At 39.7% G+C, this 71,907-nt stretch overlaps 2 protein-coding genes across 3 annotated transcripts in view; both read left to right on the top strand.

Moving 5' to 3' along the window:
- Positions 1-7,602, top strand: part of LOC122160553 (cytosolic carboxypeptidase 6-like) — a 145,597-nt gene extending 137,995 nt beyond the window's left edge. For both annotated transcript variants that reach the window (XM_042819163.1, XM_042819162.1), the window contains exon 5: positions 7,483-7,602. In XM_042819163.1, the coding sequence (XP_042675097.1) occupies positions 7,483-7,597 (115 nt within the window). In that variant the 3' untranslated portion in view covers positions 7,598-7,602. The remainder of the gene's footprint in view (positions 1-7,482) is intronic.
- A 21,383-nt stretch (positions 7,603-28,985) lies between these two features.
- On the top strand, positions 28,986-65,500 carry SPATA6 (spermatogenesis associated 6). Its single transcript, XM_042819758.1, has 13 exons — positions 28,986-29,081; positions 32,727-32,864; positions 34,377-34,425; positions 35,294-35,335; positions 36,630-36,754; positions 41,137-41,217; positions 43,738-44,016; positions 45,612-45,699; positions 47,236-47,276; positions 48,248-48,426; positions 57,022-57,121; positions 59,981-60,069; positions 63,690-65,500. Exons 1-13 carry the CDS (start codon positions 29,034-29,036, stop codon positions 63,868-63,870), a joined length of 1,440 nt encoding a protein of 479 aa, XP_042675692.1. The 5' UTR covers positions 28,986-29,033; the 3' UTR covers positions 63,871-65,500.
- The last annotated feature ends 6,407 nt before the right edge of the window (positions 65,501-71,907 follow it).

Below are 71,907 nucleotides of genomic sequence, written 5' to 3'. Positions count from 1 at the left end.
CAAGGACCCCGTGATCCTAAATGAACACTTAGTTCAGAAAGATAATGTCCATTGTTACCAGCAAACTAAGCAATTATTTTCCTGAAGGTGATATGTCTGCAGCAAGATAGGAAAGCATCAATGGCTCAGCTGGGGAGGGCAGGAAGATTAGAATATTTTCATATGTGAGCTAATGAATTAAAAGCCTTGCTGAAAATGCTGGACACTTTCTGGAGTGATAAACCGATAGGCCCATAGATTTCTAAGAGTGAGACCTGTGTGCTGCCTACAGAAGCTGCTGGAGAACAGAGTGCTGCCACTTCAGTGTGCTTCAGAAAGGCTCAGGAAAGTCCACCAGCACACAAAGACATCTCTTCAAGGCCGAGTTAAGTGGGGACAGAGCAGGAGAGCACAGCTGTTTGGTTGGCAATGGAAGTTCATGCCCTTCCTCTCCTCTTCTTGCAGTGCTGTTTTATGCTGCTCAGCGGCCAACAAATTCTGCTTCTGCTGCACTCACTGGGAAGAATTTGAATGGGATTCCCTGTGATGCTGTCAGAGACACAAGCAGCTCTTTCTCTTGCTGTGTCTCTGTCCTGAGCACACTTCTCTACTTGTGCCAGAGTAAGTGTTAGCACTGGTTGTGTTGAGAGCAAAAAATTGCCTCCACTGAAATCTTTGGTATAAAAGGCAAAATTTTTGTAGGTGATGAAGAAAAAGCAGAGTGCAACTGTTAAAAAAAAAGAAAACAGAAACCTTGCCATGCAAAAATTTGCAAATGCAAGTCACCTTGTGCTGCCTTAGGCCTTTGCCCACGCCAACATTGCTCTGTTCTTTCCCTCCTGGCTCATTGACTGTGCAGCAGAGCTGTGCTTCAGAACAGCAGCGTCAGCGAAGTTGCTATTGCCTCTCAAACTGCTGACTCGTTTTTCTGAGAGCTGCTAGTCCCATGTTTCTGGTTCTCTGTGTTCACTGAGGTCCAAATTATGGACATGCTGAGTGCTTTTGGCTCTGACAAAGGTTAGAGGAGCTGGACTTTGAACAGACACCTCGTAAGTACCCTGAAAAATCCCAGCTGGCCAGCAGAATATCTCTGTACCAGGTAAAACTCAGGCCCTCTGCTCATTGGGATGTAGAAAAAGAAATCCATTCCTATGTGGGAAGCTCTCTGTTGACGTACCGATACTCATGAAATCCAGGAGAAGAGGAATAGCTCTGTCTCTAAGAGCAGGGAACTTGATGGCATGCAGCAAGTAATGCCTGGAGTTACACACTGAACAAAAAAAAAGACAAGAAAATATTGACTGACCCTTTTTTAATTGCTTGTTCGTTTGTTTGTTGTGCCCTGAATGAAGCAGAAGTCTTGTTGAAGAAAAAGTAGGCTGTGATGAGGTAATTAAAGACTGCATCAGAAGGCATATCCGCCAGGAGGCTGAATTAAAATTGCTCTGACAGCCTTTATTCGGGTAATTCCTCCTCTTGCTGCTTGACTTTGCAGCCTTAATGATGATGTATAAGTTCACAGCTGTGTATCCAATCAGATGGATTGGCCCACGGGACTGCCCCGTCATCCTCAGGTGATGGCAACCATCGTCTGCATCACAATGGGTGGAGATGGAGAATGTCTTTTCCTGTATGGGCACAGTCTGCTAAAGAGACACTTCTGCCAGGACAACTCAGTCGTTCAAATGCTGAGCCCCATCTGACACTAAAGAGATGTTCAGTGGTTGTGTGGGCCTCCAGGCTCTGACTGATGCCGTCCTGGGGATTTGCTGCTTTCTGGCACATGTGTGGGAGTCCTTCTGTCCCGTGGGATCTGGATGTTCTTCCCGTCCACTCATGCTGTCTTTCAGAAAAAACTTTTAAGATCTGCCTTCAGGATTTGTGAGGTTTTACCTGCATCTGTCGGCGCTTTCTTTGACCTGGCCATGTCTGAAATGAGAGCTGGGAGTGAAGCCACCTGTCTGCTTTACGTAGATGGCTGCTTCTTGTCATTCTCTTGGGGCCCTGTTTGCTGTCACCGCAGCTCACTTCCCCCAAACTTAAAATGCTGTCTTGTCATCTTTTCCCCCACCATTTTTCAGTGGGAGAGTAGTCTTTAGGGAAAAACAAAAAAAAAGAAAAGAAAAAAAAAAGTGCATGTCCTAGCAAGAATTATGAATTTTTTTCAGGGCAACAGTGCCCTAGATGATATGTGATCTGAAGTACTCCTAAACACTAGGAGGTCCAGCCATTTCCCTTGCCCACATAGGATGCACACAGGCTTCTCATCTCCCTGGGCTACTCATATCACCCCACTTCAGTCTCAGGGTACTGGCAGTGGCTCTTGAATGGTGCTGATACAGCCCCTTCCTCCAGAGTTGCTCCAGAGGAAGATCAGCAAAACTACTTACTTACCATTTGTAGAGAAAGGAGGAAATGAAGAAAGAAAAAAGAGAATCAGCTGCAGAACCCTTCATCACCAGCCTGGCTAAGAGAGAGGACTGCAGCCTGTCTTAGACATTTTGCTGGACCTGGCCAATGGGTGCCCCACAGCCGTGTCACTTTTGTAACGACAGGTTGCACCAGTCTGAATTTAAGAATCTTCCCTGTGCCCCTGGAAGGGCTGTTTGGGGCTGTAGTGATACACAATCCTACCAGCTAGGACAGAAATGCTTTGGAAGCCTGCAGGGCATCTTACCACTTCCCTTCCTGTTCCAACAGTGCAAAGCTCATGTGAGTGTCTAAATAAAGCCCCGCTTTATCCTCCCACATTGGTCAGTGCACCTCTAAAAAGAAATAAAAATAAAAACCTGCTAAGGAGTCAAACAACTTCAATCTGATTTCCAGGTTTGTAAATGGGAGCACTACTGTGGCATAAAGGAAAATTATATGTTTTGCCTCAAAAAATAATTTTTATTTTTTCCCCCTTCTCAACTGGTAATTATAATGTCAGCTCACTCCCACGCATGTCTACACGTTTTATGCAACTCTTAATACTTGTAGCTGTCATTAAGGAAAGCTTTCCAGGTTTTAAACTGTGACACATTTGAGTGGGTTCAATGAAGAGGATCCCTTTGCAGGGTTTGGGGAGATTTGCAGCACTCACCAAAACACCCCACTACAACAATTGCTTCCTCAAGCACTTGGGGGCCAGTGTTGGCTAGAAGGATTTCAGCCTGGATTTAGGCATGCACTCTAAAGCACGTGCAAACAGTCAGATACACCTCAGCACTGGTCCTGCTTTCAGAAATCCCCATGTAAAGAATGTGTAAAAACACACCACTTCAAGACTGGTCCAGGGAGCCAGCATGCCTGTACAGCAGGGGAAAGTAATCTGCATTACTGTAGGAAGTAGGCTGGGTCCATGTTAACAATCCCTTTCAAAATGAAGGTGCTGTCAGATGGTTTAATTTAATTTACTCTACCTTAATTTACTTTTGGAAATGAGCTAAATGAATGAATTGAATTATGGCTACTTTAACTCTGAAGGAGCATATCCACATAGGAGCTTACTGTGGTTTGACTAATCACCTTCACGGTTTACACCCTAAATGTATTTGGATTAGCTCTCTGGGGCATCCTCATGTAGATACCCCTGGAGACTCCCACCTGCTTTTCCCTTCCTTCTCCAGGCTTGCTGCTCTGAAGAAGCTGGGGCTCGGTAAGCAGATTTAAATCATCTGTGTTTTTTCCAGCTTCACCCCTGCGTGGACTCTCCTCCTATTTCTAAGGAGGAGGATAGAGCACACCACTGTGAAAGCATAGAGAGTTGCTATGTATTGAATGAGCTGACTTGGTTAATGTCTGGTGTATATAGCATGTTAATCCTGACATCGTATTTCTAATTTGAACAAACTCAAGACACAAAGAGACAATCATTTTTTTGCTAGCAATATATTATTCTCCTGCTGCTTCTCTTTAGAAAATAGGAGGACAGAGGACAAGACAAAACCTTCAGTGGCAAAGGGAGAGCCATCTGCAAAGTCTCCTGAGAGGGACTTTGCAGCTGTAATATGGTGCCTTGGCACCACTGGACTGATTCCTGCATTCAGAAAGGTATAGCCTCACAGTAAGGACTTGATGAGGTCTCCAGGTAGTTCTGATATTATCCTCCATTCACTGAGATAGTGGGATTTGCAAGGCCCAGAAATCATAATCTGCTGTAAAAGGTGTAGGTGAGTGGTCACCTACGTACAAGAGTTTGTGCTTGCTTTCTGGAAATGGACACTGGTGACCACATACAAAAAAAAAAAAAAAATTAAAAAAAAAAAAAAATTCAAGCCTTTGGTAATGGCTAAGGATTTCTGACCTTTGCTCTAACACTGTAAATTTGTTTTTATAGCTTCTAATTGCCTTGCTTTGCAGCACGAACGTTATCTAACTGCCAGGGCACTGACCGTCATTATCTGCTGGGTCATTTAATTTGTGTTTTTTTACATTTGAAACTTGTCAGACATTCTCAGAAAATACTGTGCTCCCCTTGCAGTGTCAAATGTGGGCCTGGCTAATTGTGGATCCCTGAGGGTGAAGCATTTGAAGTAATCAGGCGTTGATTGTTTGGCTGCAATGGCGGCCCATCTGCAATGGAAACACACCTCCTTTGAATGGAGGGGAGAGTGTAAAAATTAGATCAGCAGACACACGACAGCAACCAGATTTCACGGTTTCAGGGATCAGAGGTTAGTCATTTTTCAGCCTTGATGATTCATTTTCGATCCTACTCACGTGGCTTTAATGACCTTATTTTCTCCTCCCTTTGCAGTTTAAATACAGAATTCTCTTCTGTGTTTTGGCCCTCTGAGTATGCCAGCTGCAAAGTCACTAACATCTATCACTCCCCACCTCAACGTGCTTCACCAATTGGAAACAAATGTCAAGAGAAGCATGTGTGAAAGAGCCCAAAATGCCACAAGAGCACACGTGTGCTTACAGGCTGTGAGCTCACCTGCGCTGCTTTAGGACAGTGGTGTGTAAACCACAGCTCATCTAAAACATCAGCCTGGTCTGGAGGTCTGATAATTTATTCTGAGATCCTTAAGATTTCCTAACAATTAAACATACCAGTGAAATTGTTTTAGAGGTGAACATGTGCAGTACATTTGTTGTAGATGTATATAGGGCTTGAATTCCTAACTAAGGGCTGAGCTAAAGCAAGCAACGTCTCCATTTTGTAGAACATGAAAAAAAGCCTCTCTGGAATCACCAAGATGCCAGACCTCCATGTGAATTATGCTCCTCCTGTATTTAGAAAGAAGCAATTTTGCTGTTGAAATCAGAGGTTGGCATTTTTTCCCATGGGTTCCGTAACTCAAAATTATGTTGAGATCACGCATGTACTGAAGGTTTTTTTTTAGCACCAAAGGTGAATGTATTCAGATTATTCAAGTGGTGATTTTTTGGATGTACAATTAGTAGACTGAGAGGTGCGGTATAAATTTGGTATTGTAATTGCTATGCCTCTGAGATTTGCAAACCAGTTTGCATGGCTGCAAGATTAACTGTTGTATGTGTGATGAGCACGCAGCAGGGCTGTGATTTGATCACAACTGTCTATCAATTGGCTGTATGGCCACAAATCACTTTCTCACAAGAATCTGGTGTGAACTGAGTGCTTGATATTTGTGGTTCTTCAGCTCAACTTATGCTTGGATAGCTGCTAAAAAAGGGCAGTGAATAAAAATCCCACTGTAAGTGCTGTTGGTTAACCCGAGTTTGCTTTTCAGCTGTTATGCAGATGCAAAAATCCTCTTTGCATGTTTCTTATGTTGCTTTCTTCTCCTGCAAAGAGCAGACAGCCCAGTTTGCCTTTCTGGGAAGGAGGTTGCCTTTGCTGGGGTAAGCCTTGCCTGTTCAGTGCTGGGCATGGGCAGGCTGTCAGCACTAACAGGGACAGCCCAAGGGCAGGGATGTCTTGACTGACATGCCTCCCTATGTTTTGTGTGATTCTCTGTTCAGTCCACAGCTGCTGCTGTGTTTGGATCTCCAGCATTGTCTAGGAACTTGTCAATGTAATTATACACAGAACCAGAGAAAGCACTTGTTCTCACTTCTGTGTGCCTCTCAGGTCTCCCTCACAGGGTCCTAATTTATTTATTTTTGTCTCTGTGTTTTTCTCTTCAAAATTCGTAGGTTGGTTGAACTGTGGAGACGCAGTAGATGCTGAACTGGTGGCAGTTGTGATGGCAATAGAGAGGGGAGAGCTGAGGCAGTGAAGCTCCCTCAGCCAGGAGTTGGACTCAATAGGTCTTGTGGATTTCTACCAACTCAGGATGTTCTGTGATTCCATGACTGTCATGGTGTCCTAAGGCAAAGATTCCTGCTCCAGCACAGCACCAGCACAGCAGGGTACATGGCTGTAGGACCTGTGGCCCTTCACGTTCAGCCTCCCATCATAGCTATATCTCAGGGTACAAAGATGTGAGGATTGGTTCCTAGGTTTGGCTCTGCCCAGCAGCTAGATGAGCAGACAGACAGGCTGAGGCTGTTTGTGCTTGTCATGCTGTGACACACAACTGTCAGGAGCCTGAGGGTAGTGGAAGTGGTGGGCTGTGAATTGGGAGGGTTTAATTAAGGCCTTTAAGCAAAGAGGCTGTGTAAGTAAACAGAACAGAAATGTTAAAAAAAAAAATAACAGATAATAAAGGCCAGAGATTTACTTTTCCTTAAAGCAGCAAACATCCAGAATGCACACTGTAAACACACACCCGGCAGCACTTTGCCTGGGAAGCACACAGTGAGACCAGAACCACATGAAGCAGCTCTGCTATACAGGACAGGCTGTGGGAAGCTACAAGGCTGGTGCAGCCATGCCAGGCTGTGATGAGCTCACATCTCTGAAAGAGGGCTTTGTATTTCTCCTCATCAGAGATCAGCAATTGAACCCCAACTGCTTTGCGAGGTCTGCAGCCCAAAGGGTGCTGAAAGGGTCAGGCCACAAACAACAGTGACAAGTAAGGTTTTACATTATAATTAAATATTTGGAGTTAATGGAAGTGCTGGAATCACTGGCATCACATGCCACGTGATGGGTGCTCCCCAGCCACATGGGCAGAGTTTGGCCATGGCTGTGAGCCTTCTTCATAGCAGGGGCAATGAAGAGGTGAGCAGACCTGGGAACCAGCTGTCCTGGAAGCAGTATCTACCCCAGAAGGAAATATTCACTGTGACATGATTGCTGATAATAGGGAAAAATGATGTGAAATGTTTCAGAAGTGTGGTGAGGAGAAAACAGCTGTAAGTGCATTGGCCTGAAGGAAAACAGAGCTTTCTCTTGGAGAGTTCAGAGATAGTGCAGAGTGTCTTCTGGAAGGACTAACCCTTCTCTGACCAGAGGAGCAGGGCACCAGCTCTAATTTCTCTTAACCATCTCTAATTTCTCTTGAGCAGCCAAAGCCTCCCTTGCAGATGCTTCCCTGTGAGACTGCACGTGCATCTCCTCAGAGCTCAGCCACCCAGGGTTTGCTTATCTGCTGTAGGAACACCACAGCATTCATAACACCTGTCCTCTCTCTCTTCTTTTGGCAGGAAGGAAAAGCCGCCAGCCTTTAAATGCACCACCCAGAAGAGCCAGGGGACCAGCCATGCTGACAGCAAGCCAGGGAAGAGAAGCCTGAAGGACCAATCTCTCCCTGCACGATGAGAGGAGAGGAGGGCTGGTTTGTGTGGTGAGGTGGAAGAGTGCAGCTGGAGCTGGAACTGCTGATATTTCTCTTTTTTTTTTTTTTTTTTTTTTTCCCAGATAAGTATTTCTAAGATAACAAATAGTCCAGAGGGAAACGAAGGAGAGGGAAATTAGCTAGAAATTTTACCATTGATTCTTTTTTATTTATAGACGGTAAATCAATTTCAAGCCTTTTTTCTTTTTTTTTTTTTTTTTTACTCTCTGGTAAAAAAAAAAAAAAAAAAAAAAAAAAAGAGTGACCCAATAGATCTAGAGAAATCATTTGCAGTGGCTGAAAAGCTATTTGTTAAAACGAGAAAGCCTCCCCTTCCTCCACCAGCCCCTCTCTCTCCCTCTCTGTTAAGGGGTAATCCATACAATGAGCAAATGAGGGAGTCCTGGCTCCCCTGCTTCACTATGTGATGTCTCCCCATTTAGTGTCAGGCTCAGAAGCTTTTATGCCAATTGCATGTGCTAGCCCAGTTAGCTTGCATTATGAGAGCCTGATAAATAGCTTCTGGGAGTCCAGCAGGTGCTCCTCAGTGTGCCGTTTATCATCTGCTGCATGGTTAGGCTTTTGCTCTTCTATCAGATCATTTGAGGAAAGTGGTCGTATGAGAAATGCTAGTGGTGTCACCTGTCAGGTGCAGCACAAAATTCGCTGCAAGCCCTGTCTAACAGGCAGAAACCATGTTCCTCCAGCAGTAGCTGGTAGGAATCTGGGAAGAGTGGGCTTCCAAAAGATTTATGACTGAGGCAGTGTCAGCGAGGGGTAGCGCTGAAAGAGAAGGTGCTGAGACCCAGAGGATAGAAAGGGGAAGGATGAACCAGAATGAGGTTAAAGGGAGATATGTGAAACAAGAATGAATGAGTTCCCCTTGGTGTCAGGTGGTCCCAAAGAAGTAGCAGTCCAAGACACTCTGTAGTAAAGGAAGTGAGGTTGGTTGCTCCTCTTCTCTAAGACAGGACATGACCCTTGCAATCTAGAAACAAGGTCAGACCCAGCTGGGTAGTCATGATGAGCTGGATAGAGAAGAAAGCATCCTGGGCAAAAATGAAGATATATGAGAAAAACTGGAAATTATAGGCAATGGACCTTCCAGGCTATTTAAATTTACTGCCCCTAGTGAAAATATTCCCTGTATCTTCAGCAGTGGAGAACTGGCTGCGGAACCTGAGCATTACCAACACTAAACCAATCTACGAGCCTACAAAGAACTACCAGAAAGCAACCTGAGTTGTATTTATGCAGCCAGGAAACTAGTAGTTCCTCATATGCTCATCTGTCTTTGAATACTGTATCTGTCCCAGTGTTATTTTGGGTGTAAGGGAGCTCTGCATAAGGTCCTTTGGGGTCTCTGCCACACAAGCTAATACAAAGCAAGCAGGATCAAGGTCTGCATTCTGTGTCTTAGGACCTCACACACTCTTCTGTAGTCCTATTGCACCACCCAGACAGCCCTCTTAGGACCACTGGCACATGGTTTCCAATCTGATTAGCATGACTGCAATCAGAATGAGTGAGCAGGTACAATTTGGGAGAAAAAAAAAAAAAAGGGCTTTGCATGCCTCTGAAAAAGTGCAAACTACTCAGGATCTGACAAAACTTGAGCTGATTGTTTCTGTGCATTGGTCAGCTGCTTGCTGAGCTTTCATTAGTCCATTAGTTAGTTAGTTTGTCTCTGAAAAGGGTAACTTGGCTAAAACGAGATACCCCACTGGAAGGAGAATAGTTTAAAATACTGAGCAAATGTGATGTTGTCAGTCTTTCAAGGTGAGGGGGTTAAACTGTGAGCATTTTAGGGAGAATAAAACGCCCTCGTATGATGAATTCCAAGGCATCCAAAAGGCATAGTGCTGGCTCTCTGTCTCCTAGAGCAGAGTAATGAATAGCTGTGACAGTGTGATAATTAAAATGACCTCTTGGAGATATGGATTAGAAGGTATGCAGAGGGGGGATAAGTTCTCCTTTGAATTAATCTACTGTTAATTTATGACTATCATTGGGTTTTATAGGGTTTTAGTGGAAGACTTTCAAAGTTGGTTTACTGGGAGGAAAATGTTCCTTTTGCATATTCAGTGGGAAAATATTTGCAGAATTCCTTGTTATTTATTTTTGAATGGTTCTATTTATATACGTATGCATATATATAATAAGAGAGTTTCAGATATTTGCTTAGCTGCTAAAGGATTTGCTCAAGAAATACGAATAAAGTGATAAAAGCAGCTGAGGAATGTGCGTGTTGTTTCATTTTCAGATTCCATCTTCCCCAAGGGCTCCCAGAGTCACTTTGAGACCAAGAAGTGGACAAGCTGGTTCTGGGAAGCCCTTGGGCTGCCCTGATATCAGCTGTCAGAGATTCCTGCCATCTGACTTGTAAAAGTCAGCCTTTTAAGTTCAGATTTAATAACTGGATTTTCCTGAAATCGCTGTTTCTACTTGTTTTCTGTCACCCACATCTACCCCAGAGCCTGCAATTTTCAACTCTGTGAAGACCTAATGTGGAATCCTCATCTCTGCCAGAGTGGTATCCTTTCTGCTGAGATATCCCAAGCTTTAGTCGGATAGAAAGGACAGATTGGAGATAGTTACCCATATGGGAAATGATGACATCCCATTTGTCAGCTCCCATGTTGGTAACCTTCTTCCCATCCCCTCCACCTGCCTAGCAATACCATAACATCCAAACATAAGGTTATCTGCCAAGAGCATCTGCCTTGCTCTTCAGTCAGGCAGCATGCCCGTTTTGGAGCCCACCCTCTCCATCCTTGTTCCAGCACGTTGTGTTCAGATTCATTTCACTTCTGTCTCAGTTTCTCTCTTACATCTTCTGTTCCACTAATAGCTGCCCCCACCCATCTTTCCACTTTGAGATCTCTATAATGTCGCCTCTGAACCCCTTAGGCACAGCAAAACTATAGTGCTTTTTCCAGAGACCCACCTTTGCTTTCATGGTTCACCAATAAACTGTTATTTGAAAGCTCTCCCTGGCCTTCTGAGGCAGAGCTTGAGCCCTTCTGCTGGTTCTCTGCCAGCAATTACAATTTGATGTGGCACTGTCTGTGACCATTTCACAAGTGCCTGGGGACACCATCATGGGAGCTGCTCTCTGTCTCTAGTTCAGCTTCCCCCATGTGAGCACTGAGGTCTTTTTCCTCCATCTGAGCAGGGAAATCCCACTTCATAGCCTGTTTCCGGCCTCTTTTCAGCTGCTGTGGTTTGAGTCCCTTTTTCCTGAGAAGTAGATCTGTGTCTCAGCCATAAGGTGCACTCAACAAGTAATTCCTTCCTGTTCTTGTGTGTAAGGTCCAAGGTAACACCAGGTATTCTGAAAGGTTTAGAAGACAATACAAAGCCCAAATTGTTGTGTCTGACAGGACATAAATAAATTTTATTTTGGGAACAAATGCATGTATTTATCTGAGCCCGACTGGGGGGCTTTCCTTGTGGGGAGCCTGGAGCCCCGCTGCATTGTCCTGCCTGCCCCTGCTCTCTGCCTTGGGAGCAGGAGGGCCCTCCTTTGGAGGAGTAGCAATGACTTTACCTTGCTTTGCCCAGGACTGGCTCATGAATATTAAAATACTGAAATTAACTTGTTTTCTGTGCATTCTGCTCTCCTGACAAGAAAATCCTGCTAGAAACCCCTGCACAGGCGGTCTAACTGTTGAATTGGACCCTCGCTGTGAAGGGATTATATATTCTGATTGGGGCTGAGTTTGCAATTATTTTCTCTGCCACACCAAAGACCTTTACTGCTAAGCTACAAACCAGTTATAGGAACATGAAATGCTTTGACTTCTTCACTAGGGAAACATTAATCCAATCACAGGTTATGTCCATTACAGACTATGGCAATATTGTATACAGGAATTCCCAGGAGAAGATTCTACAAAAATTGGAATCTCTCTATAACCATGTTATGAGATTTACTGGTGTGGATAAAATGGGCAGAGTTAAAATTACCAGGCTGGCTATCTCTAAAAGACAGGTGAAGTCTGCTGGCTATCATTGCTTCATAATATTACAAATGGAAAAGCCCTGAAGTAATTGAATAATACATCTGCAGAAAAAAAAGCTTGTGAACTGTTATAACCTAAAGATAGACTGCAAGGAAACAATGTGCATACAGCACCCGCTTAAAAGAAGAAAGATGCTTTCCTTACCTGGTGCAGGAAGATACCCGCAAATGTAGATACAGATTCTCTCTGCCTCCTATATTATATGTGTCTGTGCCTTGTATGTGTATGTATGTCTATCTCTTTTCACATAAAATAAGTTAAAGCAGTTTTCTCCACAGGCTGAAGCATGGTGCTGGATGGTGACAATTCATAAGCAGAGCTCACTGCATTGTTTTGTACCAGAGGTTGTTAAAAACATTTGACACGGTTGGCAAAAGAGCTGATTTTTGTCCCCTGCACATCTCTCTGTCCTTGCAGTGAAAATGATTTCAAAGCACTTTGTAACGATGGTTTTCCCTGTGTGCTTTTGGATCAGTGTGCTGTGGGCCATAGTGCCAGTGTAACAGCAGAGAGCTACTTCATGGGGTCTGTGCAAGTCCAGGGCTAGCAGGACAATGTGTGCTGACACAGCTGCTGCTCTATGGTTAGATGCAAACAATCTTTTTGTGTAAGCACACCCTGTTTGCACCCTTTGGAAGGGGACAATGGCCCATAGCCTGCTGACTTGCTCACTATCTCCATGTAAATGCAACCATATCATCTTCAAGGATGGAGGAGCTAGAAGGCTTCCTGGAACCACAGGTCCCAGTGCAGCTGGCCATCATCTCTTCTGTTCTCTGGAGGTAAGTGCATGTCTGAGGGGCCTCAATCAGCTCAGACATCCAATTGCTGGTTCTGGTGGGGCCTAGAGGAGCACCTCTCAGTACTCGTGTTCTTTCCCATCTGGTAGCTCAGAGTGGAGATCCAATGGCATCTCGGGAGCTATGCTGCAACACTGTGGCATCAGGGGCTGTCATAGCCAAGAACTGTGATTTATTTCACATTTCATGCAGGCTAGCATGCACAGCACATACTATTTTGGGAGAGTGGGTATGGAGGGGTTTAAATCCTCCTGTGAAAGAAACACAAGGGAGGCTGAGCTCATGGGCATTGGGTAGCAAGGTGCAAGAAAACTTTGAAATCAGAGCCCCTCTCCACATTTTTTCTCATTAAAAAAGCTGTTTGTCATTGAAATATTTCAGACTTACAAAATATAAAAATGCTGCTTTTCCAGCAAGGCCTGAACATCTGAAAGCAGTGGGAACAGAAATCATCCAGCTCTAACTTTACCTGCAGTACCAATCACCTGGGTATACGAATGAAGATTTTCTTTCCAGCTAAGTGTTTGAAAGAACAATGAAGTGCTAGAGCAAGTTTTGTCATTGGGGAAGAAGTCTGCCATCCACCATTGCATAGACAAATTATACTGAGTATGAAAAGTCCCCTGCCCATTTTGCACCTTTACAGCTCTAAAGTACAGTCAGTGCTTTAAGCCTGAACAATTGCTGAGCATTTGTACCCATCTCCCTTTGGTTAAAGGTGAAGGTGGGGTTTTTTTTTAGTTTCACTCCCAGTCCATACCACAAAGACTAGTCCCATCAGGGGGATTTTTTTCTGCTGCCACCATGCCTCATTTTAAGGAAGGATGAAGGAATTTCTATAGGAGGAATTTTTTTTAGGCGCCGTGTTGCCCATGTTATGTGATGCAATTTGTGAGATGCCCCATATTGAGCTGTGCTGCAGGAAACTATGAGGCTGCTTGCTGTTGTTTGCAGTGCTGAATGCAGGGCCTGCAGGGAAACCAGGCACAGCTAGTGGGGAAGTTGTTTTCTGGCAATACATATTGTACTTAGCACTTTCATTTCTTCCTTCCCTAAGGGAGATTCCTTTCCCTTTTGGTTGGTCACAGCCCTGTCACACTCCCAAAGAGTTTGAGAAGCTGATTCTGAGTCACAGGGTGGAAAATATATAGCATGTCCAGGGAGATTTGACTAAGAAGTAGCAGGAAGAGGAGGGAAAAAAAAGGACACACTGCATGTGTCCCAGGGCAGTGCTGGAATGGGTAAGTGCTAATTAATAAACTGCACATAGAACAAAATCCTTTCTTATTGCGAACTCTCTAGGTGAAAAGTTACTGGTAAATTAATAAAAATACAAACAATAATGATACAAGCATTTGTATTGGCAATTGTATAGACTAGCCCACTGTTTCTGCACTTGAGAAGCTCAAGCACATAGAATCATAGAATCACAGAATCACCAAGGTTGGAAAAGACCTAAAAGATCATCCAGTCCAACCGTTCACCTATTCCCAATAGCTCCCACTAAACCATGTCCCTCAACACAACATCCAGCCTTTCCTTGAACACCCCCAGGGTCTGTGACTCCACCACCTCCCTTGGCAGTCCATTCCAGTGCCTGACCACCCTTTCTGAAAAGTAATACCTCCTAATGTCCAGCCTGAATCTCCCTTTCATTCAACGCAGTCAGCTCTTCACTCTCTTAGAACACCTTCTAGTGCTGCCGAGCTGCCCATCATGCATCAGGCAATCATTGCTGGGCTGGTTCTGGCATCAGAAAACAAGTTCTGTCCCAAACCAGGCTGCAGGGCAAATCATTCGTCAGCACGACTGCAGTATGCCAGTGCAAAATCACAGGAGAAACTATCCCTGTGTCCCTGTGTACTTTTAAATCATCAAGCTAATAAGTACCCTGGATGATAAGATGTAATCTTTTAAATGCAGTATGGATTTCTTCCCCTGAATTATGCATGATAACATCTTTAGGCATGAGCTTTTTTTTTTTTTTTGCTTTTTTTTTTTTTTGAAGGAGCTGTCTTTTGGTAGTGGTGGAAGTAATCACTATGTTTTACAATTAGGGAGGCAGGCCCAGCGAGAGCTCCCTGTTGCTAAACAATCTCTGCTAACGGCTGGGCCCCAGGACAGTGCCAGAATATCTCCAGGAGATGTGAGACTGTTAACACAGTGACTGAATGAGCAGATGTGGATTCCCAGGAAAGGTTCAATTCTCACCTGGGAAGAGATGCACAAGAGGAAAGGGAACGGATGCCTCAGATTTCAGAAGGGATCAGATAAATTCATAGAATCATAGAATTGTTTAGTTGGAAGGGACCTTTAAAGGTAATCTGGTCCAACTCTCCTGCAATGAACACACCTACAGCTCCATCAGGGTGCTCAGAGTCCTGTCCAGCCTGACGGTGAATGTCTCCAAGGACTGTGCACCCACCATTCAGAGCAGATTCTGCCACATACAGTCCCCACTTAGGGCTTGCTGGGAGCTCATGGGTGTGTGGGACCCACACAATCCAGAGGAGGCAATGGACACAAATTAAAAGAAATACAAAGTTCTATTTGAACACAAGTCAACTCTTTTTTTTGCCATGCAAATGGTCACACTCTGGAACAGGCTGCCTGGAGAGACTGTAGTGCACCCGTCTTTGGAGATGTTCAAAACCCAACAGGACACAACCCTGGGCAAAATGTTCCAGGTGATTTAGCATGAGCTGAGCTGTTGAATGAGGTCATCTCAAGAACCTTTCCAACCTCATCTTTGCTAAGATACTGTTCCTGTTTCTTATACCAGGTCCTGACCACTATACAAGTCGCTGCAGCAAACCATATAATGATATCAAAGTTGCCTGCAGCAGTTTTCTCTCACTGTTCTGCAGTGTCTACAGAGGTTTGTAGCTCTTCATCCCTTCTTAGCACCTGGGGAAACTGGGACAGCCAGAAAACAAATTATTTGATTAAAGACGTTTGGGAAGACAGGGGCAGAGGGACTAAATCTCCAGAGCATCACCTCCCACTCTCAGCCCAGCACTACAGCTGCAATGCCTGTGCAGTTGTATTTGGTGAGAGGTGCCAGCTGCACCTAGCATCCAGCCACAGCAGATGCTGAAGGTGTGGGATGCAGCATGCAGGGCAGCCCCAGGGCTGTAAATCACAGCAAATGAGGAGAGCTCCTGGGCTTTACCAAGGAGAGGATGGAGCAGGCAGCTGTGCTCTGGTGAGCTCAGCTGAACAGCATTCAAGCTGGTGCTTTAACGAAGGGTGCACTCCCAATTGCTAAGAGCAGCCTTTACCCACCTGTGCTTCAGACTGCAGCTTTAGTTTCTGTATAACACCTGTTTTTAATTCTTTTTTTCCAGTAATTCTATAGGTCTCAGATTTGGCCAAGTTACAACGCACAACAGAAACAGATTATAGATTGATGTTTCCAATATCACAAACATTTCTTAACTAAAGGAATGATTTGGTGACTCAGCGTATTTTAATCTATTGACAAGTACAGCTCTACGAAAAGAAAAATTATACTCTGATTTTCTCATGGACATTGTAAATCATAGAGAAAAGTAGATGTTCGTATTACATGTTACATACACACAAACACAGAGCCCCCACTTTATGTATTTCCTTAAGTTCCTGGTCCTGACTGACAGGAAAAATCTGCTTGTTGGTCTTTTGGTGAGCTGGACAAATACAAGGACTATGTTTATATGGTATAGGGGAAGCCAGCCATTTATGGATAATTAATCATAGACATGTATTCTTTATTTCCTATTTATGGGTGACACAGCAGGCTGAATTCTAATCAGCTCTCACTGTGGTGGGTTTCCATGTCCCTGCTTTCAGCAGTTAACACTTTAGAGATATCAGCCAAGGGAAGAAGTGGAATGAATATGATTAGGACCACTCTCTGCTTTTAGTGATGACTTTTGTCTTGTTATTGTGGGCTCCTGGGATGGCACCCTGGAAATGGGTTCTCAGCTATTGAGAACAGGTATCCCACAATACAACGTAGAATGGTGAAGTGAGTTAAACTAAAACCAGCGCCTGAACCCAACTTTCCAATGCCTGTATCTAACACAGGGGAAAGGGATTGGTATGGCTATACATGGGAAGTTTGACAGAGCATGTGCCATACTGCTCAGCTCTGACCTTGATTCCAGCATAGCCCAGCAAATCTCATTAAGGATTTCCCACACAGGGCTTATTGCAGGAATGGCCCCTCCATTCTTTTTTGTTTTCTAACTTAAAAATGCACTATAACAGAATGCTCTTCAGCAGACACACAATCTTAAACCCTTTGTTCAATGAGAAAAATAACTAACAAAGCTCTGACGAAGGTTAATGTGCAGTGTCCTTGGATAATGTGCAGTTTTGCCTTTATGGTACTAAAGGGTTTTACTTACAAGAATTATGTACTGTATCCTGACCTAAGTGACACCACGGTACATCTGAATTTGGAGTCAGACTACTGATGTAACTGGAATTGGTTTGGACTGTGACTGCCACATGTGCTACTCGGTATTTCTATCCAAGCCAGGTAGTGGGATCCTCTGCACCACTCCACACCTGGCCAACCCATGCTGCGAAAAATGCAGTTGTTACATGTGCTACTAATTGCACAGTAGGCGATTAAAATGGAGAGCTTTTTAAAAGTCAAATTGGCCTTTTACATCAAGTAATTTTGGATTGGGGCCAGATTCCTCTGAATGCTTTAGATACCTAACTCAATCAATGAGTATGAGACATCAAAATGCCTTTGGAAAAAAAAAAAAAAAAAAAAACTGCAGCCCTTAATCTTTAAATTTCATCTTTAATTTTGGAGTGAAATTGGTGCTTAGAAAATATAGCTTAGGGAGGACAGGGAAAGAAAAGTCCAGTGAGGAAAACTGAAATCTCGCCGAGCCAGGACTGCCATCAGCTGAAGAAGAGATGAGACATTAGCACACTGCTCAGGCTGGCTCGCTCTCTGGAATACATTGACAAAATTGATGTGGAGAGATGACACCATCCAGCCCCTAAAAACCTACAGCCCTTTAAAATGAGGGCCCCTGGGTGACAGATACTTTTCCAGGCATTAAGACTGGCAGCCCAACCAAAGTACAAGATCAAGAAAGTAAATTTGAAGGAGTTACTTTATTACAGATAACACAGCCTTTGCCAGATAGCCACGCTTCAGTTAAGCCCACCGAACCAAACTCCACGTTGCAATTCAGTCAGGAAAAGTAGCTTGCCCTAAGATATGATAGAGGACAAGCAAAATTAATAATTTTGAGAAGTATCATCATAGGAAAAATGTGAGGAGGTTTATTTTCCCTTATTTTTATCAGGACTCTTTTACCTTCAGATTCTCCTCCTGGGCAACTATTCAAAGCCAAACTTTGTTCGTGCCCCTTGGATCCAGTTTTCATGCCCTAGCACAAAAACAGGCCTTAGGAAAAGAATGAACCAAAATGTATATGCAGTGGGCCAAGCAGAAAAGAGGCACTTCAGGTCTATGACTATAGCTACTGACTGATTTAAATTCTTCCAATTTAAATGATTTTTTGTGAAATGAATGTTTAGCCCATAAAGGAGTTTGGTGACACAGAGACTTAAAGGTTGATGACAAAATGATAGATCCTCGCTTCAAAGTCAGTCTGAGACTGCAAGAAGTTACTCTGAAATTACATGCTGGTAATTACTCTTTTGGGATATCGGGGATGCTTTGGCTGTCTCTTCTGGGGTTGCCATCACTATTTTAGTGTCCAAATCTTTTTTATTTTATTAGGAATTAAACTTTCAGATCCCACATGCTGATTTGAAAAAATCACAGTTTGTATGCCAAAAACACCACACACATTTACAACTTGCTCCTTACCACAGGCTTTGTCTACAAGTGGACATGGATCAATGGAATAGGACCCAAACAATGGATGCAGACCAAAGACCAGCAGTTTGCATTCTCCCAGCCCAGGGTCCACAATGCAACATGTAAGAGCCTCAGCATAGAATCCAGCTGGCAGAATGTGCACGGGCATTTCGATCTTATGAAAACTTCATCCATATCCTTTTGTTACCCCAGGGCTTCGAGGGATTACTGCATTAAAACAGTGATTTGATCTTTAAGGGTTTGACCATTCAAGAGGCAAAGCAAGTCAGCACAATTTTTTTTCAGCACTTAAGCAAATGAATATTAAATTTAGGTGTGTATTTGTTCACCTAGTAGAAGAGAACTGCCTCGGTAGGACAGCAAGGATGCTGGAGCAGACCATCACAGCATTGGCTGAGATTGTTAAAATCCTTATACTAATTAATTTCCTTTTCTTACCTTAAAACCATTTCTTTTTTTCAATTTCTATTTGAATCAAGATCCAAGACACAGAAACTACTGAAGTACGTACTCAAATTTGAGGTAGAGTCCAAGCCAGGAGGTCAATGAAGTTCAAGGCGGGGGCATCCTTGAATCACCTGTGCCCAAATCAGCTGAGAAGCAACTGTAGTGCTTCTCCCCTAGGGCTGCTGTTCTTTGTCCTACATCAGGCCTTTGCAAGCCACGTCAGTAAGTATGGTCCCCAAACCCCAGCAGTTTAGAAGAGAAAGCTGTACCCAGTGCATCTTTTTTTTCAAAGCAGCAAAGTTACAGCTTTAGAATGATGTTCATTTTTATTTTCCGATCATAGCTAATTAAAATAAATTAATGGAAACATAGCCAGATCCAAAAGTTTATTGGAAAAGAAGCATTGTAGTTTAATTATGCCACTATGTTGTGTACGAAACAAAGCCCACTGAAATCTGAATACTTGATGATCTCTGGAATTTGACTAAGAGCTCTCCGGCCTTAGGGAGAAACTTGACAATTACTAATCTACATATGCTGACAATCTCTACATATCAGGGGCCTCGTGAGGGTCTTTAATTGCTCTGTAAACTTCAAACTGGAGTGTTCTTCAGCAGGAAAAAACAAGATGCTGCATTCAAGCTAAAGAGAGTGGTAGTTGACATGTTTATTAAATACCCTAGACCCAAAGGATTGCAGAACGGAAGGTTCTCTGGGTAGGAGAAGTTACAAATGCAGCATCAGATTTATTCAAGACGGAACAATTATGTGTGAATGCTCAGGTGCAACAGTGGCATGATGTGTCCAGGAAAACTTTCTGCAAAAGCATTTCAGCCCCTCCAAACCACTCTACAAAAGTGCTTTTTGCCCCATTTCCTTCAGTTTTATGACTGCACATATAAAATATCCGCACGATTTCATTGCAAACAGGCAGTGGACTTTCTAAAGTTTTGACCAGGGCTTTTTCAAAAGCAAAATATGTGACTTTTGGTTTAGTGTTGTGTGACGGTAGACAGTGAATTCTGCCCATACGTCTGGCAGAGGGGGGGGATTCCACCCTCCACAATACCTTCAACTCAGGACTTGAATTTATCCCAGAAATTTCAGTGGGTTTGGGTCAAAATGTAGCTTCAGGAAGACTGATAGTTTCGTATCAGAACTGATAGTTTCATATCTCTTTCCCTTATTTCCAGTTTGACACAAGCTCACACTCTGATGATTAAGGTTACTTGTTATTGACAGCACAGAGGGTTATCCTTGCTCAGCCTCCTATAACTGGATTGACTTGATGATGTCAGCAATAATGTTCACCTTGCACATTTCCAACATAATCTCCAAGCAAATTTTGATCGTTTCTTTTTTTATTTCTTTGCATATCAGTAATGTCCAGAGTTATCTTCCCACTGCTGTGAGGGTTCACTGCCTGCTCTGAATTGGACACAGCACACAGGGGAGAAAAAAAATGTTGCCATCCCAACAGCTTGTAGTCAAAATCAGAGAGGAGAAAAAGCAGAGTGATAAAACAAGCAGAAGATGAAAGGTAACTGGGAGGTGATAATGTCAACGTGCAGTGATACTCCACGTGTTTCATGAGTTTTTTTAAAAAAACTCTGGTGGACAGGTAACTGCCCTAAAAAAAAAGGCATTAAAAGAGCATACCTGCTCTCCACAGACCAAGCCACAGCCACAGGTATCTGTTAAAGTTGCTAATGAAGTGCACCTGGATGAGACACCCAGGAGAAAGATAGAGCAGGCATTTGGCTGGACTCTTCACCCACAGAGGCCATTGGATACAGCAGCATCAGTCCTGGTGAGAGTCTGTATGAAGTGTTTTACCATTTCTGGGGTGCAGAAGGAACAGGCAGTGGGCTTTGCAGCATTGGTCTTGCTATGTAGGGAGGTCAAGCTGGAAACAGTTGGAGGGAATAATCAGGACATTCCCAGTGCTGGCCTTATTCTGCTTGCTAACACACCATCCAGACCTCTGAGTTTGGAGAGGGAGTGTGTTATAGATGCAACACATTAAACAACTTTAACTCCAGTGAGCAATGGCACTACTATAACACTAGTTTATTAGCAAAATGCATCTGATCTCAAAGGCCTGCATGACAAGTTCATTACATATCAATTTAATTAGCTGATTTACATTTAATTTACATTTCAATTAATGTCTTTAGCAACAAAACGTTGCCTTAATAGGGTAATTGCCTGTTAGGCAATATGTAAAAGAATAAATAGTCACATTCTGAGGAAGAATTCCTATTTTCAATTTTTTATTACCATAAATAACCTAAATAATTATTGCTCTTAAGGGGCCACGTCCCAGTTCCCTTCTGGGCCTAATTATAAAGACTTAGTACCTCATTAAGCAAAATGGTTTCAGAGTCACAGAAAAGCATTACTCTAATCGTGACTCATTAGTTTCAACAAAAGAGGGGAAAACTGCAAAAGTCGGCACATTTCACCACATCATTCTTGCAGTTCATAAGCAGCAGCAGCACATTTGAGAAGTGGCTGCTACAGCTGTGTAGGCATTCCTGTCCTGAAGCCCTGCTTTCAGAGTGGGTTTTGTGTGTAACTTTGGTCATTAAAAGAGTCCTGTCAGGCTGGAGAAGCTGGCACGTGCAGCCCTGGCACAAAGCAAGGAGTTGGAGCAGGTTTTGGTTTTTCTGTTGCCTTAGAGCTTAGTTTGAAGCTGAAAGGTGGGACCTGTCTTCTTCTGCCATATCAGCAGGGTTGCTGTCACCACCAAAATACATCCCAGTGCAGAGAAATGGACGTTGGAGTTTGGTGATGCTATATTAACAGCCCTTCGTGACAGTGTTCCTTCATCGTAACTTGTAGCAAAATTTGAAGGAAAAAGGGACTGATCAAGGCTTTTTGCAGCGAATGATGAATTCCTAATCTGCTAAAAATACACAGGTCTTTTATAAAGGAAGTGTTTAACTGATGAGGAAACAACCTTTCCTCACAGTGTTATTTTCCTCATTAACCTTTAAATGATGATTCAGATATAAAAGAAACCCCAGCTCAAACACCATGCTATTTTTTCTTATGGTGCAGATTAATCCAATGCTAAAAATAGGATTTCTTGATGGTAGCAGTGTGCAAGAACAGACAAGCTGTACTACCACTTTTGTTTGGTTGGTTTCGTGTGTGGTTTGTTTTTGTTTTGCCTTTTTATTTTTTATTTTTTTTATTACTGGCTAACTGCTACTGTTCTCCTTTCACAGGCAGTTCAGTTGGTAACATAACAATGTTAGGCTATGTTCCATATCCCCACATTGTAAGGTGAGCTCCTGCCCTCGCTGCTCAGCCATCCAGCTTTGATACCTGTTGAAGCTCCAGAGGCAAATCGTCTCAACTTTATGCACTGGCCAAGTTATTGCCTGAGACTGGCAAGTTCAAGTCCTCAGTGCTTTGTTTTTCCTCTAATACGGTGCCATATGTATATACCATTAGAAAAGTGAGGGGAAAAAAATCAGGTTGAAGACTTCTAACACTAAAAGCACCCTTTCACTAGAAGAGGGAAATAGTGCTTTCCCTGGAGGGGAGGAGAGAAGAGGAGAGAGAAACTTCCGCTTCCCCCAAAAATTACCATAAGAAATTAATTGCTTAGGCTCAGATTATCTCCTGGTATTCAGCACTTTGTTTTTGCTTCCACACTTGCTTGATCTGGAATTCTCTTCTGTGCTGCTAACTCAATTTTTTGCTTTTTAAAGCTCGTTTAAAACCTTTCCTACTTCCCTGTATCAGTGATTAACACTAATCCACTCTCCCCTTTCTTTTCATATGGCTTCTTACACTCACCCCTTGCTACAGACTGCAAGTATTCTAATTGGTGTCTGCTCTTCTTTTTGGGTTTCCATTTTTCCTTTCTTCCTGCTCCATTTTCTCTCTGTTGCTGTATGCCATCCTGTTATGCTCCCTAGCCCAGATCTGCCTAGTGCTCTAAAGGATTTGATGATTTTCTTTAGGATGGACTCTAATAATAGCCGCAATCCTTCCCCTTTAGAAATCTTCCTCACAAAGGAAAAAAATGTTCTGCCATCCGGAGTGAATTCCATTGAAAACCGAAAGTTCTTGTTTAAGAAAATAATAATAATAATCTTTTTGACATATTTGAGAAATCTTAAAGGAGTAATGTTATAATTTATAAGAAATTTTACATCAGATCTCAGAGCGCCCTATTAAATGAATAACTCCAACAGTTGTTTGAAGAGTGTGTTTTGCTTTTCTTCTGTAATAGAACGCCACACTAAAATTTATACCAGGAAAACAAGCCAGCCAGAAAGTCCTCGAGATTCTCTAGTGACTCTGCTGTCAATCAAATTAACATGGAAGAACCTCAAACACTGCTACTTTAATGGGCAGAGGGACAAATCTCCTGCCACACTGCAGAAAGGCTTTTCAAAAAAAAAAAAAAAAAAAAGGTGACTAGATGCCATCCGAGCTGGATGAGGCTAACAGAAGCCTGAGCCTGGGACTGCAATGGGATGTGATGGATTTGGATCGTTAACTGCCATTTCAGATGGCCTGTGCCCCAAACTGCAATTTCTCAGCCTGCTCTTCAGCTGCTGTCCCAGTCTAGCTGCCCACAGAAAGCCCTTTTCCCTGTTTTACAGTGTTTCTCGCAACCGATTCTTTGGTGCCAAACTCTGTCTGTAGCAGAAAGAGTAGGGACTCCTGTGCTGGGAATGGATATCTCCGGTGAGCACGGTGTAGAAGTCATGTGCTGCAGTGCACACTGCAGAGCAAACTGGTTGGAGCCCTCTCTGTGGCTCTGCCCAGTAAGCAGTACTTTAGTTTTTAATATGCTCATGAGTCACAACATTCACAGACAGAATGTAATGTCAGGCCATTACTGCAACCTCCTGGATATCACAGACAACAGTAATTAAATTCTGTTGTCATATCTTTTTTTGTTTAGCAGGTTGGGTTTTTTTGTTGTTGTTCTGACAAAACCATGCCTTCCATCTGGTTCTCATTTTCTTTTGGAATTGTCGAAGGTGGAGATTTCACTTTCCCTTTGAGAGCTGATTCCAGTGGTTACTCAATTCATGTGTTAAAATACAGCGCCTAATTTCTGATTCAAATTCTTCTGCCTTCAGCTTCTAGCAACTGCTTCTTGTATGCTCTTCCCAGTTATGTTACCTAACAGTTTCGTATCCTGCATTTTTTCAACACAAAGGTACATAATGGCTGTAATTGATGCCCAGTTTTTGGTTTTCTGCCTAGAGCCACTGAGCTATCAGTGCTGCAGCTACAGCCATCAGTGCCAGCATTCTGCCTTCACTGTGGCACAGGGGCACCATGTTGGACGCTGCCCCACCAGCTGCTCCACATTCCTACAGGGCCACAATTGCATCTCTGAGATGGTAGAAGGACTGGCAAGAAGGGCTGGAAGATGCTGCTTCCTCCACAACCATTGTCTTGTGCTGTTCTGCCAACCTGACAATGCTCTTTTCTTTGCTTTTTAAATACAAAGCCATAAATGCATGAGGAATAAAATGCTCTAATTTATTCTACAAAAGTCTTCATCAAGTGAGAGACAGGACTCTGGGAAAAGATTAAGAGCTTACATTTTTCATTTGACTTATTTCGCATAAAATTTCATAGAGGATAAAATGATGGGAGGCAAAGAAGCAATGATATTTCTGTTTTATCTCTGTCCAAGGACCATAAATCTTTCTGAAGTATCATTAATTATAGCAGCGCAATTCACAACGCTATTGTTAAGGGTCTATCAGCAGTCCCATTATAAACCCCCTATTTTCAGGGGTTTATAACTTGGTTAGAATAATTTTGTTTCAGGCAAAAAACTTTGCTGGGGCAACGCCTCCATCTAAGATAATTTAAAAAAAAAAAAATTAAAACACAAAGGAAAGTATTACCTCTTTTGAATTGATTAATGGAGAGCCCAGGAACTTTCGAGGGGTATAAATCTAATACTGTATTGGCTGATTGTATCTGTACCATTTGTGAATTCATAAAACTGAATGCATTGAAGTTATCTCTTAGATGAATTTAGATCGTTCCTTTACAAGGAAAGTTTCCAATTACCATGGCTGAATTCAAGATCTGGAATATTCCTCTAGTGGCTGTAATCAAATCAGATTTGATTTCTTCCTTAGCTGGAGCCAGTCAAGAAAGAATTTAGCAGACCTGAAAAACAGCTTACATGCTAAGAATATTTCAATGTCTTTGGGTAGCTTGCCTTATTTATTTTTTTCTCTACTGCAGGCATGACTTACATCAAGAATCAGTGAAGGTCAATGGCCATAGCCAAGAAAGTGAGTTTTGGCTTAGCAGCAATGCAGAAGATTCACTACACAATGGCTGAGCCACAGTGCAGTGTGCTGATAGGTGCTCAGTTTCTCCAGATGCATGGTGAAAAATGCTCTTCAGTAGACATGAGTGAGACTGGAAGGGCACAGGAAAGAAAGGTCATGGCTTCCCCAAAAGAACAAAATGATCAGGCAGCCTTTTGCTCACAGTAACTTGTAGGTTCATCGAGGAAGCCTGAGAGCTCTGCTCAATCGAGTCCTTGCAGGATAGGAAAGAGCAAGATGGACGTAATACACCAAATCACAATGGGATCGACAAAGCCATTGTGGTCTTTTTCTAAAGCAATGGATATTAATGAATGCTAACTTCTGAGCAACTTCTTTCCTGCTTCAAAGTAGAAAGATTAGATGAAAATGTATTTTGTGAAGAGTGTGCTGACACCCTCAGGTAATCTTCATCCTCTGTCCTCATCAATAATCTAACCATCTACCTTCCCTGTTACATTACTGTCTGCAGTAATGCAATTCACTTTGCTCCCCTTAGATCCTATTAGAATCTCTCACATTACAAAATTCTTCCAGCTCTGCTCTGTAGTGCACTGGGATTGTTTAGCCTTAACTTTTTCTGGATGTTTTCCTCGACTACAATTCTTTGCACAGGAACAGACTTTTGTGAATTGCACATTTAACCTAGCAGTGAGTGAGAAGATCAAAAAAAGCAATGCACATGGGTATTGTCCTACAGGGTCTCTAAAACATTCTGATTCTCCTTTGAACACTGGTGAATGTAGCTTGTTATAATGAGTTCCACTATCTAAAGTACTTTCTTCTATCAGTTTTGATTGTGTTGTCTTTTAATTTCATTGTCTGTGTCCTTTGAAAGGATAAATAGGCATGGGTAAATAGAAAAGCACATTTCTACAAATTACACAATCCCTTATGTACCTTTTTTTGTATTACATCTTACTTTTCTGCTCTCCAAAGTAAAGCAGTCTTAATGTTTTGTTTGTTTGCTTTTTCTAATATGGAAATCTTTCCATATCTAATAATTTGTTGCTGTTATTTGAGCAGATGTCTTCCTGGAATTCTCCACAGTTATTTACAAGAAAATCACACTCAGTGATGTTATCTAAAATAGACGCACTTCATATACGTAGGCTGAGGTCTTTTTTGGCTGCTCCTACTACATTAAGATCTTAAAGTAGGCAGAAATGGCTTTCTGACAACACTCTTACAAGAACTGCAGTAGAAGGAGGAAAAAATGTGGAAAGCTCCTATATTTCCTTCATTCTTATAGCTGGAATAAATGTGAAATACCACTTTGTACCCACTGTAACTCTTCCTAAGTTTAAGGAGAGAAACATTCATGCCTTCTTAACCAGAAGCGAATCTCTGACACACTCAGTGACATTAGATTTGCTATCTGATCTCCAGTCTTATCTGATCCATTTCTCTCTAATCCACAGCATTTTTTTAGATTCTGGACTTTGCAATGTTTATTGTTTGCAGCTGTGATTCTTGTGCATTTCCAACCTCAGCTCTGCTGTAGCATATACCAATACACTGAAATTCTTGAGGCCTGACCCTGAGAACCATTGCAAAAATAGGGTAGAATTGTTGTAATAATTATCTTAAACCAGTATCTTCAATCTTTTGATAGTATGAGTACTGAGTATTTTGATGAAACTGAAGATATGTGGTAGGGCTTAGAGGACTGGAAAAGGAGATTTTAAATGGAGAAGATTGAAAAAAAAAACATTAACATAAATGCAAAGCTCTCTTCCAGGCTCTTGTATTACAAGGAACTAAGTAGAAGTAGCATTACAAGATTTACTTTTGTAAAAGCAAAGGAATTCACTCATTTTCACAGCAGGGAGACTTTACAGCAGTAAAAACCCCAGGTCTGTTAAAGTAGCATGCCCTTTGTGATTTTGCTTATTAGCAATTTGATTTGTGCTGAAAGACAGAATTTCCTTGAATCACTGTTCCTGCAGTGCAAATATTTGAGTAAACTATGCACTTCATCATGACCACAAGATGGAGATGGATTTCGTAGTCTTGCAGAAAGGGCAGGAAAAACACTGCAGCAGCATCCTTCCCTTCCAAGGTCCAGCGTGGTGAGATGCAAAATGTCTGTAGATCTGAGGAATGGAGAAGCATCTCTGTGCTCACTGAGTAACCCTCCAGCCTTCCCCAGGTTTTTCTTGGTTTACCAGAGAGAAAGACTGAAACTCACTTTCTGCCTTGCCTTGTGCTCCTTTTCCCAGGGTTATAAAGCATTTCTGTTCCAGGTCACTGCACATAGATGTTGAATTTTCATCACAGACATGATGCCATTTTTTACTTCAGCATTTATCTGTCTTCTAGTCTTATATGGCCACACTTATCATAAAATCTCATACCTCACAATCTTTAACACATTATTTATCCCTCAAAAAAGTGTGTGTATTGGTGATGCACTGGCACAGACTGCCCAGGGAGGTGGTGGAGTCACTGTCCCTGAAGGTGTCCAAGAACTGTGGAGACATGGACTGAGGGACATAGTTAGGGGACATGGTGGGGGCGGACTGGGGTTGAACTGGAGGTCTTTTCAACCTTTGTGTTTCTATGATTCTATATGAAAGGCATCTGAAAATATGTAGTAAACTGTTTTGACATATGAAGCTATGGATCTTTGAGAATTTCCTTCTTATTAATCATGGAAAGCCACTCATAAGCTTGAGAATGGTAATGCATATAAAATATTCTTATCCAAAGGTAAACCCCTCTTTAATGTAGGTATTAGAGGTGTGTAAGTCTCAAACGAGGTTGTTTTTCTTCCAGTCCCCAAGTGCAGAATCCTGCCTTTGCTTGAACAAAAACCACAAACCAAAAAAGGCTCACAGCTATTATAGTAATCGACAAAATAGACAGAAAGCCCACATTTCCAGTTTTATTGTAACAGACTGAAATCTAGGAATATATCTCTAGGAATAACTGAAACCACTGTTGACGGTTCTGATGTCTTTAATATATGCATATAGTATTAATTAAAAACCAAAACACACTAAGAATGGTGATTCTTTCCCAATCACACAGTGCTTGTATGGGAAATGTTGAGTCACAGCCTGAGCTGCTGATTGAGCACCTGGGGAAAGGACCGGGTCAGCCCTGGAAACACAGGTGAAGGCAATCCAGCTGTGTGACCAGAAGATGTGGAACCTGGCTGCATCTCTCTTAGACCTCATTTAAGGGCTGACTGTGAGGGGGGAATGATCTCTTTTTGGAGATCCCTCCTTGTTGAAGCTTTCCCGTGAACCTGGAATCTTCTAATATGGGTGAGCAATTTTCTTCCCTTCCCTTGTAGCACCCTGTTGGTTCTTCCTTCCTCACACCTTTGTTGTAATGCCTTTCCCGTTGCACTGATCTGTCCAGTTGCTACAGCACTAATAGCCAGTCTGTGAAAATGTGAAATTAAAACATTTGTGGGATGCATTTGTGCCACTGCCCTCTTTTGGAAGCAGTTATTGGCATGCTGAGCTGCCTCTACTCTCTTCAGCTGCTTTCATGAATTTGGAAGTACTCGAAGGCTTGAACTCCTCCCAGTCTGAGACTGCAGATAGAAGTCACTGTGTTGGTGCTATACATGACAACGGGTACACTGAGACAACTGCTCAGTGAGTCCAGGGGGCCAAAACCGGGATGTCAGGGAAACCCGAGGATGCACCCAAAATTAACAAGAGGGGGAAAAAAAAAAAAGAGGAAAAAATAATAAAAAAAAAAAAAAATAAATAAAGAAAGGCTCAAGGTCCTGCGCGAAGGGGATGAGGAGCGGGGCATTATGGGAGTGACGTCACTGCGCACTGCCCCGAAGGCTCCTCCCTCAGCACCCGGGCCCCGTCCGCAGGCGTTGCGCGCATGCGCAGAGGAAGGCGGAAGTGTGGCGGTTGCCGTGACAACGGCGTCCGGCCCGCGGCTCGGGATCGGGTCGGAAGCCGTCACCTCCGGCCCGGCCTGGCCGCTCCATGCCGCGAAAGGTGCTGCGCTGCGTCCTGCAGCTGGAGATCCGCTCGGTGAGTGCCCGGGCCGCGACTCCTCCGGCCTGCCCGCTGCAGGAAAGCCACTCTTGTTCCTTCCGGAAGGAGTTTGCATTGATCAGGGTTAGAATCGAGTTTGGCATTGCAAATAGGGTCTCACAGTTACCGTAGGTGATGTCAGGGGGGAGAGGAAAAAAAAAAAAAAAGGCAGCCCGCAATTCATCCTTTATATCTTAACGTTAGTCCCTTCACAGCTGCACTGCGGCCAGGCTGTTGTTTAACACAGAGATCCTCTAGTTAAACCAGTGTTATATACACAGTAGGTCTGTGGGTAAGTCTCAGTTCTTATTGCTGTTTTTTCTGTATCTTTCTCGTGACCTCTGATTTCTGAATTTTTATTGAGGAATTTCAAGAGTGTTCCTTGACTTCTTCTGCCAGAATCAATAAAATTGTTTAAAGATGTGGATTCCAGCATATATAGATGAGCGTTTTTAATAGCAACCCTTAATTGATGCTCTCATTTTGCTGATGCTGTCCTTTGGCCAGTTCTATATTACTGTAGAACTTTCTTGCTAACTTCCTTTTTTGCATTGTAGGTAGCAATATTTCACGTGGCACCATGTGATGTTATTGATGCCCAGATAAAGCTAGATATTCTTTGCCCAGAGAACACTGAGTTTTGCTTGTCTGATCTTCTTTTTATTAAATACATGCTGCTGGGCTTTTTTCCTTCTTGTATTTGCCTCCATAGACTTTTTATTTCATATTTAATGTTCTAGTTGATGAAGTGTAGTTGTTCAGGTCTCTTTTTCTGCCTCAAAACCGCCTCACAGTTGTTATTTTTCAGTCAGGCAGTGTTGCCCTTCTTTTCTCAATTTCTGGTTCTTTTTCAACGCTCTGCATGTTTCTGAAGCCTCGTCGAAACCTGTTGACCTGTGTCAGAAATTCTGTCATATTTGATTTTTCTCTTGCTTTAGGATACGTGTTCCAGTTTGGTTTTGTTCCTTTCGACTTAATCTAAGTTCCAAGGCCTTTTCCTATCTGGAATGCATGAGTCCTTTGGTTTATTTCATAGGCAGTCTTCTTCATTTCTGAAAGGCTGCTCTTCTAAAATTGAAAACCTTAGTTTAAGACCATATTTGGCTTACCCTGCCATTAGTTTAAATTGAATAATTCATGATTGCTCAGACTGAGCTTTCACTGTTATTTGTTTTCTGAGACTAATTTTGGTTCCTACCTCTGCTGCTGGCATTTGGATTGCTCATATAGCAGCAGAATGAAATTCACATTATTCTTCATGTCACCACTACTTGGAGAATTCACAAACGTGGCAGTGAAGTATGTAAAGCTTTAAGCACCAAGATGAATTAATAGCATTGTGGATTACTGTCAGGTAAGAAGACTAAAATGTCATCTTTTTATATTGAGAAGATTATTTTTGTAACTCTGAGTCCGAAGGGCTATTCTTTATGTAAGCTTGCACTCCACAGGAGTTAATACTGTCCATTGCCCTTCATGCAGTACACTTTCTGTTTGGTAGCGATGAGCTACTAAAGGGATTTTTTTTTTGAGGGCCAGCCTTTGTCATTGGTTGTGTATACATGGTATAATTTGAGTATTGAGTGTAGAAGGGGGAGAAGAAAATAAATACTATATCAGGTGTTGGAACAGTAGAATTCTGTTCCTTCCCATGAGGTGAATTCAGTGATTTCATTATGGCAGTTTGTGGTGTCCCAACACTAAGGATGGCACGTTTTCATCCTTCTGGAACTGCCCATGGCAACAGCTGTTTCTCTTCAATAGCCCCCCTGGTTGGTTGTAAGAGCAGTAAATTGTTAGAAAATTGTTATACTTTCACCATTTTTAAAATGGTCCCTCATCCTGCCTGAAAGGTTTGCGATCAGTTAAGGACTTCAGTTTGTCTCTTCAGTGTTCTGCAGCTCTGTGCAGCGTATATTACCTAACACACTTAATGAACTGTGGATATACATGTACATTTGTTTTTTTGGGGGGGGCTAATTTGAAGTTAAATGAACATGTAGACTTGGTGTTCCAGCCCAGACAATGAATTGTGCTTCTACAACATTGTAGATAAGCAGCACACTGCACATGCTGACCTGTACGATCTTACTTCTACAGGTTGACCAGAGTACATATCCCCTAACTGTTGCTTGCAGTTTTGCTATGCCTGATGTGTTCAAATGTTTCTCTTTTCTTCCAGTTGCCTTCTGCAGGGTGCAAAGCCCTGATTAAGACGAATCATAAATTTAAAAGGAGAAGTCCCAGCCAAGCTAATAGGAGTTTTAGTGTGTGGTCTGGGGGGAATCTTTCCTTTCTGGATGAAATCTCTCTGTTTTACTCACTCCTCTTAGCGCTTGCAGCCACTATCATGAAGCTGTTTAATGATTGGTAGTCTATTTCAGTCAGAATATCCATTATTCTGGTACTCCTTTTGCAGTTTTGAAGTCCTAACTTGCATGGAGAGGAAACTTTTTTTTGTTGTTTCCTAGCATACTTATGAGTAGAAACATTTTGATTTTTTTAAGCTTAGACTGTAACTATAGTAATCTCTAACACATTGGTTTCTGTTATTTTCTTTCACTTGAGGCTGTTGTTCTGCTGTTTATGTAATTTTGTTTTAGCTTCAGCAAGAATTTCTCAAGTAAAATGTTCATTTGGGAGTAAGGGACTGTAAGCAAAGCACTTATTTCAATTCCTGTCACTGTGCTCCTTTGTCTTTGTACCTTGAAATTGAAAGTCTGAACACTTTCTGCAGCAACCTTATGTTAGAAGAGACAACCTCATATTTATTATACTGCTATAAAAAGTGAGCAGTAGAAATGAAGTGAAAGGTGACAGTTCTCTGGATAGGTAATAGAGTAAAACCACGTGGCTTGGAGAAAATAGCTAACAGTGATTTGTGTACATTGTTGCAGTTGAAACACAGTTAAGAATATGTGATGTTCATCAGAGCTTTAAAAGCATACTAACTTCTCACTCGATGAGTAAGAATTGGCCAGAGGAAGTTGAGAGATTTGTGGCAGTATCTTGCGCCCAATGAGAGGTCTTTACTGTCTTGAATATGCTCCTGAGTGGCCAAAATTCTCCTATAACAACTTGTGTGATATTCCTCCCATAGGAGCAAAACATTTACTATTTCCTCATTTGCACATTGAAATGTAATGTTAATTCAATTGTGATATTTGCAAATATCTGACTGAACGGAGTATGGGAATTGAAGCATATACATCTACCAGCTTCATTCACTCATTGTATAGGCTACATTTGGATTTTTTTTTTTTTTTTTTGTATCTTTGCATCATGTAAGCTTTGTTCTAGACATCCATCCTTCTTTTAGAACATGATGTGACCCTTAATTGACTTATAGATGCTCTGTGCGTTCATTATACAGTTCTAAGATCATGATACCTCTTTTAGGTTTGGTTTAAGACAGTGGAACATGTTCCCACTGTAAGTAAACTTGCTCTTGATTATTTTAAGGTGGTGACAAATTTTCCTTGTCATTCTGTACAAATAGAACTCCTTTAGAAAAGAAATGTTTCCACTCTGACTCTCAGTAATCAACGGTTTCAGCTTTGACCATTTCATTTTTATCCTGAAAACAGCCATTACTACTTTAACTGAAGTTCAGTTTGTTTAATGAATGTGTTCCTCTTACAGATAACTTGCCCTGGAGTGCTGTTGAAAGACAAAGAGGAGCTCTATCTCAGTGTCTCTATACTTGGGCAATACAAAAAAACTCGGTGTGTCCCTGCAGCATTTCCACTTTTCTTTCAAGAAAAACTAGTATTTGAAAAGGTAAGATAACATCAAATGCTGATACATGGCAAATAAAACATATCCCATACACACAAAAGCTCGTTGCAGAACCCTGATGTGCAAGTAACACTAGTGACACAGAGGTCAGTGCAATATTATATAGCTCCTGCATTTTTTTTGGCACAACAGAGGTGTGCAGCTGTATTATCCACACAGTGTCTCAAGAAATACACATGCTGAAGATTATATATTTTTTTAGGTGTTTATTCATTCTTTTAGGAATTGTCCTTTTTCAGTATCTATTTTCTTAGCTTGGAAAAAAATTAAATATTATTGTTTTAAAAATGCAACACAAAACTATGAGATGTGGGAGAGTCAGCTTAATCAGTAGAAAGATGGGATAGCAGCTGAAACCCTTTTGGTGACATCATTTTCCTTTTGAGATGCTTTATTCATGGTTTGTCACCAGAATTCCCAAGTTAGTATTCTGGCCTTTTAATTTATAGTTGTTTATCACATATTCTGAGTCCCTGCTAGCTTCATTATTAGTACCACAGGGGTAATGAAACACAGAATCATACAGATATGATCTGGTTCCTTGACTACCTGTGAATAATAATACTTTGCCCTTTCTAGTTCTTTTCCTTTAAGCATCCCCCTGCACTTTCAAATCTAGACTGAGTAAACATCAGTGATACTCTTGTTATGTAGGTAATGTAAAAACAGTGATAATTTTACCAACCACTGAAGAATGGAAAAAATAAAAAAGAACACAGTATTTAATTAAAGGCAAACATCCCACCGTCTATTTAAGACGGTGTACTGAATGCTGGTTTTGTTCTAATTTAGGGGAATTCCAGGACACTGGAATTTACTTGCTTAGAAAAAAACTTAAAGAGAAAGCTGAAGTAGGAGCTATTTTCTTACAAATTGCTGTTGAATGGATCTAAGCACTTGTGGTGAACAGTGCTTTGGTATTTTCAATCAGCAAAGTGATTTATACCACTCCACACTTTGTGCAGAATTACGGGGAAGTCCATTATGTGCTTAATATCCATTGGAATGTTTTTGCAGGAATTCCTGCCCAGTTCCTTGCCATCTCTTGCCATGGGATAAAAATAAAAAATAAAAATTGAACAGTACTCTGTACATGAATAAGTTAAGCTTAAAGTGTAACTAACATTAAAGAACACATTCTTCATCTATCAGACATCTAATGTATTCTGTAATTTATCTTTCTCTCCTAAAATTTTCTCAGACAATACTTTCTTCTTTCTTTCTTCACAATAGCTCCTAATTTAAATTAGGGCAGGTAATCCTAAAATGGCTAGAAAGCAACCGACAAGAACTGCTGGCTTTCAGTGAATATGATTGTGTGTCAAATGATAATTCCAGCTTCCTTTCTTTTTTTCCAAGAGGGATAGAACTCTTGACAACCATCTGAAGCAAGGAAGAATAGTGATTTTTAGGTTTTTTTCCTTCTTCCCTCAGAGATATGAGATGACTTTGTCTATGCCATTATTTTTTAAAAAATATTTGTTTGCTTTCCAGACATTTGCTAATATAGTTGATCCTGGAGACCTTGTGGAGTTGCTAGAAGGTAGGTTCTGCATTTTATGCGTATTGTGTTGTGTGCATTAATGTTATATGCATATAGGCTTTAAAGATGTTTTGGAGATTTCAATAATGTTACAATTATTTTTTTTCTATCAGCAGCCTGTCCTCTGAAAAGTTAGTGGATAACAAATGTGCATTACATACTAAATAAGTTAGGACCATAACACTAGTGACTTCAGCATAGGTTTGTTATCAGTACAGGCATAAGTTTCTTGCTGTCTTTGGGATAGTACCAACTTCTCCAAAATGCTGTTAACTAAGAAAATGCCTCTAGAATTTATGCTGTATGCTTTAGAATGCAATACGTCCTAACCAGCAGGACATCCACCTGCTTATCCAGAGAGAGAATAGTTTCCTCTGTCTGACTGCTTATTTGATTAATTTCAAGTGAAACTTCTTAATTTCACACAAAACGTCTGTATGTGTGGATGTATATAATTAAGAAAATGATATATGCCTACAGTAAGCAGTCTTACCACATCTGGAGCACAATGACCTTTAGTGAGACAGCACCAGCCCTGCATGCGAACTGCAAGAGCATGCGCCCTAATGCAGGGAGGTATCTGGAAAAGTGGTTAAGCTTGCATAATCTTCTTTACAAGATATTTCCAAAGACAAACTTATAAACAGCTGGAACTTAACAAATTCTTAGTGAAAGGGTTGCTTTTTGTATACTGCTAATGCCATTGTGTTCATCTGTAGTTGTTCTTTTCCCCAGGATTAGGCAAGTTTTTTATTTGCCCTTATTGTTGGTGTCACTGTGTACAACGCTATCAATCAGCGTGTATTTGTTTCTTTAAGTAACATCTCATTTTAGTTTAACTTACAAATAAACTTTTCTTCCTTTCTAGTTGACACAGCAGTACTTGAACTAATACAGCTCGTTCCTCCAGGTATTGTATCAGTCTCTTCATAAATTATGCAGTTTAATAGGTGAATTTCCATGAGGACATTGCCCATTACAGCACAATCACTTTTTCCAACACAAAAAAACAAAATAGGAAGCATTTCAACAAATAGTTCTCTGAATATAAAATGTTAATAGATCAGGAGGATCTCATTCTTGAAATAGAATAGCAACTGAATATCAAAACTTACCATGTCAGAAAGTTATAAGATTTAAAAAACTAATAAAAAAAAAAAATAATAAAAAACCTGAAATCATCCAGCACATCACTTATTAACTGCATCACAATTCACTTGCTGAGTGTCTGTCTGTGAAATTCAGAGTGTATCATCTTGTTCTCAGAATGGCACTTCTTTTTTTTTTCCCTTCTGTTTTAATGGTGACCACTGGGAAAACTCTTTTCTTCACTATAAGCATTACAGATCGCTTGGGATAGGTGACAATAATAAATAGCAATTTGTCATACTTTTGTTATTGGTTTGTGTGATTATAAAAATCTATTTTAATGAAATTCAAGTGTTCCCATGAATAATGTAAGTCTGTACTTTATTGGAAATAAAGTCAAGTTTGAAAGAGAACTCGTTTGGAAACTAGTATTCAAAGCACTCTCTGTTGCTCGCCTTTAGTTGTTTCAAAGAAACAATTGCTTCCCTCAAGTGATTCACTGGACTTATTTATCCAAGAAAACGTACTGAGTGTGGATTTTTTTTTTTTTTTTGGGGGGGGAGGGAGGGGAAGATTCTGACTTGAGTAATTTCAGGACTCAGAGGTACCTGTGGTACATCCCAGTGGAAGCTGACAAAATAACTGTAATAGCACAACTTAAACTTTTTTTTTAATAGAAACATGCTTTCATGGGTCACCCCTAAAGAAAATATTTTAAAAGAAAGCAGCAGACCACAATACTTGAAGAATCGTACTAATTTCAATGTTGCTTGCATTTCTTTCTGATAACAATTTGCTATTTAAGAAGCATGCATGTTGTGTGTTATAAGACAGTTTTTCATGATGTATTTGCTAAAAACTGCTGGTTTCTTCTGTGTCATGGGAAGTAAAGAAGGAGGAAGCTACGGAAGGGATTACCTTGAGGAAATTCCTGTGGCTCCTAATGAAGATTGCCTTAGCTATTCTCTGCATACTTCTTAAATAAGCAAACCGTGCTTTTAGGCCAGTGTCTGATTATTTCTGCTGCTTGATGATGTTATTCCCTACTGTGATACGAGTTATAGAGCCTTGCTGCTAATTCAAATTCCTAATTATGGCGTGTGTTTTCTTTTTAGTTGGAGAAATTCTTGCTACTTATGAAGAAAATACAAGAGATTTCCTGTTCCCTGACCCTAAGCTTACCTGTCGGCAGCACGGTGCAGATCGTGAGATTTTAATGAAGAGATCTTCTTATTTTACTGTGAGTGAATGCCTTTGGGTTGTGTTTATGGTGCAATGTGTTTCAATGAACACATCAATGAAGTAGTTCATTTTGAACTACTTCAAAAGGACAAGTGATTTCTTCTGACAGATTTTGCCAGTTCAGGTGTTGAATGTACAAATTCACAGTTGCACCTTCAGTGAAGGTATTTGTGTGTTTGTTTTTTTTTTTTTTTTTTTGAAAATGCTTCATTAAAGTGTTTAATGTGAAGAAGTTAATTTCCATGCCATGTGGTTTGCATGTGATTCTATGACGTCTCTATTTCAATTTAATCCATGATGCAGGTGGTAGTTCAAGAGGGAGATTTTGTGTCAAATTCGCAATTCTCAACAAAAAAAACGTGTAACCCACCTCTCTAGTTTCCCTTTTTAGCATTTTGTTTTCTTTTATTGTAGTGCTCAAGACTGACAGTCACTACAGATGTATACAATTCTATGGCATCTGTTCTGTGGGCCTCTCTGAGGTCCAAAGTCACCACCAAAAACAGTGACTGAAATTCAGCTTAGTGCTATGTGATTGCTTTTCAGTTACAAAGCCTGTTCTTAAAGATCTGTTCAACCTATTCATGCTCTCGTAATAACTGCCTTTTCTACAATTTTATGAAAACTGTGATAAATGACAACTAATTGGCAGAATAAGTGCAATGGATTAATGTTAATTTTTTGGAGATATGGGCTCGAGTACACATTGAGTAGAAATGAATTCATCTCACTACCCTATCAGGGAGTTTAAGACTGTTGGATCTTCGATGTCAGTGGAATACCTCAGAAAGGCACTTTGAGGATGTTGCTATTGGCGTAGGTAATGTGTTTTGGAATTTAAGTTGTACTAGTGGAGTGACAGAACGTTTGAATTAGGACTCAGTTGCCCTATCTGTTGTGATTGGATTAAAAAACACTTTGTTGGGGTGGGTGGAAGGCTGATTAAAGGTCACTGGTATCATTTAGCTGGTATAATCTTTCCCCTGCAAGGGCAACCTGGAAATTGCCCTGTCACTTGCAATTAGAAGTGCTAATTTGGTGTCTAATGCTGTGCTACATTTCAGTGAATTAAAGCTGTGATTTTGTGATACAAAGTGTACTGTTCTGCAGCAGCTTAAACTGTCCCTAAACTGTAAAGAAAAAGACATTTTTTGTCATGGCATCTCTTTGATATATCAAACTTGTCCTATGAATATTTTCAGTGGCTAAAGGGAGGGAGGGAGCCACAACAGCCTCCATTTATAAGGCTTTTAAGTTGCTGTAGTTTTGTATCCAGCTTTCAGTTACAGTACTGCATCCTGCTGTTCGTTCCTTTCCCATCACTTCATCATTTTCTCTGAGTGCAAACACACTATGCACTAGATCAGGGAACTAAGTATTTAAAAATACGTTCATCAGCAAAACCATGCTACAAAAACAACCTTAAATACAGAGTTCTCAATACAGCCACAAATACAGTGGTTCTGGTGTTGTGAATCACTGAGGGAAATACGTAGAGAAGTTTGTGCATTGTTTTTGTTTGCTGGATTAAGTTATTTAATAGAAAAAAAAAAATATTCTCTAGCAAAATAAGGTGTCATAGGTTGTGAGCTGTGAGCAGATGGGCTCAGAGTCATTTGAATGTGTAACTGAATGATGACACTGTGGTAGCTTTTAAATGTTGACTGATGATAGACAGAAATGTCCTTCCTTGTCCTCAGGAGCAGTGTAAATGAAATACATCTCTGCCCTGAAATGAGGGCTGCAGAAGCATCAGTTATACTCTATTGCATCTCCATCACAGAAAATCAGAACAGCTCCAAGAAAGGATTTTGGCATACTGACCCCATTTTCAGGAGTACTAATGAAGCTGTGTTTGAAGCAATTGGAGGAAGTCTCTCAAATAGCTACTTGTGGCTCCTCTCTTTGGTTGCAAAATGGGATTGCAATGAGAGGATTTGTATCTCCAGAAGTTGTGAAGTCTCCAATGCCTCCATCTTCTGGTGTTCCCTAAGCTCTACTGGCGAGTGTCTCCTGTCAGCACCAAGCACTGAGTGTAAACACTGAACAAAAGGCCAAGTGTTAAACAAGGTCCTGCGGACAAAAATCACTCACGTTATTCGTGTTCTATTCAAGCTGAGTTATTCCTATACAGAAAGTTATTTATGGTTAGCTGAGATGTTGAGTATTTTAGACTGACAGCTGTGCTTCTCTGGCACTTCAATTCCTAATAACTGTCTTTTAATAAAAAAGTAAAAGTAGCAACAGCGAGGTTACAGTTGTGGAGTTCAGATAGGCAGTGACAAGCAGTGTCTGATGAACACTGCTAATCTGCCAGTTGGAAGGAATCCCAAGTTGAGAGGATCAGGACTCCTCCAGAAATCTGGCACTTGGCTGATAATGTCTCTGGCTAAATGTCTTCTGAAGCTTACAAACACAATATGTGTACCAGATATGCCTCAAGTTATCTCTCCTGGTCCAGTGCTGCCCAGCTGAGGCTTTTGCTGGCTCTTCTGTGTTTCTCTGCAGCCCTTGTCCTTCAGAATATGTTTAAACCTCAACTGGTGGTGACTTCTGACAGACATTCTTATCTCCACTCCCCACCTTTATACACTATTTGCTACTTTACTTAAAACATATTCTTTTCAGTTTTGTTGTCTTTCATTAGCATACCAACAGAAGATGTTCTGTTATGTACATACGCTTTTTAAGCTTTGATATATTCTCATGCTTCTTAAAAGCACATATTAGATTTGGTTTTTTTAACTTGGTTTCCAGTGAATATGAACTACCTTAACAGTTTTCCTATGAAGAAGGTGATAGTATATCCGTGTCGTATCTGGTCAATGACTGCTACAAGAGTACTAACAAGTCTTCCACTGACACTGCTAACACAGTGGCAGGAAAATAGACCCACAAAACTTTCTGACTGGATTTTCATTTATAGAAAGTGTTTAGAGCTATAGAATGGTCTTTACATAATGCTATATAGAATATATAGCATTATATACGAATATAAAAGGGAAAACTCCTTTTTTCTGTTGATCTATAAGTTACTCATGCTATACCCACTCCTGTGTATGCAAGGGCTGTCCTGTATGTGCTCTCCATGAACCGTTTATCTGAAGAACTGTGGTCTTACATGATCTTTATCTATAGGCATGTAACAGCTCTGTTTTCGTTCTCTGTAAGAGCTCTGTTTTTTATAGACTTGCTAATTCTGATGTGTCCTTTTCTAAACTGTTGATAGCACTTGACAATTCATTAGTAATAAAACCGAGTTGATTAAAGATGGTCAGCTCGAAAATCTTTTTATATGCTGTAACTTGACTTGATTGAATGCCAGACTCTTACTAATTGCTTAACTGAGCTTTCTTGGCATTTTTGTCATTTCATTTTCATAATCTAACCTGGGGCTGGGATCGTACGCCCTTGTGGGAAATGAGTGTGTGTTTAGGCAGGTGGTAGGGAAATCCTTTGGTTCAGCAGTAACCTTCACTCATGAAGTTCCTGCTAATTCTCAGCTGTGGGGCAGGATCACAAAATGATGAGCTCCTTTTTGGTTCACAGTAATTTTGTGTTCAGTTGTACAAACGCCTTTGCATGCAGATGCCTGGGGCTGTACAGCAAGCTCTCTGTGTTGAAAGGAGAGTAGGAAGTTCTAGGGACACTTGAATCCCTATTTGCTTCTATAGAGCTGTGGTAGATGCTCTTAAATTATTCTCACTTGTCTGTGGTTTGTCTCAGAGATGCAGGGGCCTGCCACTTCGTTATTAAACATGGACCAGCTAAATTCCGCTGCCTCCGGATCAGTCAGACTAGGCCTGGCTCTTGCCAGCCACATGCTTAAGAGGTCATTGAAAAGAAACAGATTATAGGAGACAATCCATGGGAATCAGATGTTGCTCTGGGAGTTACAGAACAAAGGGGACTCCTGATGACACTGTTACAAGTGAATAGTTATTTGCAGTGTAATTGATGGATTTTCAAAATATTCTTACAAAAAGGTGACACAATTGAGACTATAAATAAATTTCTGAAGTTGACATTATTGGAACTTCCGTATCATGACTGGAATTTTTATTGATGCTATACAGCATGGCATGAAAAATCTTTAAAATTGCTTTTGACTAAGAAATGTATTGAAATGAAAGTCAGACCTTAATTGTTGTACGAAAGCAATATAATCATCTGTAATTGAATTGTCAGAAATGCAAATGTTAGCATCTTGACATTTACCATTGCTGTTCTGTCTTTTCTAATTATCTTTATTAAAGGCTGAAATTAACAAAGGAAATGGCTGGAAATTAGGGATGGTTTGTTACATTAGGTGACATTTACTTCTTTGATACCCTTTATCTTGAGTTGGGGCTTGATGTTCAATTATTGTCTCTCTTCTAGGGAATTGCACCAAAATTGAGATTTTCTACGACCTCCCTTATTACTGAAAGTCTGTTAAGCTCAGGAAGGAGTCACGTACAGGTTAGCATAATTTAATTGTTTGCAATTTAATTTCTAGATTTAATATTGATACGCTTTGTTTCAATTTTTTGCATATGCTGCTCACTTCAAACTTTCCTCATTCTTTTGTTGTGGTTAAAGCAGTTGTCACGGGTGCTTGACAACTCGATTAAGTTTTTAATCGAGTATGAGTAAAGAGCGGGTCTGCTGCATGACAGTAAATGCTGAGAGTTCCTTGAATCTGAAACAATTATCACCTGCTATTTTCTGTGATCAGCTGAAGTGTTAATCCCTGGTGTATTGCAGTGGGAAGGTTCACTGTTTGGTACAGGCACTTAGAATTAAGGTGGAACAATGAAACTTTGTGAAGTCAGAGAAAGTCAAAAACAAACCAATTAATTGTTTTCCATAACGATGTCAGTAGCAATCAAAACGAAGATTTCTGTTGCAAAACCTATCACTAATGTTAATCTGGAAACGCTGCTTCTCCGGTGAGTAAAGTTAAAGAAGTAGTAGCTGAAAAGAGTGGGGAGAAATACCCTCTCTGATGCATTAGTTCAGTTTGTGTCACTTTTCTCTGATCTCACTGGTTTGTGTCATAGCTTCCTGGGACAGACTGTCACACAAAGTTACTCTTACATGCTCCTCCTTCTCTGGTTTATTGCAAATGGTGCAGCATCAGTCAAATGGAATTGTTAAGAAGGTATGTGTGCAAAAAGGACGAGATGACTTTGATCCATTCATGGTATTGTTCATTAATTCACTGAGAAAATTCAATTTTAGCAAAATATATTACTGAGACACTTGAAGAATTTCTTTTTTAAAAAAAAAAGAAACAATGAAAATTAGTGTTGGTAGAAAACTAAACTCATTGAAGGGGGCTTCAGTAAAAGCAGCTTGATTTGAAACTAAAGAATGACCTTAAAAGTATTTAATATGTTACAAAATTTCCATTAAATTTTCATGGACTACAGTGAGGATTTAATTTTACAACTAGTTTAAGCCAGGAAAACATGTAGTCTTCTTCTGTTAAAGTTGAAATTATTCTTAGAGTGTTAGATTCTATTTTGTTTGGGACAGTTTCACATTGTGGCTCACTACCAGCTGTGTAAGTGCAAGTACAGGCAAAAGAAAGCAATGTGAACTGTGTTTGTGATGCCAGATTCACGCTATGCTAGTACTAAACACTCAACCTCATCTTGTTTTCATTGTTATATATGGAAGGGAAGACACAAAGGTAAGCTAGGTATTTTTTTCCTAGGTTCTCCTGAAGTAAAATAATGCATGCAACATTCATGTTTAAGAATAATGTCAACTTAAGCTTGAAAAGTAATTTCTAATTGGAAAACAAAAATCTTGCCATACTTTTATTTTTGAGCTTCTGAAACATGGGAATTTAGGCAAAATTTGGCTTAAAAGCCTAATTATCCATATGCCACTGACTTTAGTAGTCTGATAAGAATTGTATAATCTAGAATTCCTTGACCTATAATGCTTCCAGAGTAATTAAATGTACATTTAATGCCAAGAATTGCAAAGGAATGATAATGTATTTCAAATAAAACTTCAGTGTTGGAGTGAGTTTTGCAGTCTTTTGAAGTGGTCACTGCAAATTTGATAATTATTTGGAATAGGAGCTAATCTGAATTGTTAAGTAGGCTTTCCAGTGAAAAAACAAGCAAACAAAATACTCGTGTATTGTACTGTGCACAGGGAGCTGCTGAGGGTGATTGTTTCCCAACTTTCCTCCATTCTGTTAAATGTGAGTATTTTAAAAGCAGCATCGACTCGGAGATAAACTTCTAAAGCAGTATGAGAAAATGGTGTGATTTTTGTAAATTTTGACTGAAAAAATACACTCTTTGGATGTAAACTGGCAGCAATACGAATAAACAGCAACTTCTCTTCTTTTGCAAAAGGATTCACCTGATTCAAGATAATCTTGGGAAGATGGTCTGTTTTTTTTTTTTGTTTTTTTTTTGCTGTTGTTTGTTATTGTACAAAACATTCTTGATTAAGACACACTATTCAAGTAGTAAATTGACTGTGTTCCAAGAAAATATAGATTTCAGAGTACAATTACACTTCTTGTGACTTTTAGGCAACTTTAAATGATCTGAATGGAGAAGAATTTTAAGATATGTATTTTAGAAGTTTTAAACAGATGAAAAATCTGCACAATTTTGTATGTCCAATGCTGATAAAGCTTATGTTAAATGAACTTGACAGAAACCCCAATTTGTTTTTTTTATTTTGCAGTCTCTGTATGCTAAAGGAATGAGCAAACTAATTGAGTGAAGTATTAGACACTTAACTTCTAACAGGTGGTAATGTGTGTTTTAACCTCCTTTTGGATTCTGACAAAATGGTAAATACATTGTTGGTTTTTAAATTGCTGTCTGATTATAGTCTTCTGAGAGGAATTTCAGCTGACACATAGCATCAATTTCTGTTAAAATTATTAGTTCCCTGTTTCTGTTACTGTCAGTGGTCTTTGTTCTGCATGCTGTCAAAGCAGATAATTTCTCTTTTTCACTTTAGGATGATTTGAATTGGGTACATCACTCAACTCCAAATGGAAAACTGCAAACAAAGTTACCAAAGAAAAACATGCTTTCACCTGAGAAAAGCAGGCACAGTGTAGCAAGAAAGAACTATGAGCAGCCTACCATAGCTTCCAAGTCACGTTCTCCATCTCCATACACAAAAAGACGAATGTGTGAGCTGTCAGAAGAAGCCAGGCAACGACTTGCCCACTTAAACCTTGGTCCCTACGAATTCAGAAGAGAAACTGATAAACCTCCATTTGTAGTTAGACGGGTTTGTATTCTCCACAAAGTGCTTCTAGTTTAGTCTGAGATCAAACATTGTTCTTCCACTGGATACTGTTCCAAAAATTCATTCATCTGTTAGTTTAGATGAATAATTTCTCTCCTTTCCAGTCTGTCACATAGTTATTTAAATATAAAAGAATTTTATTTTAGTTAATGTTATCTGTTAGTAATAGACAAAGATCAAATTCTTTCATGAGTATCTTGGTTAAATTCTCTGAGGCCCCATTTCTTTTTTTCCAGCACGGTAGACAGTATAATAGCTGTATAAATTCAACTTGGAAGTAATTGATATTAGTATTAAAAAATCCTGAATAAGACTTTAAAGAAGAGGTGTCTAGTCACATTGAGAACACACACACTGCCTCTTTCAACTTTGTTAGCATTCTCTGATCTTTGAAACACTTGCTTTACTCAAAGCTACGTCTCTGATACTTTGACTTACAGCTGATAACCAGCCTGCATTTAGCACTTAAACAAAATCTGCATGTGGAAAAACTGTTCTGAAATTAAGTAGTTACTTGAAGAAACTTCATGTAAGTGCTTTTTTGCAGGTCCAGGTTGCCCAGCCTCTTGGATGAACGTGTTCTCCTGCAAATTGCTTTGTCACAATTTGGCCATCCTCCTTTTTAAGGATATTGCTGAGAATGTGTAGGGCCCAAGATAGAATTGTTCTGACTCTGTGCTGTGACACGATTTCTCAACAATTTTGAACATTTGTCACAGCTACTGAGATAACTTAGCATTTAATTAGTTTGCCTGTCACACTATTTCATTTTTGTTTATGTACGAGTAGTAATAGCTTATCAAATTCTAAAATTCTTTCAAAAGTTTTCTTCTACTTGTAGGTATGTTTTTCTAAAATTCAAATTAGTCTTATTAATCCATTAATTATTCATCAGCCTTCAATTTGTCTTTCTCTGTTATTTTTCTTTTATCTCCTGCTAATCAATTTTTTCTGGTTTTTGATCTATAGGTGAAGTTCACAGTTTAATTACAACATCTGTAAATACTGATTATTGATTTCAGTTGTTCTGTTATATTTGTACAGGAAGGAAAATTCTTGTCTCTTAATGCATCCCTTCCTGGCATCATGGCCTTTCTAGAGTGAGAATGCTCTTTTCAGAGCATCTTTACTGCTGAGGTGTCTTGGTTTGGCAGTACTACATTGACAATTAAAGTTAAATTATGTTAAAATGTAACTTTTTAAACCTAGGAACAGTAGCACTTTGTAAGGTCTGAACATTTTGGAATAAATATGTGGTATCACATGGTCTTTAAAAAGATATCTTCAAAAAGATGTTATAGATGAAGGAGAAACTGTCTGCTTTTTTTATTCCTTTGAACAGTGTGACATTCAGGCCTTTCTAGACCTTTCTAGAACTCTTTTTGTTTATATGCGATAATGCTGATAATATAAACATTAAGAACACATTTTTAAGTAGTATCTGAATAAGAATAAATGATTTTAGAAAGGACTGGATGTGGTCTTATGGGGGGGGGGGAGGAGGGGAAGGGAATTAAAAATATGTATAGAAATTAACACATCTGATACTGCACCTCTTAACAGTAGTTTTGCTTCAGGTAGAACAACCAAGTCCTGGAACTGAGCTTTATGCCCGCTGTACCCTGCAAGAAGGCACAATGGAAGCTTGGTCCAAGGTAACCCGTGGTCAGTATTTAATACTGTTATCTCATTTAATGCTTTTTTTTTTTTTTTTTTTTTTTCTCCAGTTTTTTAGTCAGGGGGGTTGTTTTTTTTTTTGGGTTTTTTTTTGGTTTGAAACAATCTCTATTGGAGAAAAACCTGCTCCTCTTTGGTAGGAAGAATAAGAGCACTGAATAAACCTATTGTTGCAAAAGGTGGATTTGCATATTTCTTTACCTCGGGGAAACTTGGAACGTAGTTCTACATGATAGGAAAGTAGGAGCAGAAAATACCAGAGTCCAGGCACTCTGTTCCAGTCCACCTGTTTCGATTAGTTGCATAGAGGAACAAATCTGCACATCAGTCGCTGTGGGTGTGTTAGTCATGCCTGGAATGTTGATCATTTTGAAATTCAAGAGCTCTGTTGCTTCAAAAATGAATAATGTGTATATCAGCTTTTTTTTTTTTTTTTTTTTTTTTTTTTTTTTTTTTAAGTGGATCTGTGGCTTACAATTGTTAATGAGCATCCAGGATGCTTGCGTGTCTCCTTCCACTTTCACTGGCAAGAGTAACTGAGTGTTTTATAAAGAGTGTGGAACAAGAAATTTAAATCTTTCTTTCTTTTTTTTTTTTTTTTTTGTAATAGTACTGAGTGCAGGATATTAAAGGGTTACTCATTCTTGTTGGGATTGTGCCTATCAATCTGTTGTAGCAAGGTAATATAATAGACCTATTATCATCTAGTATCGTTATGTACTTACAAATGAGTTGATGATATCTAGCCAGTGGCTAGGAGAGAGAAACCTGCCTCACAACTAACATCCAAATGGTTTACTAGTCATGTTTCTATGTTTTGAAGCTCAATTCTAATTTTTATAAAGCACAAGTTCCTGTGATTGCAGTACAATTTAGTCTGGTTTTGCTTTTGTGCAGATAGATGATAATGGGTTGTCTTTAGGGCTGCTCAGTGCAGACTGATACAACTGATGAAGAAGGCAGACATAATTAGTTGTCATTCCCTTTGGGGTGAGGTGCATATTGACAGTGGTTGGACACCCTGAGCTGGTGTGGATTTAATAGTTCCTCCACTGTTGCTTCTGTGGTCTTCATAACTTGTGTTTATGAGCCAGTGATGAGGGAAAGAACAAGGAGGTGATTAGAGGAGAAAGAGGTGGCGGTAGGGAAGCTTGTTCCAGAAAGTGTGGGAAGGTAGAGTAATGTAAATGAGATTTTTTTGAGATTGGTAGAGTTTTACTTTTTATTGATTTAGACAAGTAATAGCTTAGCAAAATGTACTACTTCTGTCTATGTAGAAGATTGTGCTTGCCCTGATTTAATGTTATTAACACTGTATTGAGTAAAATGTGAGGTCATTGTTTTCATCTGAAGGTAGTAAAATATTACTGGGAAGACTGTTTAGAATTTCACAGTCTGTAATAATAACTTGGTTTATTAATGTTTGGGAGAAGAGGTAAGCTATTTTGTAAAAGATTTTATAAAACAGGGCATTCAAATTTTCTTTTGAATTTCTTGAAGTATACAATTTTTTTCTTTCTCCAGATCTTTCTCTTCTTGGCAGCTACAGACCCAAGAAAGCCAAAGTGAGTACTCTGTAGTGCTGTTTAGAAACTAGTTTTGGGGGAAAGCTCTGAGTGAGGAGGTTTGTTCTGTGTAGGTACGTTTGTAATTGTCTACTGCACTACCAAAAACAAGACAAAGGATGTTTAAAATCTGATATAGCTCTTTTTATCTCTGTTGGGTTATTTTGAAATACAGATGTGAAACAATATTCTGTGATGTGTCTATGCCTGTAGGTAAAGGACTTCTCTTTGGCATTAAGGCTTGTGGTAAGACTGTAGAAGAGCCTTTAGAAGTAATTTATAGAAATCTGCCTGGTCATTCTGAGATCAAACTTTTTTCCAGAATATTATGCGAAGGTAGCTCAAGTACAAATGGCAAGCCACTATTTTGTCATTTCACATTTAGTTATTAATATTTTAGCTGCTTTGCAAAAAGTGGATCTGAAGATAATGTCAGGGTTCTATCTTGTTCTGTTGTAAACCAGGGTAACCCATGGAGACATCTGCGTGCTGTATTTCAGATTAAGAGGAGCTATGAAAGGAGTAAATGAAAGAGTTAAGATTGACTAGGAGATAGACGAGAATTTTTCCTGGAGGAAGAAAAAGTCATGAAAAAAATAAGTCTGAGCAGGGGTCCCGGACTGAGGAGAGGTCTGAGGTTTATTGGTGTGGACTCTTGGGTGTCACCCTGAATCTCTGAGGATCCTGTGACATGGGAGACTTTACACTATGCAGTCAGAATAAGATGATAGCCTGAAAACCAGGCTTTGCTGTAATACAGTGTTAGATACCAGCAGGGAGCACTTCCTAGTTCAAACTAGGGCTCCTTTTGTAAAATGGGGATCTTTGTTCTTCCCCAGCAGGTGGATATTCCTGCATGTATGGAAAGCCTGTAACCCTTCAGTTTAAAAAAGAAAACTGTACCTCTTACCTCTTGATATTCATATTACATTTTAGCAAGGTTTGGTGTTTTTTCTTGTTGTTTTTAACAGGCAAGATCTACTTATGGGAAAGACCATGACAATTCTTCTGATGTTTGTAGTGAGGATGTGATCTCTGGTTCACCCAACAGGCTGGCCCATTCCGGCGGTTCATTAGTGCATTCAGCACCTTCAGCATTTCAGAAGCATTCTCTAAGTTCTGTACTAAATCGATCTTCTCTAAGGGAAAGGTAATAACTTGTTCTTGTTTGTGAAATTCTGGAATCATTAACAGTACTTGCATGACCATAGGTTTCGTGTTTGGAGTTTACACTGGATGAAAAGACAGATCTTTCCCTGTCAACTATCTTGTATTTTCTATTTTTTTATCTTGTACTTTGTATTTTTATCAGGAGCTGTGTTTGCCATCACCTCTCTGCTTAACGAATACGATACAAATAATATGGCAATGAAAAGGATCCTTGACCTCTTTCTTGCTGACCTCCCCTGAAACAATAACGTTTCTGATTACATGTCCCCAGTGTCCACCAAATCTTAAATAGGGAGAACTTAAATGGGTAAATAAATAATGTTTCAAAGGGCATTAGACTATCAGGAATACAAATACAGATATATGTTAAGCAGGATATTTTAGAGCTGTTTGGAAACCTTTTTTTTTCTTCTGTCCTTTTCACCATAGCGTTTGTAAGTGTGTACTTCTAGTTGTGCTGTAGTCAAATATGTGACTAGTTTGAGTAATGTCCATGGGCCAACTTTCATATAATTAGTATATTTACAGACTGAGGTGATCCTTCTGCTTTATTTTAAGCTGAAGTATTGGCCTCTGTAGCAATTCTGTGTATATCCATTTCTGTATATATATAAAAAAAATATATATACATATATTTTTTTTAGTCCTCTAATATTAATATCCCCTAATTTGGTGGATTTCAATCCTTAGGTGAGTATGTAGAGCAAGCATAGAAGTTCCAGTGTCTTGAGAGGGTGAAACAGAAGAAATTTCAACAAGCAGTTTTTTCATATTTACGCACTCCAATCCTGCAAGGAGAGTATTCCCTACTTGCTGCTAAGTAGAATGTGTCCTGGGTACATGATGTTCCTGCTATACATTTGGCTTAATAGGTTACTAGATGACTTTCTAGGGGTAGAAAAGTTGTATGCAAATCTGGGCCTAAATAACCAAGTACCTAAAACAATTTGAAGGTGCTTGGGATCAAACTGATGTCCTATCCCTTGATTCTGAAGTGTTTATCTAAAGCCATACTTGTGTATGTGTTCTGACAGCCTGTTCACAATCATTTCTGATTCTTTTCTCCTTATTACCATTGGTACCTCATTTAGTGAGTGCTCAAAGGGTGTGTTTTGTAGCCTACACACACTCTAATACTTTATTTTTCCTCCAAAAAAGGAGATCTATCTCAGTTTTCTCCTTTTAAAAAGAAAAATGACAGATGGCAGGTGGGGATTGAATTTTTTTTAGAATTCAGATCAAGTTGGTGGTTTAACATCTTTCTCTGCTTGAAAACTTGCTTGGTTGTTCTTCTGTGTAGTAGTATTTCCTGGGAGCTGTTATGTGAAAATCAGGATGTGTTTGGGTTTGGAGAAAGTGTGTTGTTCGGTTGTTTTTTTTTCTTATCATCTTGTCTACGTCCCCACATTCTCTCATGTGGTCAATCCCCTCTTCTTACATTGTGCACTAGTTAACTATGTCTGGGTAAGAGATTGTAATGGTGATTGTTTATTTGCTTATTTAATGACTGTATTTAAAGATGACAAAGTCTTTTCTATTGATAGCAAGGAAATCTTGTGTGTTGTGAGCCACTGTTACTCAGCAAGTTAGTCATTCTCCAAGTCATCGTAAAACCATCTGAATGTTCTTGCCTTTTCTCATTACCAGCCCCTCTCTCCAGAAGAGATAAGTGCCTTTTGAAGTTTCTTTTCTCTTTAGAACTAATATTCTTAGCTCTTCTGAGATGTAGCATCTTTTTATGTTAAAGACCTGGGTATTTACTTCTGACATTTTTAAAAAAAAAAAAAAAAAAAAAAAAAAAGGGGGGGGGAAGTAAAGGGTATATTTTGGAAAGTTTGATCTTTGTGTTCATGCTGCTGAGGTAACAATGGATTTAGCTGACTGTATGCAGAGACGTGTAGTTGGAATGACAAGCATGGATCAGAGGTCAATGTTTGGAAATGCATGCAAATGCTGTTTTATAGATTATAGAAATACAGAGGAAATCAGAAATATTGGATGTGTGGCAGTTTTAGAGTATTTGCAAGATGATATCTTATCTGACAGTGATTTGATTGTTATTTCCTCAATCTTATTTTGAATTACAAAGACAAACAGCTTCACATATACATACTGTTTATTCATCTGATCAATCCATGGTCAATACAAAACTTGGCAACTTACCTCAGCCTTTCTTTACTTCCTTTTTTTTGTTTTGAAGTGAGCATGAAGTGAATGTCTGTCATTCTGAGAGTACTTCCTCATAAACCTGCTGAATAGTTGTTAAGCCACTTCAATACCTTTTGGTGATGCAGAAGTTTGGGGTCTTGCATAATGCCCCCTCGGGAATCTTGCATCCTTTGTAGCAGTTTCCATTTCTTTCATGTGAGCCTTTTTGAGAGATCTCAAATCAATGCTCTCCCCTTTTCCACTGAAGTTGAGCCAATAACAGAACTGTAAACAGTTTTAATGTTGGATAAGGCTCCAAAGTTTTGAATATTTATTTTTCATATTTTATTTTTACACTTTTCATTATTTAGGTCACTGCAGGAAAGCATTTGTTGTGTTGCAAACTGAATCAAAATAGAGTGATGAGGCTGTGCATCTTCATGCCCTATTTTGATTTTTATTTCCTATGCAGAGCAATGATGCATGCATGTTCTTCCCTGCTTATGATGTCTGCCCAGCTTCAATCAATGTGGTTAAAATGTTATTTGCCCCCACAGGCTGGTTGTTTGTGCATAGATGCTTTGTGAAAGCATTAGAACTGCTGTAGAAGAGGAAAATTTGACTTCAGTGCTTGCTTTCATAGTGCCTGTATATCGTCATACATGCCTAGAGGGTGGTGGTTTTCTTGGGGACTTGCAAGCTTAGCCTTCCTTGCAGCACTGAAATCTGCAGCAAAATACAAAGCTAAAGTCATCCTTCTGTAAAGAAAAGTAGGCTAGTGATAGAAGTCCTCTGAATGGAGCTATATGATGGCACAAAAGAAATTCTTTTCTCTAGAGACTACAACAGTCATAGCAGTATTTGATCATTTCTCCTATGTTGAGAAACAAAGTTATTTCTCATGCATTTGAGATCAAGGGATTTTTTTATTGATCTGAAAAGTAATCACTTCCAGAGCAAAGGCCATTCCAATGTCTTTTTGAGATTCTGGTTGCTCTGCTGAAATGTGATCTTACCTACTGTAAAATCTAACAGAAGTCTAAGTTCTGTTTGAAGCAAGACAGAGGTTAACTGCTTGGATCAGATAGCTTCTATAATATTCCTATACTGGTTTTCTACCATCTTTTTCTATCGTCTTTTTCCTAGTACTAGGGAAATATCAGCATGAAATGCCACCATACTGGATCCTACTACATCCCGACTGCAGGTAGTTTACCCTCCTGTATTTTAGAAAGCAGAATGCATCCTAACCCAAGGTTTACTTCTGTGTGAATGAATGTTTAAATTCTGAGAGCTTTCTGCTACTAATTGGAACTCTAAATAATTTAGCAGACTTCTCAGAAGGTGGCTTGCTCTGGGAAGAGACTGCGACTCAGTCTCCAGCTTGATTTTAGCCAAATATTTTGGAAGTTTTGGAATTCAGTTTCACAGTGAAGTAGTTCTCAAAGCTTTGGGATTTATCATTCTCACCTTTTGAGGACCCTTTCATTATTTTGCGTTCTCTGAGTTGAATTCTGGGAGCAGCACTCATGGATCAGTTATTCTATACCATACATTGCAAAGACTGTGTAGTACAGAAGCCTTGTTTCATGTTTTTAACCAACTTCAATACTATTTATCAACTTCATTTCTCAGTAGGTAAATTTGAAAGTGACTGATGTCAAAACTTTTGCCTATGAATAAACATATACAAAGAAGTGGGAAAGCTGCCAAAGAGTACAAGAAAGTTCAGCCCATTAGTGACATCTTAAACATCTAGAGCAAGAATGCCTAGAACTTTTGATGATATTATTGGGCCTGTGGTTGAGATCTTGAGCTGCAGTATTGAGCTTGGAAATTGTCTGCCTTTTGGAATTCATGTAATACATGAGGATGATTTCTCTTGCCCCAGTTTTAAAGGCCAGAGCTGAAGCTTAGGAGGGGAAAAGAAAGCATCTGTGAATTTTACATCTCTGCACTGAAGTTGTAACAGTAAATGGTGCTTTTGGAAATGAGAGAAACTCTTTAGAAGGAGTTGCTTTTTTTTTTTATTAGTGGTTTTTGTTTGTTTTTCTTTTCCTTTTATTTCTTACTGTAGCAGAAGAGCAACTGTCAGCTTCTGCTTCCAAATGCTGAAACTGTTCTTTGATTTAAGGCATTGGCTGTGTGTAGTGGTTTCTGCTTCGTAGTAGGTATATTGGCATTGTGAAAGCAGCATACTTCCTTCACTTCAAATATTGTGAGAATGTAAGGATTTTCATATTGTTTCTCTTTTATGAATTGTAATGAAAATGTGTGTACCAATATAGTCTCTGAAACACTTTTGCACTTGTACGTCTTGTACTAAGGTTTATAGCCATCAGGTATTTTAAGAGAAGGCAAAACAAAATTGTATCCTTTATGAAGTAGACCAGTAGAACAATTAAGTGCAGCTCAGCTACTCTGTTGTGCCTCCATTGCAGACCAGTATATATTGAGAACTAAGTTCATCTTGCTAGATTACTACTTTACGTCTTTTTGAGCAAGTATAAAGTAACTTCTCCACTTTCTGTGCACGCTCATAAATATCCTGATTGTAAAGTCTGTGACTCTTTTTATCCATTTCAGAGTTAAATATATTTGGGTTTTCTGAGAATCTCTTTTGCTCCACGCACAAATTCTTGTAAGATTGTTATTTTCAAGGTTATATTTAGCTTAAGAGTTATTTTTCTCCCTTTCCCCCCCAATTACAGTAACATCCTCTCCAATTGTGAATCTGGTACCACAGTACTTCATTGATTTCTATCCTCTGATAGTTTGTCCTTGTATGTGGTTTTGCTCAGCATGAAGTCTGTGTCTTTGAAGCTGATGAATTCTTCATGGAGGCCAGATGCACAGAGTTGTTCACAAGGCTGGGAGGTGTGATGGTGAGGGAAGGGGTCACGATAGGCATTGCAAATATTCTGCAGCAGGCTTTTTGCATTAATTCTACCGATCTGAAATGTATTAGTATCTCCTGCTGAAATGCGATATTAACATTTTTGCTTTGTGCCAATGAACGATTGGATTGTCTGACATTTGAAAATTCCTATTTATTACTGCTCTCAAGTTTGCAAGCTGCTGTTTCACTAGAGTAGGTGGATGGATGTATTCTGTTTGTATTTCTAATGGAGTATTTCGTCCTAATGGATAGAATTCTATGCAAAAACAAAACAAAACAAAAAACAGCTTTAATCTTTAACACAAGATCTAAACTGTGCTTGGCTTCTTTTTTGTTCTATCAAGGTAGATGTCTGCATGACCTTTTAAAAAAAAAAAAAAAAAAGCCTTATCTCATAAAGAGTATAAATGCCTTTAGTCACATTATGAGGGAAAATGGTTCTGTTTCCTTGATTGTACTCAACACAACATCTTTGAAATTAATCTTGAGAAGTTCTCTGATTGATCTGGCTTTTTCTAGGTCACTGAGCTATATTTCCAAAGTGTTTATACAATCTATTGGAATCAATAAACAATTTAAACTGATGTAACTGCAGAATGTTTGCAAGTCCCAGAGAAAATTGAAAGTATGACAAAGAATACAGCTATAGAAGTTTATTTTGTTTATCAGGACAAACAGTCATTGAAGTGAAATGACTTTCCTTCCAGTGTTGCAGTACAATACTGACACCTTAATCACATAAATAAGTAACCAGTCTTTTTAGAAACACGGTATTAGTCATGTTAGGCAAATGGAATCTTGTTGTTTATGGCTTAAGACGCTGTGCTCTAATGCCTGTTCTTAAAACATTTCCAGAAGGAGAGTTACCGTATCATAAATAGGTTTTACTTCAGATGATGGGTGTTACATTTCAAGGCAGGAATTTCAGTATGCATTTTGGTGGATGTAAATATTGACACTATGATTTTAAATGTAGTTTAGATTCAGCAGTTATTACTAAAATTAGACAGTGACAATACTAGCAAAACTAATTAAAATAAGCTGATACTGCTTTTAATCATACTTAAGGTTTTGATTCTATTTTTCCCTTGATAAATTCAGTTTGGGATGTATGTGAGTGGCCAACATTTCTTATACCACAGCGCACACTAGTGGATTGATCAATGAAATCACCTGGAGAAGGAAATCTAATAGTTCTTGATTTAAGTAATTTGATTTTCTTCTTGCAAACGTAGCCAGATATTTTCTAAGTGAATATAGTAGCAAACTGTGCTTTCTTTTTTCAAAAGTAAATGCACATATCTCCAAGGATATTTGTAAATTTGAGATTAATAACAATGATGTGAAATCTTACATAGGAATTTCATAAAATTTATTTCCCCAAGGTAATCTGTTCCAACTTCTCACTGCCAGCAACCTGGATTTGGAAGAACAGCAGCCACTGTATAAATACGAGGGAAATGCCATGACTTCATGACTCTAGCTTTCATTTCCTAAAAATTGAAAAAGACTCACTGCATCTCGAATGCAGATTTTTAAACATGCATTTTGGATGTTCTATAATATTGGTGTTTGTAAGGGCTAATTGCAAGCCTAGAGACGTTTTTAAGAGCTTTTTCATTCCTGCATGATCTGATGTAGTGAAGCACATTTGAAGTAGTGTGCTTTAGCATGACTACGGGGTTGGGGTTTTGTTCAAAATGTTGCTGGTGATACAGCACACACTTCATAATGCTGTCCAGCAAACTGAGTTTGGCTTCATTAAGAAGTGAATGTTCCTGCCTGCCTAAATGACTTAGACCTCTATTTTCTTTAAAGGCAATGCTTTCTAAACAAAATTCACACATATTACTTTGCTTTCTTGTAGGAAAAATTATGTGAGGACTTTTAATGCAACAGATCCTTGCATTCTATGTGTAAAGTAATTGAACTGTATGGATTTGCCATACATGCTGTTGGATTTGAAATTAATTGAAAATGTTTAGGATGCTAATATGGATGTTCTTATAGCCAGCTCTCTGAAAACCCTTGCCTGTAATGAACCAACAATAAACTCTGTTGGATGTCATTAGAAATCCAGAAAATAGATCCCCCCTATAGATTATATGATTCATCCTCACAATATTGTGCCATTTATTGGCACTCTTTCTTGGAGAAAAATAGAATTGTTCAGAAATAGATGATTTGATTTAAGGAAACTCATAAATGGGCTGAAGATATTGGGGTTGTTTAGAATAGAGAGATTTTGGAGAGGTAAACAGTAACTGAGTCTGCGTTAATTATACACGGGACAAGGAAAGAAGCAAAGGCAGAGAACTGCTCACTTTCTTCTTGTATGGTTGTATAATAACAGAAGATATGAGAAGTGGACAGAAAGGCTCACAGCCCCAGTCCAGCTGATCTACAGCTGGCTGCTTATATTCATATATGTATATATGAATATGTATGAATATATATATGTATGTATATATATATGTACATATATGTTATATATATATATAATATTCATATTTAGCACGAGTTTTTGTGTTATTTTCTTGGTGCAAGTCAGTTTCTTGGATGCTAGGAAACACTGAAATGTAGATACTTGAACCTGATCTGGCACCCTGTTTCTATTTGCTCTGATGATGTTTTTACTTACACGTTACACTCCCAACTCATTTTTCCCCAGTGAATTCATTCTTAGTGTTTTCTCATTTGTTTGTCGGTTGGTTTTAATACATATTTGAGTGTACTAAAGTCTGGAGGTTGGAGTGTAAATAACCCTATTCTTAAAATCTTGATTGCATCCTCCAGTAGTCTGAGAATAACGTGAAATTTTTGCCAGCTTCTGAGCTTGCTGAGAAGGATGAGAACCTTATTTTTTTTTTCTTTCTTGAATAAACTGGTGAAGAAAAGTTCTGCAAAATGTAAAAGAAGATCCAAAAGTGACTGTGGGTTTTAAGTTGCCCAAATCAAGCAAACTATTTTTATTTTTGATGTTTGTTTTTTTTTATAAAAAAAAAAAAAAAAAAACCTTAATATGTAGCTCCCTCCTATGAAGTCAGGATTGTGAATTTGCATTTTTTGAACTCTGTGGGCTTTCCTATTTGCATTGGGGTTATCTTTCTGTTGATTTATTCCAGTGGAAAGAATTTAATGTGTGCAGTATTTGCTTTAAAAAGAGAAAAACGAAACCTGATCACTGGGAATAGCATGACTGTATAGCTTTTCTCTTCTGTAGGGACAAACAGACATTGCAAAAATATTACTTGTTACAAAATCATCGTTTTCTGTGCTTTGTATCCTGTGCTGGAATTGTAGATGCATGTTGTTTATGCAGTGCTTCAAAATGTTTATTTCCTTGTACTCCAGAGGAAAAAAAGAATCAAATCTGAACATTGCGTACATTCCAAATAGAAGGAAGCTATGCATGCTTTGTAATTTTTAGAAAATAAAATAAAAATCAAAGGGAAAAGTATGTTAGAGCTTTTCAACTTGCAAATATTTCTTCTTTTTTGTGGTTGTTTTTTTTTTTTCCTCTTGCAGATTCAACTCTGGTTGGCCTCCACCAGCAAATGGAGATGAGATCCATAAAAGAGTGAAAAATATTTTAAGGACACACAGTGCTAGACAGCGCCTAGTGTTTGTAAGTTTGAATACTAAGTCCTTTCTACTTTCCAAGATGACTGAGGAAGAGAACTAATTGTGCTTATACTCTTGAATTTATTACGGTGATGTTTTTTGAGGCACATTTGATTTAGAAATGTGAATTTAATAAGTAAGCTGAACTCTTTCTCACTGTTTTCAGTAGCCTTCTTGTGTGAAGCTCTTGTGGACAGGTGGCAACCTCATAAGGGTATAGAGGACAATTACATTTTCTTTATATCTGATTCCACTGTTTTCACTGTAAGCAAAAAATGTTAGCGATCTATTATAGAACACCGTGGCTTAACATGTTGTGCATCTGCACATAAACAGCTGCTGGTGTCCAGCTGTTTGTAGAGCTAATATTATTCTCCAGTTGTTTGTGGATTTTTTTTTTCCCTCCCTTTAATTACCTGGCTCTAAATGAAATCTAACATTATTAAGCCTGGGATCAGAATGCTTTGTCCTTGAGTCGGATGGAATTTTGAAGTCTGATTTTAGTCAGTCATTTTTTGCCACTGCAATTTTGAGAAACCCACTCCTGGCACAGGATTTCTCTCAGCAGAGCATTTGTAAAATATTGTTCATCTGCAGAGAATTTAGGGGTCTTAAGTCTGAGATGAGGTAAAGGAAAGGTAAAAGGATATAAGGGTGAGAGTAGGTAAGGTAGAGATAAGGAGCTCTGAATTTTTTTTTTTTTGTCTGACAATCTACCGCACTGATGTTATTGATTGGTTCAAAGAGATGAACCCCTCAAGTGGGGAAAGATCTTTTTTCTTTGCTTCAGCTTTCTTAGAAAAAGGAGTGTTGTCCCCAGCAGTCCACCTCACCCCTCTGCCAGAGTTTACTGTGTATATAGGAGGCATGATAAAGGATGGGGAAGCCTTAGTCTCCCCACCTCGCATTTCCATGAAGAGAAAGTAGGTGTACCAGTAGTGCACCAACAATTGAACTCTGCTGACAGAGATGCAATAACTACCATTAACTCCTGGGGCAAAAAAAAAAAAAAGAAAAGGGTTGTTGTCTTGACTTGTTGCTGCATGATGTACTGAAGAACATCTGCCTTGGCTCTGAAGTCTTGATTATTTACTTATTTCCCCATCTGTAGCCATCATGGGCAGCGACTTGTGTTGCTTATGTGCTGTCTCAATCTGATTATTTTCTCATTTCTGGTCAATCTTTATTTTCAGTTTAGTTGATGTGCTTTTCATTTTCAACCATGAAAAAGGTTTTTCTTATGCAAGCTAAGATTGATTGATCCAGTTTGTGTTGTATCTTCCTCAGTTCATATCCGAAAATGATGATATTGTGAGCTGACAAATCTAGACTGTGCTGTTATGCAGTGGATGGATGAGGTAAACGGGTCATCTTGAAAGTGAGGGCTTAGCAGAGGAAGTGTAGGGAAACATTTAGATGCTGTACTGAGGTACATGGGTTAGTGGGAAATACTGGTGGTCAGTGAATGGTTGGACTGGATGATCTTAGATGTCTTTTCCAACCTTGGTGATTCTATGTACTTGCAATGGGGTGAGTGGATTTCTGGCTCCAGTTTGGGTGCTCTTCCAAACTTTGAAAGGTTAAAAAAAAAAAAATCTCTCTTAGTGTTCTATTCTGAAGAACGTAATGCTAAACAACCATTCCCAGAAGCATCTATCTGTGTTTTCCAAAATTTTGTTTCCATAGTGCTCTGTAAAAATAGTGTGACCGAAGCTCTGCTGCAGGTTCCTTAGGGTGTCTGCTGTAGCTTTCCACTGTGACATTCTGGCAGTATCATAATATTCCCTTTTTTTTTTTTTTTTTTTTTTGCTTTCCAGAACATAGTTTGCCTCTGGCAAATGCTGAAGAGTTTTATTTACTGCTGTACCCCATTATCTTTATTCAGTACTCTGTAGCCTGTGACTGCTGAAGGAAGAGTTTTCCTGTTTACAAACATGCTTATTACCTGTATTGCAATGCAATAAATTGTGGTAGATTTTTCCACATCCACACTCCTGTCATTCAGCTTGTTCTGCATCTTCTTGCTGTCTACTACTCTATTTATTGTCTTTTCTCCCAGGCTTGTGTTAGCAACAAGTTTGATTGTTTTAACTTCACAATTTTGTTTTCAAGTTATTTCTTATGTAGTGTGAAAGGTAATTATTGTTTGCTAATCTTTGCATCAATTAGCTTCTGCTACAAACATCTCTGAATCCCTTCCCTTCAGTAGCGTCCTTGCCTTTCAGAGCAGAGTGAACATGGTTGTATTTGTGTGGATGAAATTTCTCCCATCCTACCTCAGGTGGGCAGCTAGCTTATTTCAAAAGAGTTATTCTATCTCATACATACCTGAGAGGGGTAAATAAGCATTTAAGCATGTTCTCTGCCCTGTGTATGGAATGGAAAATGTACAGATGTGTAGAATACATCTGTTAAAATACATTACGTGAATAATGATAGCTTAGTGGCAGAGCTGTTAACAGTAAGTTTTTGTTCTTTCTCCCATCTTTTGCAAGAAACAAAAGTAAGGCAGTTAGCAGCAGGTTTCATAGCATTTAACCCACGTTTTTGGGTTATTGAAACTTATGCTGTCTGCATGGTTCTTTAGGTCTACAATGTCTAGAAATTCTTTCCAGTTTATTACCTGAGAATTATTAGCTGAGTTGCGCTGAACTTAATTAAAAATGTTCATAAATAGCATTTGGCTCATTACACTTTGTCCCTTTTTCCCCCCAAGAAATGTAAGCACTTTAATAGTTTTCTGAGTGGAAAGAAAGTATTTTTGAAATGAGATCATTGTAATCAGAAACCAAGGTAATGAGAATTTGATTTCTGTGTTTTGTGTTGTTTTTTTTTGTTTTTTTTTTTTTTTTTTTTTTTTTAGGATGAAAGTAACTCATTGAAAGGAAACTTGACTAAGACAAGACAATCTTCACATAAAGCACACTTATCCTTAAGTGATCTGCAGAGCAGGTAGGGGGTTGAACCATCATTATTTTGCCCCTTAGATAACGGTAAAAAAATTCTCTTCCTATTTTGAGCTGTGTCATATTAGATTTAGCAAGGTTTTTTGTCTAAAAGGAAAATACAGTTAACTATCATTATACCATTCATTCTGTTTGGCTTTGTGTCAGTATAATCTTTGTTAAATTCCGATTTTTTTTGTTACTGGATTTGGTCATAAAAATGATCCGTGGGCAGAAGCTGTTGGATTTTATCAGTGGATGAGTAAATAACTGAAACTTAAAAAGTAGCTGTTTGGTTATCTTAAAGTTACAGGAATGCAAAAGTAATTTTAAGCTTCTTCACTAATAAGACTTGTGGATAATTTGGTTATTTGGTTTTTTTTTTTCCAAAATAAATGCTTGGAAAAGAGGAGCATCTTAAAATAAATAAATAATAAAAAACTGGTGCAAATACATAGGACTTGGTCTAGTAATTCAGTGTTTCATATTTCAGAAGATATTTTGAACACCTTGCTTCTATAAGTTAATTATTGTTTGCTGCCCTCACACTTATAACTAGGTTTTCTTTTGAAAATGTTACTTAAAAGGCACCAGTTGATTTGATTCTTTTGTCCACTTCTGTTGTATAAGTTCTCAGTTCTGATAAGCTCTATGTATGTGCACGTTATTTTGTATTACTGTTTGTGTACTTGCTGAAGGAAAGGTATAAAATAATGCAGAGCGCTTCTAGGGTTGTGTGGGTTCTGTTTTTCTTTATGGTAGAACTCCTAGAACTATGGTGCTGAATTGGAGAGAGCTTGACACTAGAGTGGGCAAAAAGAGGTTTTACTTTGCTAATTAAATGTACTGCAAAGTTTTTAACAGAGTCTTCCCAAATCATCTCTGTATTCCATGAAAAGGAGGGTAGTTCAGTGTGCAGCTAGGGGTAACTTTGACTTATGATGAGTGTGCTTTAAAAAGTTCATTTAGTTGTTGGATTTATAATTCCCATAATTTGCATCTTCTTCTGTGCAAGGGATCTAATTAGTCTTGGGTTTTCACCTGGATGTGGAGCTGCTGCAGAAGTTGTTAGTATTTCTTTACCTGAGCTCACTCTTGTATTCTGCGTGTAGCCTTTTTGCCTCCTTTGTGCAGAGAGATGCTGCAATTAAATTGCGTAGGATGTGTTTCTGAGAAAGTGCAAGTTTTTGTTCTGAGGCAGCTTTGGGAGTTTGAGATTGATGCTGAGACTGCAGACAACGGAACAAGAGAAGAAACAAATCCTAATACTAGAGAATCAAGAAGTGATGGGTTATGAAATGTGGCATTCAGCTTGGGAAAAGACCATTCCTTGGGTTGAGAGGCCAGCAGCACTAATCCCATTCACTGAAGGGCAAGGCATAAAAGGACTCGAGGACAGTCTGATTGCTGAGCGTTCACCACAGCGCTCATAAACAGGATACAAGGACGGAGACAGAGTTCACAGAAGGACATGGTTCTGTCAACCAAACGTTGGCAGTAAAGCAGGTGATTCAGAACCGCTGGGAGTAAGGAAGAGGTCCATGTTTTGTGAAATATTTAGTATATGATTCACTCAGAAAAGAACTTCTGGGACTCTTAAAGGAGATGTATGACGGAACAAAAGCATCTGACAGGTATTTCAGAGCAGGGAGTTGCGTGCAGAAATCCTGCTGTTAATATGATTTGTGAGTGTAATTCCCAGATTGTTTAGCTCAGGTTGTCAGTTCGTTTCCAGTCAAGACAGAGAGGGGACTCTTCTCTAGGTTGGCTCTGTGTCCACACCAGTGCTAAGCATCTGGTGTGCAAGGACTAAAACAAAGCTAAAGCATGCATGCTTTCAATTCTTTGCCAGAAGCAGAATAAGGAGTTTGTGGAAGTTGCTGTTGTTCTTAGAGAGTTTATTTTTCTGCAGTTAAATTGGTTGGATTTTGAGTGTCTCTCTGTAGATTAAGCTTTCAGTAGATGAAAATGAAAGTACAAAGCTGACTACAGGAGATGAGCTCCAAGGAAAATGATGCCAGAGCTGTTTATGTATATTTGCAAATTCTGTCCTTATTTATTGGATTGAGAATTCTGTGTCAAAACTGAAGTGACCCAGACTGGGGAAATGAGGGGGCAAAAGTTCAGTCATTGATGGGTGCCCAGAGCATTGACTTGTCTACATTTAACGTAGACCAATATAACTTTTCTATTGATTTTTACCGTTTGGTTTCATTGCTTCCAAACAGTAGTGAGCAGATCACACTCTCCAGGATGATGAGTAGGTTTAAATTTTCCTCGTGCTGTTGGCTGACTTAAAATGTTCAGGCTTTATCTGCAAAAGTGGGAAGCTGACCTTTCCTCCTCCTTTGATATTGCAGGCTTATAGAAATCTTTTTAAATGAGGTATTAGTTGATATCAGCATAATACTACTTTTGTTTTCTGTGGGTGAGGAGAAGCTTAGATCTGTGAATTAAAAAAAAGCAAACTCATACTACTGATCTTCTTGGCTCATGTTTTTCTTTCTTAAATTGAAAACCTTATGATTTAAAACAGCTTTCTACAAGTATTTGTGAGTCCTGTGACACAAGCCCTCTTCCAATTCTATTATATATGCTGACTGGTACAAACTTAAGTACAAAGTTTTGAGCAATGGCTTGATGATAGTAGATCAACAAATTATGTAACACAGTCTAAAACTTCCCTGTGAAATGTAAGCCATTTCCCAAATGAGAATGGTCACCACAATCTTTGCTTTTCCCATTTCTTTTCCTAGACTGAGAACCTTACTGAAAGGCTGAAGGAAACTCAGTCCTAATGTTTAAGTGTCATAAGTGCCTAAATATTTGAGCATATGTGACAAATGTCACCTCAGTAGTTATTTTCTGTTGATTTTTCATCTGTTTGTTTCATGCTGTATTACAGGAAAATGGCTCACTTCCTTATATAACACGATCCTTTGTTTTGAGTGTCTCAAGAGAAGGCACACAGTCAGGAAGTTTAGATATACATGCTTTGGATCTGTCAATGTTTTGTAATGATTTTCAGAGAATAAATTTTATTTTGTAGATAAGGAAAATAATTTCTCAAAGTAAACAGACTGCGTTTGTTCTTGCAATGGTGACAAATAAGATGGGGTGGAAAAGGGAGCACTTGATTGCCATTATGTCATAATGTGTTTGGTAGAATATTTAATCCAAGATGCTTCCGATAGAGCACTTTACTGCTGCAACCACAGTAATCTAATATACCCCTGATAGATTGTCTTCATATTGAAATAGCTGCATTTTGACCTTCAAAGGACACAGAAATCCAACTGTGTTGCTCTTGCTTGGGCTCAGTGCCTAGTCACACTGCCTATCAAAATACAGCATAATGACTGCATGCTCTTTGAGAATTAATTCCTTCTTTTTGGGAGGTATTATCAAGTGCACATGGTCAGGTAAGGGAGACTGTGTGTGAATGAAAAATGTGGGGTGGGCTCCCATTTCTGAAGAATAGCTGCAGTGCAGATTTTGTTTCTATTTGTGAAAGGTAATCTGTAGTTAGCAGCTTTACGCTCGGATTTCTGTTGGCTTTGTACTTCTAATTCCTCTCATTTATCTCATTTGATCATTATTTCTTCTTTTTTTTTTTTCTTTTGACAGTTCACCAGTGCAGCAGAACATCACTGTTCACTTGGATAATGGTGAATTGTGGTCTAACCGTGCAGCTGTATACAAAGGGAAGCCTCACAGAGCAATCTTTGAAGACAGTCTTGGGAAAATATATAGAAACATGTACCGAAAAGCTTCTGGCACTATTTCAGACCAAAAAGCATACTCCTGATGGCAGTTCGGCTGGAAATGCACAGTACACAGTGTTGATATTTCTCAGCAAAACTTTTTTTTATGTGACAAGTATTTGTACTCTATTTTTAAGATGCAGTTATGGCTGGGCAGAATTTTGGAGGAATGGAGTTTTGGTCTGGGGTGCCAAATGAATGCGATTAGCAGCACCCCCACCACCACAACACCTCTGCTCCAAATTTAAAAAAAACTAACAAACAACAGCAAAAAAAACTCTAAGCCCCTCTGCAGTCGATGAGAGTGGTGTTGCTCCTTTGAGACTCTCTGAAGATAGCCATTTTAAAGACTAATATGTCTGCTGGATGTTCCTGCCTGACGTAGGTCAGGTTTCAGCTGCAGTCAATTATGATTTAAATAATTAAATCTATGTAGTAACATAAGAAGCAATAAGTCCTAGTGTTCAGTGAGGGTATCTGAAGGGGAGGGTAAGTGTGAGTGTTGATATAAATGGTCTGCTCTGGAAAAGAGAGAACTTGAATTGTTTTCTAGAAAATCAGCTTTGGATTGTTTTTGAGAAGGGTGGAAGGATGACTCCAATAGTGACCTACAGGCATGCTTTCAAAGTGGTTTCAAGCACCTTTAGTCACAAATTTTCAAATAATGTCAAATTTTAGAAGAAACCTACCCAGATCAGCAGTCTTTGTATTAGAAGAAAGGCTTTCTTAACGTACCCTGCGTGTTTGAAAGTTTCCAGGCTTTCTTGAATGCAGTCCTGACATTTGAAAATATAATTGTAGTTTTTAAAAATACTAATGGAAAAGGAGGGGGGAGGGGGAAAGACTGGAGCAAGGTAGTCAGCAAGCTCATGTATCCAGTACAGGCCTTCTGAAGTGCCTGGATTGTGATGCCTGTCCTTGCCAGCCTTCTGGGATCCCGTTGGCAGAAATCACATCCTTTCTGCTAAAGGCCACCAAATGTTCATCAGCGGTTCAATGCTATCCCAAGGGATGGAACCTTTTCAGCCTTGCATTGAGCAGATCCCACATTAGCAAGCCAGGGCAAGTTGCCCATCTATTGAAAAGCCAAATGCTTTAAAAGGGCAAGAGTGTCCATCTCTGCTTCCCTTTTAGATTGGGGGGGTGGGGGGGGGAACGCATGCATATTCTGGCTCCTTCCCTAACTAAATGAACAGATTCAGTTATACCAATGGCATTTTACCTGTTATGATTGGATAAAAGATAAAGCTTGCAGTACAGATGGCAGAGCATATGACTGTTACCTGCCAGCGTGCCTAGATAAACAGAAAGTTGGTCTACTTTGCCTTCCATCCTTTAATGCTGAGACAATGTAATTGATTTGAGAAAGCAGTTGGTGAGCAATTATGCTGGTGGGAAAGCATGCTGGAAGGTTGTGTGCTTCTGCTTCAGGAAAGGGGGCTCTCAGAGGAAGTGTCTTCCATGCAGACATTTCTATTCCTTGTAACAGTTAAGCACATTGATGTGGATTAACACTGATCACTTCCTGTCCCTGCTGCCATTTAACACATTAGTGCTTTCAGAGGGTATTAGCTGCACAGCCTTACTCTGTGGATAACTGTTGAGGCACTTTATGAAGTAGTATGCTTTTTTTTTTTTTTTTTTTTTTTTTTTTTGCAGATGCAAAAAGAAAAACTTAACCTGAGCCATGCCACTGAAGACATGGTGGCCATGGAGTATTGTGTCACCAGTACTTGGTATTCCATCATTAGTCCCATGACCCCAGATTAGTCCAGAAAGGAATGGTTTCTATCTTGCTGCTCCTGGAAAGAAGCTCAAGGCACAAGCAGGGGATGAGAGAGGTTGGAGGCCACTGTGAAAAACTAGGAAAAGATTTTGGAGAGATCCAGAGGATGCAACTGAATAATCACAGCATATGGTAAAATGACAACTTCTGATTTTTTTTTTTTCATCACGGACTAAAACTAGATGGGAGAAATAGAAAGTGTCATATACTGAATTCTGACCAGTATGAACATTCTCACTGAAGCCTTTGTATGCAGCATAACAAGTGAAGCAGATAGGCTCTGAGTGTCACTGGCCCTGCTCCAGCTGCGGAGAGGGATGGTGTGTATGTCTTTCTGCATCAGCTGCTGCAGGATATGTTTCTCTCTTGGGTCAGAGTCATTCCACAGCTTATATGCTATGATACTGCACTGTTCTCTTCCAAGCACTGTGCTGGAAATCCAGTTTGGTTAATGGAAAGCTATTCTGTGAAATGTGACTTGAAACCCAAAGTACTCTATCTATCCATAAAATCTGCAAGCCACTTGTTTTTTAAAAGCTTTTGGCCCCTTCCCTGTTTGCTCAGCTAACCCTCCAATTAATATGCATACAGCTCAAGTGCACTGAGCACTGCTGCTCCTTTGCTACTGCAGCATGCGATAAGTATAGGTTCAGGCAGCGAACCAACATAGTAATAAACTGTAATTGTTTAGTGCACCTTGCCTTCTAATACAATTTAAATCCCTTCTATCAAATGCAAATTTCTAGGTTCCTGAGTGGAGCTTTAAATAACATTTTCTATGCTCATTCCTTATCTTTTGCCATCCACAAAGTGGTCTGTTAGTGACATTGGGATGGCATCATTCCACCTCCATCATTTTACCTCCTAAAGGAAAGCTGCCTACTCAAATCTAGAAATAATGGGGTAGATTAAGAGAGAATTAGTGTGTGGGGTTTTTTTTGTACAATCTTTCTCTCTCTCTTGCCCTCCCTGAGCTATTATAACCCATGTGTATTATCGCCAAATGTTTTTCAGCATCCAGTATTGCTTGCAGTGTGCAGTCTAATCAGTGTAATATTTTAATCACTTTCATTTTAATAAATCAGAGCCAACTTCCAGCATGCTCCCTTTCCTACAAAGAACTTGATATAGCTTAGGACCTTGGGATGGCTCACTAGGCATATAATTTGTCTACTTATTGGGCTGAATGCCAAATCCTTTGCTGAGTAGCAGTTGCTTTGGAAATCACTTAGTTGTTGACCTGTTGTGGTTTAAATGCAAAAAAAAAAAATATCTGACTTATTAATGATTTGCCTTATCAAAGTTTTCAACAAGAAGCAGGGAAGCTTAAGTTGGTCTGCTGGGGACAGGAGGCAAAGGGGTGGATGGAGTAAGGAACAGCCTTAAGAGATAAATGGGTGGCATGTTTGTATGCCAGATCTGAAGAGGCTTTGAAGATGAGGGCTGTTATTTAGATTGTACATCGTGTTTGAACTGTATTGTTACTTAGTAGGTTGCCAAAATAGAAAGAAATCTACCTATTGGGGTTGGGAACCTATTTATGGGGATAAAATAACAGAAGTTTTAGCTCTGCTCAGTATTAAATTAGTCTGTGCTAAATTCCCTTTCACCATTACCTCAGCTGTAAAATGGGAAGTTTGTGCTCTATTGAAGCTTAATTAAATGACTGTAAAGTGTTTTGGGATCCTGAAATGAATGTTACTGAAATTTTCTTGTGGAAGCCTGGCTGAAAATTCCCATCTCATCTCCAGGTTACTAAAAAGTCCTTATTCTAACATTCCCAGATTTATTATGTTTTAATAAGGCAGTTATTAAGCAAGTCTTAAACTTATCAAGGTAGAAACCTTATAAATTTGTAAAACTATTGAAAAAGGCAATGCTTTACCACTACAAACCTTCCCACAATGGACATTTTGTGCAGTTTATGTCTCTTGGATGATCTGGGTTCATCATGCTTGTACTTCATGGTATGCTAACCAGCACTGCTAACATCTATTGCTTTGTTTTCATCACCTCCCCAAGAACTGAGGGGGTGCAGTGGTGTGTGCAACTTGGCAAAGGGAAAGGTTATATGGTGTAAGGGATAGCCTGTTATATAGTGCTGATCTTCCCGATTTTTAAACTTAAAAGTGTTTTCTGGAACACTGAACTATGCAGCAAAATTCTTAGCTTTTTAGCAGTGGCTACTTAATTGTATGAATGTTGTAGTGCAGAATCTCTGGGTCATAGAAGACCTAACCATTAAACTAATTACTTTGCTGCTACAGAGTGATTGTTATCAGGATGCTGACAATGTATCAAGAGATCTTTTAGGGGGCAAGAAATTTGAGGAAACTTTTTAAATTGGTGGAACTTCTTGTTCTTGATTTCTGCTGCTTGCCCATGGAATCGAAGCATCATCAACCAAAACCCTTAAAAAAGTGGTGGCTGTAGTTCCTTCTGCTAACAGTGTTGGCTTGCCAAAGACATGTGATTTGTTCCTTGTGTTTGTCTTCAGAGAGAAATTCTCTGAGGTGCAGTGATAATTTGTCTGTTTGACAGCATGGAGGAACTGCAGTCCTTCTCCCTTCTTGATCAATGTGGAGACTGCGCTTTCTTTGTGTTTGTTTCCATGCAGCTCTGGGTGATTGCTTCTGACAGAGAACTCTCTACGAGTGAGGTGTGAGGTGTGTATGCCTGAGCTGCCTTCTCATCTCCTCAGGGGAAGGTGTTTGCTGTTACTAAACAAGGTCCCCCTTGGTTCATATGGATTTCCCCCTCTTTATGGAAACTTATTTAGTCAAACATTGGTGTGACAGCATGGAACCACTGCAATTAGATGGGGCAGGGATGGGATCTGGGACTGCTTTGGGGAAAGGCTTTCTGTGCTTTCTGCATTTGTATACCAGTCTACAAAACAACTGTGGAACCCATAAATAGATGTTGAGGTAACAAAAGCAGCACTCACACTGCTGAATTCTAACACAGATATATTTGTATTGTTGCACTGACTAATTTCTGTTTGGATGTTGCGCCGATGGCGTAGTTACTATGGCTGCATGAACTGTCCCATTGAGCACTCCACCAGTGAACACTTGCTAAGAGGTTGCTTTCCCTGTCTGCCTTGTTTTCACCACAGCCATCTACTGTTTACATACATTTTAGCCTCTGTGCCATTTTTTGAAGGCTTTATTTGTCTCATTTACGTTTTTGGTTCGGGTAATACTTAAATATGAAATCCATCTGTGAAGCATATTGTATACTCACGTTGAGGGGTAAAACCGGTTTTTTAATTAAAATTTTATACAGCGCTTGTATTTCACTTTGTCCTGTTTTATTATGAAACACTTCAATCTTCTTCCTAAAACACATATGTCTTGTGCGTTTCAAGATGTTCCTTGTTGCTCATGCAGAACTGCTTTCTGAGCTCTGTCAGCAGAGCGCCATATGTTCTGGGGTTCATTTTGCTTCTCTGGCGTCCGTGTAGGCAGCATATTGCATGTAAGGCAGCTAAGCTCTGCTCCATTCTTGTCTTTGTAAACTTGTCAAGAGATGAAAAAAGCAGGGAGAAGAAAACACTGAATAATACTTGAGTGATTTGAATGATCAATAAGTTGCGGCAACGCGCCCAGTCAAAAGTGAGGCTTCTTGTGTACTTGGGGATTTTTCTTAATGGCGGCTTATGCACGGCCTTTAAGTGACACAGCCCTCAGTGCTCGCCTGTGTTACACCCAGAATGAGTGCTGGAGATTAAGATACAGCGCGAGCCATTTGGCAGTGACAGGCATTGTAAGCTCTCTTAATTTTGCGCTGATCTGTTAGTATTAAATTTAAACAAATGTGAGTAATAGCAGATGGGTACGTGAAGGGATTGTGCTCCTCCTTGCTGTCTCCTGACTTTGTGGGAAATAACTCCAGCCTGTTTAGATGGCAGGTACTGAAAAGACAGAAATCCTGGTGGTGTCCTTGTGGTTGTTTTTTGTTGGTTTTTTTTTTCAGTTTGGGGTTTTTTCGTTGTTCTTTTTTATGTCATTTTTCTTAGCAATCTATTTCAGTTTCTTCCCTGCCCACTGTAAGCTAGCAGGTACCATCAGTCTTTAATGCAGCACTGGTATGTGGGAGCACAGCCCTGACTGTTTATTGATAGCAGTCATACATTGTCAGATGCTGATCTTATCTGCCAAACGCTTTTCAGCATCTCTGCAGTGACTGTGACAGAGGGCCAAAGTAGTTCTGCATTTCCCTTCTTTAACTAGAGCTTGAAAATCAAAAAAAGGAGGAAAAGAAAAAAGAAACTCGCTAAGCAAGAAAAAGGAATGTGCGTTAAACCGTTCTTCTTTTGCTGAGGTCTGAGGCCGAGGGCTGGGGCTGCTGCCCGGGTGGCAGGAGAGCAAACCTGGTGGAAGTGACAGGCAGCTCCGCTCCTGGGACTCTTATTTACATATGTTTAAAACAAACAGAAAAGCTGCCTTTGTTCCCCAGGAAAATCTATTTACTTGGCATTCAGCTCATGTATGAGCCGGAACTTCTTTCGTGAAAGATGTCGAAACAAAGCATCTGACATTTCTGCTGTGATGTGCGGCTGAAGCTAAGATTTGATTTTGAAATATAAAAGTAAACTGAAACTACCTCTGATTTAAAGGCGGTTTGTTTGGGTTTTTTTTTTTTTTAATGACCTTAAAAGTTTTGTGAAGTTTTTTCCCCTTCCCTCTGGGACTAGAAGAAATTATAACAGTAATCTTACTTAGAGCTGGAAGTCTACAGAGACAGTGGCTGTAGGTTAATGAAAAATTGACACTGCTACTTGCCTGTGCTTCCAGCAGAATGTTTTTCCTTCAAACTGATGTGAACTATTGCACTGCGTGAGTTGGTTATAAGCCTCACATATTAAATGGAATGCTTCTTTTGTGGAAGCTGTGGGAAGGAGTGAGGGCTGAATGTTTTGCACAGCGTTCCTGTTGGGAAGCACACAATAAAAAAGATGGGGTTCTTAAAATGGTGGCTGCGTTCGTTCCCCCCAGGCCTAAAAGTAGAGCCTGCTTGTTTGCTTATTCTAAACCAGAAAGCGGCCAGAGGAATTGCACCCATGGTCACCAAGTCAGTGCTGAGTGCTACTAGCCTAGCCTGCAAGTAGTCCCATGGAGTAGGAGCTGAGTATTCCGTGTGCTAATGGGACATCCTGGGGCTCTTGGCACATTGTTCAAGTGCCCTCTCCAGGAGCATTTCTGCCCTGTGATCCTGGACAACTTCTTTTGCAGAAACTGTGCCCACAAATGGCACAAACTTTAGCAGCTCACGCTGACTGGGTTCATACTCTGACATCTTAATATCTCTGCTCGTTGTCCTTGGTGCGGTGGTGCCATCTGGTCTTGCTTGGACAGCTTATCAGTAATACTGCACTGCGTGATATTTCAGTTCTTGCTTCTGACATCTTGGGCTGCCTGAGCAGCACATCGCTACCTGGTGCCAGCCTTTGACCAGGTGGCACCTGCTGAAATAGCATCTCCCATCCACTGTGATGGAGATGAATAGACAGAGGTGCTGGAAACTTGGAGACAGGGAGGGAAGGCATGATGTGAGATTTTCGGTCAGGAATTAAAAAGTTGCTGGTTGCCCTGCTGCACTTGAATGGTTTGAAACCTTTAGAAGTCTCTGAAGAGTCCCAGTGCTTTGGTGTATGTATGTTCAGAGGCAGAATCATTTTCTAACTCCAGGAGTTTCAAAACTCACTGGGGAGGAAAAAATGCATGGCTTTGGGGGCTGAGGTGCACTTGGGAAATGGCAAATATTTTTCTCACGTGTTAAAATTTTATTTAGACTTGCACAATATTGATGATATTTTTTTTAATTAAAAAGACTCAGGAAGACTTTTTTGTGTAGTGATAAAGCGTTTGGTTAAACGCCAGCAGGTTTAACACGTGGTTGTGCTGCTCCCTGGAGATGCACAAATGCACACTGAGAAATCTTGCCAATACGTCAGCATTTTGAAACTGCTAAAGCTCAGGGTTAGCAGGGTTGTTCTCTTGTCTGGTATTTAAAACATTGCTTCTGCCCCTGTATTTAGTGTGATAAGATGAATGCACTGAAGGTAAGAAGTTGGCTTTTTATTGTGTGTTGGAGAAACACTTCTTGACTACGTAATCCAAAATTATTTTAAGCAATCTTCTCCCCACCCAGCAAGAAAGAGGAATAATATGCCAGTGTTGGAAGCACTGGCTGGTGGGAAATGGGCACATGAGCTGTGGTATTTGTGGGATCCCATTGCCTAGGATGCCTCAGGCCAGCACTGGAAACTTGAGAGGAATGTCCCACGGTG

This window comes from Centrocercus urophasianus, unplaced genomic scaffold, assembly GCF_019232065.1.
Source record: "Centrocercus urophasianus isolate 14NV4802_14NV808 unplaced genomic scaffold, USGS_Curo_1.0 seq_18, whole genome shotgun sequence".
NCBI classification, from domain to species: Eukaryota; Metazoa; Chordata; class Aves; order Galliformes; family Phasianidae; genus Centrocercus; species Centrocercus urophasianus.
The sequence above is the reverse complement of the archived record's forward strand: the minus strand, read 5'-3'. Positions and strand labels throughout refer to the sequence as shown.

What these genes read in the sequence shown, in the direction of transcription:
- SPATA6 (XM_042819758.1), top strand. Translation starts at nt 29,034, where the DNA reads ATGCCGCGAAAGGTGCTGCGCTGCGTCCTGCAGCTGGAGATCCGCTCG. An exon ending in CAGGAAGGAGTCACGTACAG is followed by an intron (nt 41,218 to 43,737) that starts GTTAGCATAATT and finishes TTTTCACTTTAG; the next exon opens with GATGATTTGAATTGGGTACA. An exon ending in CTAGACAGCGCCTAGTGTTT is followed by an intron (nt 57,122 to 59,980) that starts GTAAGTTTGAAT and finishes TTTTTTTTTTAG; the next exon opens with GATGAAAGTAACTCATTGAA.